The sequence below is a fragment of the Macrobrachium rosenbergii genome, chromosome 38 (genome assembly GCF_040412425.1).
Source record: "Macrobrachium rosenbergii isolate ZJJX-2024 chromosome 38, ASM4041242v1, whole genome shotgun sequence".
Lineage (NCBI taxonomy): Eukaryota > Metazoa > Arthropoda > Malacostraca > Decapoda > Palaemonidae > Macrobrachium > Macrobrachium rosenbergii.
Window position 1 is genome coordinate 1,298,093 of NC_089778.1, and position 72,089 is coordinate 1,370,181.

At 38.9% G+C, this 72,089-nt stretch overlaps 1 protein-coding gene across 1 annotated transcript; it reads left to right on the top strand.

Moving 5' to 3' along the window:
• The first annotated feature begins 37,090 nt into the window (after nt 1-37,090).
• LOC136825566 (prothoracicostatic peptide-like) lies at nt 37,091-37,579 on the top strand. The gene has a single exon (XM_067082152.1). It carries the CDS (start codon nt 37,091-37,093, stop codon nt 37,577-37,579), a length of 489 nt encoding a protein of 162 aa, XP_066938253.1.
• The last annotated feature ends 34,510 nt before the right edge of the window (nt 37,580-72,089 follow it).

Below are 72,089 nucleotides of genomic sequence, written 5' to 3' on the forward strand. Positions count from 1 at the left end.
TGGAGAATAATTGTTAGGGCTGGAAACTTTAGAAAAGTGTTTTCTAGCTCATTGGCAACTTCAGTGGGCTCTGTGATTAAAGTGTCATTTATTTTTAATGAGGGTAATGGTGACGCTACAAATTTTCCACTCAGTTTCCTTATTTTGCGCCACACCACTCTTAGTGGGGTCTTGGAGTTTATTCCATTAATATAGTAAAGCCAACATTCTCTTTTGGCTTTCTTATAGAAGCGCCACTGCTTGGCTAAAGCACGTTTGTAGATTAATTTAGACTGAGGAGCCACTAGTTTTGTAACGTCTGTAGCATTTCCTAGTCACTTTTCTCAGAATACCACATGTCTTGTTCCACCAGGGAACTGCAGGTCTACGAGGTTTGCCTTTTGTTTTGGAATCGAGCCTTCAGCACTCTTCAAAGTAGATTCAATAAAGTAATCATAGGCATCTGGATGAGAATGAAAGGACTCAAACTCCTATCTAGATTGACACCCTTACTAAATTTATCCCAATCTGCGTCCTCTACCCTCCACTTAGGTAAAACTTCAGATGGAGCATTCAGAGCATATTTCAAATGGATCGGGTAGTGATCACTTCCATTTAAATCTTCATTAACAGACCAGTTAAAATCAAGGTGGATACTAGTTGAAGAAATACTAAGATCCAGTGCAGAGAAATGATTATCGTGAATGTTGTGGAAAGTCATTGACCCATTATTATATATGGTAACATCATTCCTGTCAATAAGGTCTTCGATTAATTTCCTTTACTATCTAAAACCGACTTCCCCAAAGGGGATTGTGGGCATTAAAATCACCTAGCAGAAGTAAAGGAGCTGGAAGTTGGTCAATTAACGACTGAATATCTCCAATGTTAAAAGCAAGGTCTGGTGGAAGGTATAAGGAGCAGATTGTTATCCTCTTTTCCAAAATGACCAAAATAGCGACAGCTTGTAGAGTTGTATTTAATTGTATTGTGGAGTGCTGTAGAGATTTATTAATAATATTTGCAGCACCCCCATGGGAACACGATCACCAATTGGGGATATAATTTAAATACTGAATTATTTAGTCCAGAATTATAAGCAGAGTTGCCTAACATTGTTTCCTGCAGGCATATAATCCCTGGATTGAATTCATGCATTAAAACTTTAAGGTCTTCTGTGTGGGCTCTGAGACCTTTACAGTTCCACTGAAGGATATTGAGCAAGAATGCTAAGGTGGTAAAATGTGCTACTTCCCACTCCTTGGAGGGCAAGTACTGTTCCCAGGGTGGAGTGGGAAATTCTCTTTTATAAGAGACTGTTTTTTAATCCATTTTCTTCTGAATTGGAGTTTGGGGCTTTTTGGTGGACCTTCATATTTCTGATTATGATCCTGATGTTCAGAATTTCTGAACATCGAGTACTCAGCGATTCAGAATTTTCTGTGGAACCTAACTATAAATTATTTGTGGGAAAACTCACCCATTTGCAGATTCTTTTGTAGAGCAATACAAGAAGTCCCCGGTTATTGGCGGGGGTTCCGTTCCAACGGTGTGACAATAAGCAAAAATCACCGATTTTCAGTTATTGGCGCATATTGGTGCCGAAAATCGCTGACTTTCATCACTAGACAAGCACTGAAAAACCGGATCGCCGATAACTGGGGAATGCCTGTACAGTACTCTGTATTTTCATGTTATTTTCGTGACTAAATACTCTACTGTACCTACATACACATTTCATGATAAAATAATGATTTAAAGTACTAATTTTCAAATAATAAGAAGTTTAAGACTAAAAATAGCATTAAATACTAAAAATAATAATTCTCTTTCGCCTTCCTTCTCAGTTCTCTCTCTCTCTTACCGAGATGAGAGAATTTTTATCATATGTAATGTGTATGTTTTTTTGCTCTGTATGATAGATAAATGATTTACTAATTTTCAAATATTAATATTAATGTACTAAACACAGCAAAATATCAATTAATTACGTATATCTTAGTTTAACCAGACCAATGAGCTGATGAAGAGCTCTCCTAGAGAGGGCTGGCCCCAAGGATTAGACTTATTTTACGTGACTAAGAACCAATTGGTTGCCTAGCAATGGGACCTACAGCTTATTGTGGAATCCGAACCATTATGAAGAGAAATGAATTTCTATCACCAGAAATAAATTACTCTATCCTTCATTGGCCACCCAGAGACTCGAACGAACACTGGGCCAACAGCGTACTAGCCGAGAGCTCTAGCCACCCCTACAATGAAGAACTTCCAATTCATTAAAGAAAATATAGTTAATTAGTAAGATTTTTAGTTCAACATAAATTCTTTCCCCTCATCTTTTTATAAAGGTTTGGAGAGGGGGTTAACCTGTCAAATATGTCAAATTTTATCTTGACATATTGACTGCAAAGGGTAGAACTATAGAAGAATACTGAAAAATCTCTCTCTCTCACACACTGAGATAGATTTTTATGCAAATGTAACATACAGTAAACTTCCGTATTCGTGGTCTCAATATTCATGGACTCAAGTATTTGCGAATTTCTCTCTGGAACATGTATACCCATTATTTGTGGAAAATTCGTCATTCGCAGCATTTTTCACTGGGAAATATTCACTAATTACTGTATTTTCATGACTGAATGCACTTTTGTGATAAAACTATTAAAATACTCAGGTATAAGCATTTTTAGAGGTTTTGTGTTTAAACTATCAAAATAGGCTGTTCTAAGTGTTTTAGGGGTTTAAAGTATTCACAGATTTTTGTGGGGGCAGGTACGCATCCCCACGAATACGGGGTATACTGTATGTTTACTTGTTTTGTACACTGTAGTTTATAAACATGAAGTTACTTTGTTATTAATTTTTTTCATATTTTCCATGCTATGATTACAACTTTTTGCATTTGTATAGTAAATTATTAAAATTTTTAAACAAATGCATGTCATTCTAGCAGTCTTTTCCGTCTTTTCTCGGATTCTTCAGAGCAAGAGGAGTGGAAGTAATTGTCAAATAACTTGACATATTGACCACGAAGGAGCATTGCCCAAAAGATGGTCATAGGATACTGAAAATCTCTCTTTTTCTCTTTTAGTTCATAAATCATGAATATCCATCTTTTGATATCTAATGTAAAATTAACTTCTCTCTCTCTCTTTCCAAAGTTATTCTCTCTTTCTTTGTCACAATACATAACAACAAATGCCATCTCTCTCTCACCAAAGGATACTCAGAATGTGAGAGATGGATGGATGGACAGATGGACAGATAGATAGATAGGCTGGAAGGGTTAAAAGTATGTGCGTATGCATTTTTGAGGGTAAAATGTTTAAGAAGACTTTGAAATGGTATTAATAATATCATTTCAAAAAGATTAACACTAATAATAGGATAGTAGTTTAATTAAGGTATATTTGATGTAGATGTTAGTTTAAGGTATACATTTGGTATCTGACCTTTCAACATAGGCAGTCATAAAGGGGTGTTAACTATTCGTGGATTTTAACCATTCATGGGGATTGTGGTAAGCATCCCCCCACGAATACGGGCGTTAACTGTAATCCTATTTGTCTGAGGGCAGCAAGACTGAACTGAACTCACGTTTTGTACTGAATCTACTTTTAGAACCATCTTTCTAGACGGAGAGATCTCTTTCAAAACGCTGAACCCATTTGAAGTTTTTATTCTAAAGTTATCATTATTTGGGAAGCATTTCTTGTGTGCTTCTTGATGGTTGTAAGTGTAGTTTCGTTATCATTTTTGTTTATGGCTATGACAATTGATGGCTCTGAACTAACTAAATGGGATTTCTCTTTTTGGCCTATTCTTGATGGAATGTATTTTGGAACATCTTCCTGAATTATTAGCTGATTTTGGCTCACTTATTTTTGGAGATGAATTTGCAACTATCATAGGACTGGCATTTGTATCGACTTTGGAAGATGAATTTTCTGTGTTTTTGAAGTACAACTTTTGGTATTGACTCAAAAGCACTTCCAGATGAAAGTTTCTGAACAGTTTGGAGACTTTCATTATTACACTCTGAGGAATAGCAGGTTTGTGATGTCTACCATCTGATGCAGTTATTGGTGGCCTTACATTGCTGGAATTTTTCATAAGTTTTATTACAGAAGCATAAGTAGAGTTGGCACTTTTGTTTGCCCCATTACCATGCACTTTGCGTTGCTAATGCTGATATGTTCATTATCAGCCACTACCAACACTTCTTGTTCAAATCTATATCTGGGCAAGCCCTAGAATTTGGAGGGTGATCACCCTTACATAGAAAACAGTATCAGGCTGCTTCGCACTCGTCAAAATTATCATGCTCTGCAGAGCACACAGGACACCTTTTATTGTTATTGCAAGAGTTTTGAATGTGGCCATATTCAAAGCATTTGCGACACTGTTTAGATTTCTTTTAACCTGCATCCTCTCATGGCCAACAATGATGGTATCAGGTAGGTAATTGGAGGAGGAGGTTAAAAGGATAGCTACATCCCCACCCAGTTTCTTTACACGAGATACACAAGGAGGACATTGATGGAGAATCTCCTCCTCTTTAAATACATGCAAGTCTTTTGAGTAAACTATCCCTTTCAGTGTGTTAAAGAATCTGTGAGATGAAAATACATTCAATATTTCCACTTTCAGGAGGTTTCAAATTAGAAAGCAAAATTGCTTGAGTCTCATTACCAGCTTTCATTAGAAGGTTCTTTCCATAGTGTTTTAAATTTCCAATGGGAATGGAACCAACCTTGCTCTCAATACATTCAGCGGCTTTTGTTAAATTTTTCCCTCCCTCCTTGTAGCTAGCAACATAACATATATGGGGAGGACACGCTCTGGTACATGGGGCTGGTCCATGTTCTTCAGTCTTAAGAGTAAAATCAAATGGTTCATCATTTAAGTTTTTCACTGAAAACACTTTCGTGCTGAGAACCGAGTCATTTAGAATGTGGCCATGGAGTCTTTGTTGTGCCTCACTAGCTTCCAAGGAGAGGAAAATTTAACATAAGCACAAAATGACTGCTTATCTTTTCTAGAATCAATTTAATTCTTTCCACTTTGCCAAATTGTTTTACTACACTATATAAACATTCATAATCTAATGACAAGCCTACATAGTGAAGCCACTCATGGGGCCCCAAGCCCTAAGGGCGACAGGTGAACAAGAACGACTTGTCACTGTCGAGCTGGTTGTTCCTGTAAAGATAAGAACTGTACTCTTCTCTGAACCAGCTGATATGAGGCTAAGACCATAACAACAGTATGTCCGGACACTAGGTGTTCTGCTCGAGTGTCAGATCAGGCTTCTCGAGCTTGAACGAGACTGCCAAGTCCTGGCAAGTTAGAGAAGTCATCTCTTGTCCCCAGACAAGATGGATATATACTGTTCGAAAATATGCATCCTAATGAGTACTTACCTTGCAGTCCTTTGGAGTAGTAGTATTAAAGTAGTTTAACCAGACCACTGAGCTGACTTTTTCAGCTCTTATAGGGGGCTGGCCTGAAGGATTAGGATAAAATACCACACAGGCTCACGTTCTCATACTGTAACACACACACACAATAAATACATTTACTCATGTTTTCACACTAAAAAGACATATTAAAATTCGTAATAAGTAATATTTAAAAAAATTTTAATTTAAGTTCGACAAATACTATGTTTTCGTACTTTTATTATTTACTTTTTATATTTTATCTATTAAACCACAGTTCCTCATGAAAAACAAAATCAGAATGACTGAAAATGTAAAAGATTCTGAGTAAATTTCATTTACTGATTTATTCCCAAAAGTTGACAGTCACTGTTTGTCATACTTTGGACGCTCACATAACACATGTCTGACTGTTATTATCACCCTGCACTCTGAGCACTCAGGGCCTGGCCACGTGGGTTGCTCATTAAGTGCCCCATGTGTCAGACGAGTACAGTATGGCCTATTCTGAAATGTGTTAGCGCCTTCACCTCTTCCCAGGGCGAGGGTAAGGATGAGCCAGAACTGAAATGAAGTGGACTGCACACTGAAGAGGGGTGGCGGGTACTGGAGGGTTTCCACCGCACGGGTGCCATGTTGCTTCATGGCTTATCAGGTAACCCTCTTCAAGAGCAGAAGGCAAAAAAAAAAAAAAAAAAATGCTACCCCTAATGTCTTTCCTTTCCTCATACTCCTTGCCCCTTCCCAGACCAGACAGGAAGCTAAAGGAGCACTGCTGCACACCTTTCTGGTAGGTAGAAGAAGACTGGTGTACCTTCACAGGCCTTAAAGCCTGGGGCTTCTCAGAACCACAGAGGAAGAAAGAGTCTGGCATGAAGGCAAAGCTGTAAGTCATGCAAAGATGTGGAGGTCTTGGCCACAGCCAGTGAACACGGGAGACCAATCCATGATCCTATTTCTGTCACTTGAAGCATCAACTTCTACCACTAGCCAAAGGGAAGTGGAAACCCAGCATCGGTTCGTTTCCAAGAACCAGTGCCGACTCATAACTGACCGAACCTGTAACCCGAGTTAAGACAGTGTCTCTCCTCTTGGCACCACATTCGCATACAGGTTAGATGTCTGGTGGGCTAGGGAGAAGGAGGTTCTACCTCCAGACAACAATAGTCTCCTGAATGTGACTTCCTTCCCTGAACTAAGAGAACTTGAAAAGGAAGAAGTGATCTAGGCCACATAATTGAACAAAAATCTATTCAGAAAACTATATGGAATGCTGCTATGACAGTCAATTCCATTGTCACTACCTTATGGAAGGGAAGTTCCCTCTGCAGGTAGGTGGTTAGTGAGACACAGACATAGGGTCAATCTGTTTGATCGGCAAAGGACTTATCTAAGGTATTGATGAATTCTTCTGGCAATTCAACGGCTGAGGAAGTGTCGAGCACGATAGGAGAAATCTGAGTGAATTGTACTGGTCATATATTTTTTTCAATAATTTTTAAACAATGGGTAATTATTCTCTTAATTAGATTTAATTTTCTTTTTGGTTTTTTGACATTTCTGTGTAAACTTCTGAATCAATAGATGATTTAATTTCTTCTTGTCTGGCTAAGAATTGTCTATCCTGCTATTTTACTCTCACGATAATATAGCAGAGTGTCAATACACATACAATCTTTGGTATGTAATTCTAGCAGTTAGTATCTGTTAATTCATATTACGTTTGTCAATTTTTCCTTAAAATTTAAGGGTTTGTTTCTTTGCAGTATTGCAAAAAGCACTTATGGCATCCACATCGTTCATGATGAAGGTTCAGTTTGTGGTGTTATACCTTCTTGGCTACACTGTTGACACTGACAATTATCATTTTGCCTTCTTCCGATTGATTGAATTTTGTCTTGAAATTTACTTGGAAACACTGGTGAAGGACTTATTTCATCAATGTTATCTAAATTAGTGGATGTTTTCCTGTTGAGTTTGGGCATTTTTTTTTCTTAGTATCATTGGTGTTAACCTGAGTTTTTGGGGGAGAAATTATTTCTCTACCTCATTTTCTTCTTGTTTCGTCAGCATGATTTTCTTCCTCTTCAGAGTCTATTAGTTGCAATTCTTCATCTTTCATTAGTATTTCATAAGGGTTGCTTATTAATTGCTGTGTTACTAGATTCTCTAGAGACTTCATGGTTAATTTCTATGTCTGTTGACCTTGTCGTTTCTTTATCATTTGCTTTTTCAGGTATTTTAACATTTTTTCTTGGGTAATACTTTTTCTGGCATCTCTATATAATTTATTTCTAGCAGGGTCATTAAACCTCTTGACTTCAATTCTTGTTTTCCTTCTGGAATTGACATACCAGACCTGCTTATTAATAATTTTAGTTCAGTGTTATATATGTAGAATGGGCATATCTTTGATCTGGCATGGTGGTCTTGCCCAAAATTACAACATTTTGATGCTCCACAGTTCCAAGTGGTTTCATGATCTTCTGAGCCGCAGAATGCACAAACTGGATTGTTTCTACATTTGTTTTTTGTGTGACCATATTTAGAGCAATTTGTACATTGAAGAGGGGTATATGGGGTAATACCTCTCTTCTCTGGCTGCTTCTTCTTCTTCTTCTTTTACGTGCTTTTTTCCCATTTTTGTATGGGGTAAGCACGATGCCTTCTTTTGAAGGACTTTTGATTTGGCTTTGGGGTAGACCGTAGTCTCGATCGGCTGCCCTGCCTGACATCGCTTAGACCCCGGTAGCGTATGTTACATGTATCATACCCGACCCAAACGCCCTTTCATCCCAGCAGCAAGAAGTTGTTGCCTTGGGTAGGGCGAGTTCGAACGTGTGAGATGTTTGTTATGTTTTTAGAAGGTGTTGTAGTGGCTTTGTTTTGTGTGTGTATTTAGTCTGTAACACCCATTTTGCTTTTAAACAAACCTATCCGTTGATTACATATATAATCCCGGGATGTCTACGGATAACAAAGTGTCACGCCTCTCTGATCAGTCGGCTCAGTTTGAACCAGCCTGAACCTCTGAGATCCGAAGCTGCTGCTGTAACCGACTGAGCCATCGAGGCTCTCCTCTCTTCTCTGGCCTTCTATTTTAATATTAGGTAGAAGAGTCTGGCCTTCAAATTTAATTTTAGCTATTCTCAATTTTTTGTTGGGATTTCATATACTTTTACGTTTACAATATTGGGATATCTCATTTTCAATGAGTTCAGTAAATGTCTCATCTGGTAGGCTATCACTATCATTATTGGGTGGTAACATTACTGTTCCCTCAATACTGTTTAACTTGTCCTGTCTTTGGACCGTGACTTTTATTCCATTCATATTTTTCCGACTGAATTTTTGTGGTAGCTTCAACTATCCATTCTTTTCTTGTTATAGATCTAAATGTCATTTCTTTGGTCGGGTACTGAGTTGATAAAATATTTTCAAATTTAGCAGCGGTCAGTTCGGTTTCTGTTTTAAAAACCAAGTATCTTGGCCAACTGTCATATCATGATTTTAATGGCGGCAGCGGTGCCTCATGATTTTAAATGGTGGCAGCGGTGACTCATGATTTTAAATGGTGGCAGCGGTGACTCATGATTTTAAATGGTGGCAGCGGTGCCTCATGATTTTAAATGGTGGCAGCGGTGACTCATGATTCTAATGGCAGCGAACGGTGTCCCGTAATCTTTAATGATGGCGAAGAGGGGAAGTTACTAATAGACTAATTGGTAACGTTGATGCCCAGCGCAAACGACCTCACCCAAGGCGACGAGTCAGTGTTGAATGACTGAGTGGGTCGTGATTACGATAGTATACACGGGTGATTACAGCTAATACGGGAATCTTTTTCGTCTATTCGAGTATTGGGAGTGGGAGTTGTGAAATAGATCTGGATGATCTCTAGAGCAATTTTGGGGTTAACAAAATACCCAAATAAGTGTGGATAGTGGCGATTGTGAGTTAATTACGCAAAGTGCTGATTCAACTCGTCTTTGAGTGGGTGACGTCACAGGTTGCACATAGCTCTGTTTTCTGTTAGCAGTCAAGTGATAAGTGCTCCGTTTTCTGTTCAAATTGGTAAGTACCCCATTGTCGTAAGTTGCGCAAAACTCCGTTTTCTATTCTTCTTTTAGAGGGGGTAACTTTTGCCTTTATCTAGTGTTCCTTTTTGGTTTCTTTTTTATGTTGTTACGCTCAGGGCGTATGATCACTAAGAAAATGCCGGACAATGCAGCAAGCACATCCCAATCGGTTGTGGTGCATAGTGACCCAGCGTTAAGCGAATTAGTAATTTAAAGGGTTAGTTGGCGGAAGAAGTTGACGGGAAGCCAACCCAAAATATGAAAACTTTCACTGAGTCAGTAGACAATTACCTGAATTCTAGAAAATTACGAATGGCGCTGAAGCTTTAACAGGGCTAAATCATTTCTGGATTCCCAGTTAAAGGAGATATTGAAGTGAGCACGCAGTTTCCGGGTTCAGAAGGTGTAAAACTTGGAATGAACTGCAGAAATTTCTGCGGAACTACTTATGGCGGAGTTCAACGTGAATGTGCAGTTCGGAATTTGCGAGGATTTCTCAAAATAAAGAAAGGGCAATGATTTACTAGTCACAGTGCGAATTTATTTGATGCAGTAGGTGAGTTAAAGAAATCTATAACAGAGTTCTCAGCGGGTAACTGGAAATAATCATAGATAATTTTGAAAAGATTATTGCTGCTTGCCTTTTAACGTCGGTCCCAGATGTAATTGTAGATAGTTTTGATAAGAGAATTGATCAGGATACCAGACGAATCCTATTTGTTGCACAAATTAATAAAAATCTATCAAAATGCCCGACTGGAGTAGTAGTTTTGTACAGGAGGTGCAAGATGTCAGCTGCGGTTTCCAAACCACAGAATAATGATAGTCATTTCGCATTCGGAAATGATGCAACAGCGAACATGTGCACGAGTAGAATCGAAGAAAATTCCAGAGAGATCAGTCACAACGATACGTTGTTTTAATTGTGATAAAATAGGATATAGTAAATCAAATTGCAGAGTGAGATATTGTTCAGTTTGCAAATCTTCAGATCATGGATGGAGATTTTGCCCAGCCACAAAGTAGAGAATATTCAGGGGAAGTCCGCGGGGAGGTTTTTCTAGATATGACAGGAGAATTCCACATGATGCAAGTTCTAGATACACAAAGGAACAGCGGAATTTTCACAAGATAAGTTCGAAAACGGACACAGGATAATGACTAATCAGATCTTAGAGTCACTAGAACCTAGGCCGATTGTACGTGGATTCTCTAATGGCAATGAAATTTTTATTTTCATTGATTCTGGTAGCTCAGTTAACTTAATAAATGCTGACCTTTTCCACTCGAGGTTTCCAGAGTGTAAATTAGTCCCTTCTAGTGAGACAGTGTGTGATGTACAAGCGAGGAAACTGAATATTTTAGGTTCGTCATTTCTTACGCTTTGTATCGGTGGAAAGACAATAGTAGAATCATTTTTGGTCATAGAAGGATTAGCCTTAGGTGAAATGGTTTGCTGGACACCCTTCTTGCGACATAACATCAACATTCTGCAGGAGTTCCAGGGGATTACAATAGGTGAGTCAGTTTGTTTTGTTCCATATATACACAGGAAAAAACTTGTGAGAAACCCTAAGACACAGTCTGAGACATGTGTAACACAGTCATTAGAAAGTGAAAGAGATTCACAAAAGATCTTTCAAAGGATTTTTGTTGGAAGATATTGAATTGCAACCGCAAGTTCATTGGTTAAAAAGTGTCACTGAAAGAGAAAAAGTTTCCTTCTCAAATTGTGCGTTGTTGAGGAACCGAGAAATTCAAAGACGTTGTAAGTACGGTGTCAGTAAATGAAGTTACAGTCATGACGTGACTTCCAGTAGAATTAGTTAACTATCAAGACTCCAGTGAAAAAATATCACAAAATTTACTTATGTAATTGATTTTTGAAGAGTTTAATGAAGGCATAAATTGGTGAGTTTTTTTGTGGAAGCGGAATATGTTTCCTGGCACGAGGAGCGACAGTTCCGAAGTCAGGTTCTGCATGAACACTTGGCTGAAGTTGATTATCCTGAGTATTCAGATAAAGTAGAGAAAGTGTTGAAAGAATATCTGAATATCATGGCTTTGAAGGAGATAAATTAGGAGTTACAGATGTTTTAGAACATTCAATCCGCCTAGAAAGAGTACAAATCCCATATATATTCCAGCACATCAATTCCTTTAAGATCAGAGAAGAAGTAGAAAAAGTTCAGAGGTGGAGTCGGAAGGCATTATCAGACCGTCCAGTTCTCGTTTAATTTTCCTTTGCTTGCAGTTCCTAAGAAAGACGTAGTATCAGGTTTGTATAGATTTTCGTAGAAAATTGAATGAAAAAACATGCAGATAGATATCCTGTAGCTTGTTTGCCTGATTTGTTTGTTGAGATCGGTGGCAGAATATATATTCATCTATAGATCTTATGCAAGGGGTTTTTACAGGTTCCCCTTTGTGAGTAGCCGTAAATATACAGCATTTTCGGTACAAAAGGGACATTACGAGTTTAATAGGATGCCTTTTGGATTACAAGGGTCCCCAATAACATTTACTAGACTGGTTAACACAGTACTTCATGGCTTGTTAGGAAAGTCGGTGTTTGTGTACATGGATGACATTCTCATATGCACAGATACAATTGAAGAACATCTAAAGGTGTTAAAAGAAGTCCTGGCGATTACGGTTCGCTGGGTCAAGGTCAAATTAGCCAAATGTGAGTTTCTGAAGAGAGAAAAATTGTCTATTTAGGACATGTTGTCTCTAAGAGGGAGTTAAGTGAATGATGAGAAACTTAAAGCCATTGTGAATTTTCCAGTTCCCAAAACCAGGAAACAGATTCGTTCGTTCCTAGGTATGTCGGGTTTCTTTCATACGTTTTGTGAATTTTTCTACAATAGCGTCTCCACTGACAGATTTATTGCAGAAGACGTTAAGTTTTGTTTGGGGTGATAGTCAATTAACTTTTGAGAAACATGAACCTTTGGTGAACCCACAGTTTTGAGTTTCAGATTTTAGTCAACGTTCACCTTAGTGACTGGCCAGCGAAGTCAGGAAGGTATAGGTGCGTGTTTGATGCAGAAATTTGAGGGAAATTACACCCAATTGCTTTTATAGCAGAAGTTCAAGCGCGTGGTAGTAGCGAAGGCTGATGTCAGTTGTGGACAAGGAGGCTTCGCAGTCGTCTCTGCCTTGTTGTTTTGAGATGTTGTTGGGAAATAAGTTGAGATTTTTACAAGTCATCAACCGTTGTTAGAGCTTTTAATAAGCCAAATTTGTTGCCCAAAGAGAGCACGTTGGTTCCTAACATTGAGAGATTTTTGATGCAAACCTCAAATACATTGAAAGGTAAGCATAAATATGATTGCCAGATGCATTGAGCAGATATTTTCCGGTCGAGGATGAAATACACACGAATCCTGTGTGGGAGAAGAGAGTAAATATTTGGTGTCTAATGTCTCTCATATTAGTAGTTCTGAGAGATCGCATGTAGAGGACATACACGTTTCTACAGTGCATACTTCGGGGAGAAATAGTGAGTCAACGGTCTCAGGAGAGATTGTTATTCGTGATAGTGAGAAGTAGCAGCAGTGTGTTATAATACAGGTAGAAAATGTCACTAGGGACATGGAAGCGCTTGAACAAGCAAGATGAAGATAAATTGTTGTCAGATGCTAAGGCATTTCTTGGGGAGTTTCACCGAAGAAAGTTATAAGTTGCCTTTTTCTGGTCTAGAGTTGGAGAATAATTTATTGGTGAGAAGATTTAAGTGTAACTTGCAGTACTCGAAACATGGGTGAGATTACACAAATCATCGTGCCAGAGAGTCTAGTACCACAAGTTCTAGACATTGTACATTGTAAATTTGGTTCTCCTCATTTGGGTGTAGACAAGACGTATGAAAACGTCAGGTCAAAGTTCTTTTGGAAAAATATGTTTTCATATTAGAAGCCTTTGTGAAGAAATTAAGCTATTTTTAATCGCGAATAAGCCAGCGACGACAGTGTCGTGTCGTTTGGGTTCATCCCATACCACATAGGCCGTTTCAGAGGTGCATGGATATTCTGGGTAACTTCTCAGGAGTCTGCTTATAGTTATAATTTTATTAGTAGTTGTTGATGAGTTGACTCGCTTGTCGAGATTTTCCCACTGATACAAATCAGCTGGGAAGTTGCTATAGCATTCTTTTAAGGGGATAATTTATCGATGTATAATTGTTCTGAATGTCTGATCACAGACAATGGTAGGGAGTTTATTAATAAGACTTTAGACGGTCTTGCTAATTTGCTGGGAATAAAGAAAGTATCTATAATCCCGTATAGACCTGAAGCAAATGGGTTATGTGAGAGGGCGAATCGGAAAGTAATCGAAGCTTTGCGCATGACGGTGGGTGGTTCCGATACACATTGGGAAAGATCTTTGGATGAAGTGCAATATAGTATCAATACTATGATGAATGACACAATTAAGATATCTCCAGCAGAAGCTTTGTATGGGTACAAGTTGAAAGGACCTTTTGATTCGTTACCAGAGCGAGTTCAGGGTGATGTTACGGTCACTTCATTGATAAATACAGCGAGAGAAAGATTTGCACGTATCAGTAAAGAACTTGAACTTAGTTCGCGTGCAATGGTAGAGAAAATGCTTAGCGAAATGGGGAGTAGCTTTTCGATGGGTGATAGAGTGTTTGTTAAGTGAATGTTGGAATGATCTGAATTATAAATTAAGTCCGAAGTTCCACGGACCTTTGAGACTGTAGAGATCCAAAGAGGGAATAGATTTGTAGTTAAAGATGTAAATACTGGAGTGACGAAATTGACCCATATTTCAGTTGAAAAGTTGGGATGTAATGGAACATTTGTATATAGTCATGTAATGGAACATTTGTATATAGTTAGAGGGGTAAATGGGTTGATGTTTGTATATATATGATATTTTTTTTTATTTTTTTTTCTTTTGTTTATTTTAGATGTTGAAGTTCGTAATCATTTGTTTTCGAATGATTTTGGGAATTGAGACATGGGCGAATTTCATACGAGATTTGACCCGTGTGTTATGGTGTTATTGTGTTATGATGTGTTTTATCATCTGACGCAATATGTGTGTGTTGTTGCAGGATTTTTTTGGGGAGGTACTTAGTATATCAGGACAGAACAAGTCTGATCTTTTTTTTCGGGTTGGGAGATCGTATTTGAGTATTTGGATTTTTTTTTCCATTTCCTTTTTTTTTAAATGAAGGGAGTTGTATTGTGAGTAGTTGTAGTTGTTAAGATCATGGGAGCGATTGCCATTACGTCAATTGCTATTTTGTTGCGAAATATTTGCTAACCGGAGTAGAACGTTCATGTCTTTTACGAGATATGATACCTTTTAGTGTTTGGATAGGATTCTCGAGTATTTTTTTTTCTGTTGGATAGAATTTTTTTTATGAGTGAGTTCCATAGAGTTATTATGCTTAGTAGTGAGTTGACTGTGATTATTCTGAGATACACACTTGGAATTAGTTCACATTAAGAGTGTTTGGCTTTTGCATTAGTAGTTTTATTTGGTTCAGTAACATGAAACCTTTTGTTGTTAGACCTTTTTCGAGTGCTTTTTAGAGCTCAGTAGTGACATGGGATAGATTGAGACCATGTTCATTTGGGAATCAATATCAAGGTTCAGGAGTTGGGTATAGACAAGTTGTACTTTAGTTAGAGAAATTGTGTGTGACAGTGTTGTTTTTCAGTTGCGAGTTGTGTCTGTGGGTGGTTGTGAATTATCATTAGTTCATGAACCAGACTCCGACAGAATGTGACCCAGACGGTTCCTGCGAGATTACCACATTGAGTCCACCAGAACGCTTCCTGCCGTGTTTTGCAAGGAGTACGCAGTTACAATGATGTGCCAGAGCAACAAGTCGACATCATTCGTCCTTCGAGGATCCAAGCTGTTTGACTCATCCTGCAGAATCCTGTCTACGGACTTTCTCGTACTTAGCCGTGCTGTATTCGCAGTTCGAGAAGATATTATGCGTCATACGCATACTGAGCATTTGGTAGTGGCGGTACCTACAGCAAGGTACGTGGCGGTTCCACCATTTGGAAGACATCGACGATTCCGTGATGTTCGAAATTATCGAATATATTATGCCGACAGTTTTAGGTAATGCTTAATGGCTGTTTAACATAATTCTTGTTGTGGGAGTAGTAATGCTTATGCGTGTTTGTAAAGGTTACATGTAAAGGCTCTAAGAACACAACCCAGTGACTTTGGAAGTGCGTCATGAGAGCAGTCCTTAAAGCTGCAGTGCAGTAGACATTGCTAATTGAGCATAGCTCTATTTTTGTTATGTTTACACATATGCTTTGTTTTAGTTTGCCGTTAAGGAAGCGAGAGCGCTCTTATGTGAGTAGCCGAGCTCATTTAAAAGGACACATATATGCATTCATAAGCTAATGCTTTAGATGTGATGAAAGAATTTTGGAGCAGATGGTACGACAGAATAAAATCCAGTTGTAAAATCTTGTATTCAGCAAATAGTTTGATTCCTCAGCAATATTGCGGTCAGGTGATCTTCCAAGCGTTATGTATATTCATTGAGTACGTGTTACTTTGATCTAGATTATGCCAAAATCTGCCCTAAAGTGAGTTTGATCATTCATTAACGTGGCAGAACTGCAATTGTCAGTCATAGCTTTGGAGTCGTTCCAGGCTTTGAAAATCGGCAGATAAGGTAGAGTTTCAAATCTCTGTTTTATGGGAAATTGAACTTGTGATTTTTACCATGATTTTCTAATCATTATGAACTTTTGAACTGGTGTGGGAGATTTAATATGAATATTCATACCTCTTTTATATTATTATTTTGTCATGTTACGTTTGCCATATTTGGCTATACATTTTACACTTTCCATTATTGTGTTTTGCATTTCATATATTTTTGGGAGTTTTCTATCATGTTTAATTCTTTCGACAGATGTCTGTGGACATGATGGAATGACATGTGGAATTGTGGTAGACTGTTTTTTTGGACATGACTTTGTGGTTGTGAGAATGTGTGATTCTGGGGATTTCAGGCTATTAGTATAATGAAGACTTCTTTAATCAAGTGTTTTTGCAGTTTTAGAGTTTAGTTATCTGACTCGATATTTCATTTATTATGCATTTTAATCTTTGCTTTGTTTTATTCATTTCTTGTTGGGTTATTTGAATAATAAACCTATTTTTGTAGAAACTATTGTGTTTCTTTAAATAGTCCATTTAACTGCTTTAAGATAATGAGTGAGGTCGGGTAGATGAGCTTTGGTAAATGAGAGAAGTCGATACACAGAGAGAGAGGAAGAAAAATGCTGAGTGTTTCATGAGTGAACCTTTTCGCCTTTTTCTGAAAGATCGCTGAATTAAACTCGTACACTTTCAAAAAAAGTGACAATGTTTCTTGTAACAAATGAATCAGAAGTGTATCAATGTAGGGTCTGAATTATATTTAGGTTGTCTATTTCGAATTCTATTTATATTTTCGTTTTCATTTGTTATTGGTACGGTTTCCTTTTGTGGCACAGAGTATGGATGGATGGTGTCTTGTGATATTTAGGGCAAAGCCCGGGCACTGCAAGGCCAACAAGGCCATTCAGCATGCGTAATGGAAAAATAAATTATGTTAAAAGTTATGAATTCATGAAATGGGTCAAGCAAATAAAATGAAGTGATGTGACCAATAAATAAAGTATGAAGTTTAATGAATGATGTACTATATACATAAAAAAAATTAATGTCATTAAAATTCTATGTGATGTAATAAATTAAATAAATTAAATATCGTTAAAGAATTTTTAATACACTTTAAAAAAGAGATGATAGCGAAATATCTGCTTCATCTCCCAAAATCAGACTGAGGATTTGCAGAAAATATCTCTCTCTCTTTTGGTTAAAATATCTGGGGCAGACCACCAGAATGTGCTCCACTGTTAGTGTCTCGTCACAGTAAGCACACTCTGGAGGGCTGCTTCAGCTGTCGAATAAACTGATGGGTTAGACGAGTGTGCCCAATCCCGCCGTCTCGTTAAAATAACACTCTGTTCGTCTGTCAAGCTGGAATGGCAAGACCACGGTAGTACATTATCCCTAATATTTCTATATTTCTTATTATTGGCAAGAAGGGAGAATCCACCTTTCTTGCCATTTATAAAACATAAGTCTAATGGGACCTTTTAGATCTGTATAGTACTTTTCTAAAAAGTTTCTGATAAAATACTAGCAGCTTTCGCTTCCCTGTCTGCCATCTCTCGTTTCCGCGAATCCCCACGTGAGAAGGGACCCAACAGAGAAAGGGCGGATTTACCTCGACAATATATACGAAAAGCCCTCTGAACTTTTTCAATTAATGGATAAGAAAGCTATTAGAATTTTTTGTAGCTTCTAAGGTGCTTAGAGGTCTGAGTATATGACAAAATTAGAGTCACTACGAAAAACTAAATCTAGGGCGAACCTACGGCTGTTAATTCGGCAGTAAATATTGATGCAGAGTCAGGTAATTTAGCTGTGTGCGCTGTATCACCAAGGATAACAGCGCAACCCAACTACACTATCTGACTTAGATCCATCTGTATAAATTTTTGTAAAATTAGTATGGGTAACATCGACAACAAATTTTTCTAACTCTCTTCTACAGTCCAGTCCTTTTTTTGTTAAACAGTTTCTTACATATTGATGCTTCTGGGATAGCCATGGAGGATTTACAGGATATTCTACTTCCAGGACTTTCTGGGATTTAGATGATTATTCTAACATCCTCATTCAGTCGAATTTGAATGGTTTAGAAGCTCTTGTACCAGAAAAACTTCGAGTCTGTTTCCTTTAGTGCTTGAAAGGAGGGATTTTTGGGGCACTTTCATTCTAGCCATGTATCCCATAACCCTAGCTCTTGCCTTCTTAGATCAAGTGGTAAATGATCTGTGTCGTGACATAAATGCTTTCAACAGGCAGAGTTCTAAAGCCCCTGAGCATATTCTCAACCCCATGTTGTGTGCAAGCATCAGTTCCTTTAACTTGGTTTTACAGGCTGAGGAATAAATCTGACAACCATAGTCTAGCAGATCGACACAGAGAGTCATATAGCCTCAGAAGGGATTTCTTATCAGCCCCCAACTAAATCCAGAGACAACCTTTAAAATATTCATAGATTGTTTAACATTAAACTTTAGGGCATTTATGTGGCGTAGCCATAGTAATTTATGGTCAATAGTCATCCCCCAGAAATTTAACTTCACTCTCATGAAAGGATGGACCCTTTTCCGACTAAGTGTAGAGACCTCTTCACACGCCGGCACCTAGTGAATCTTACTGCAACTGTTTTGGAAGGAGAATTTGAAACCATTCTCATCAGCCCTTAGTAATAGCATTAATGAACCTTTGCAAATGTTTACATACGGACAGAATCATATCCTGTGCGGTATATTGCAAGGTCATCGACAAACGAGCATTTAACGGGGGGCGAGATTTTTCAATCCACACTATTGTGCCACTGAAAAAAGTGTTACACTTAAAGCACTTCCTTGGGAACTCCTTCCTCCTGCATAAAAGGTTGGGAGAAGGAGTTTCCATCTTATAAAAGTCTGTCTGATAAAAAGGAATATATAAACCTGACATTCTTCCATATGCCCATCTTGTGCAATTGTTTCATGATGCCAATTCTCAGGTAGTGTCATATGCTTTCTCCAAGTCCAAAAATATGCAATGGTCTGACACTTTTTGGCGAATCCTTGCTGGATTTGGTTGGTCAGCCTCAGCAAAGGGATCAAGGGTGGAGCGGTTTTCTGAAACCAAATTGAAATGGCGATAGTAATCCTTTGGTCTCCAGGTGCCAAACCAGTCTAGTATTTATCATTTTCTCCATCAGCTTACATACACAGCTGGTAAGAGCTATTGGTCTATAGCTGGTGGCTTGGGAAGCATCTTTATTGGAAAAACTTTTAACGGGGACAATTATGGATATTTTCAGTCCTTAGGTAAAATTCAGTTTCCCATATTTTGTTTATAATCTTCCCAGTAAATATTTTTGGCATCATCTGGGAAGTGTTTCAGCATTTCATATGATTGTATCCTCACCTGGAGCTGTGGATTCACTTGAGAGCGCCTCACGAAGTTCTGCCCAGGGAAAATTTGTAGTTGTATGGTTCAGATTTTCCCGAATCAAGCACCTCAGACACATTTCAGAATTCTAATTCTTTGAAATTCCTGGACAATAATTGGGGCTGGAAACTTTAGAAAAGTGTTTTCCTAGCTCATTAGCAACTTCAGTGGGCTCTCTGTGATTAGAGTGTCATTTATTTTTTTAATGAGGGCAATGGTGACCTTCTAGGTACCACTCCAGGTTTCCTTATTTTGCACCACACCACTCTTAGTAGGGTCTTGGAGTTTATTCATTAATATAGTAAAATAAACATTCTCTTTGGTTTTCTTATAAAAGCGCCGCTGGCTAAAACACGTTTGTAGATTAATTTAGACTGAGGAGCCACTAGTTTTGTAACGTCTGTAGCATTTCCTAGTCCTTTTCTCCAGAATACCGTCTTATTCCACCAGGGAACTGCAGGTCTACGAGGTTTGCCTTTGTTTTGGAATCGAGCTTTCAGCACTCTTCAAAAGTAGATTCAATAAAAGTAATCATAGGCATCTAGATGAGGAATGAAGGACTCAAACTCCTATCTAGATTGACACCCTTACTAGAATTTATCCCAGTCTGCGTCCTCCGCTACCTTCCACTTAGGTAAAGAACTTCAGATGGAGCATTCAGAGCATATTTCAAATGGATCGGGTGGTAGTCACTTCCATTCCAATCTTCATTAACAGACCAATTAAAATCAAGGTGGATACTAGTTGAAGAAATACTAAGGTCCAGTGCAGAGAAATGATTATCGTGAATGTTGTGGAAAGTCATTATACAGGGTAACATCATTCCTGTCAATAAGGTCTTCGATTAATTTCCCTTTACTATCTAAAAACTAAACTTCCCCAAGGGGTTGTGGGCATCAAATCACCTAGCAAGTAAAGGGCTGGAAGTTGGTCAATTGGCGACTGAATATCTCAATGTTAAAATCAAGGTCTGGTGGAAGGTATAACGAGCAGATTGTTATCCTCTTTTCAAATGACCAAATAGCGACAGCTTGTAGATTGTATTTAATTGTATTGTGGAGTGCTGTAGAGATTTATTAATAATAATTTTTAGCACCTCCATGGGCACGATCTGGTGGGGATATGATTTAAATATTGAATAATTTGATCAGGATTATAAAGCAGAGTTGCCTAGCATTTGTTCCTGTAGGCATATAATCCTGGATTAAATTCATGCATTAAAACTTTAAGGTCTTCTGTACGGGCTCTGAGACCTTTACAGTTCCTCAAGAATATCGAGCAAGAATACTAAGGTGGTAAAATGTGCCTTTTCCCACACTCCTTGGAGAGTACTGTTCTAAATTGGAGTGGGAAATTCTCCTTTATAAGAGATTGACAATCCCTTTTCATCTGAATTGGTGTTCCAGGGTCTTTGGATTTGATCACCATATTTTTATTATAGACCTGATGTTCAGAATTATTGCTGTGGTTCTGTGCACCACTAATCCTATTTATTAGGGCAGCAAGACTGAATTGAGCTCGGATGTTTGTTCTGAAACTACTTTTGGAACCACCTTTCTAGGAGGAGGATGTCTTCCAAAACACTGAACCCATTTGAAGTTTTATTATAAAATTATCATTATTTGGGGAACTATTTCTTGTGCGTTTCTTGGTAGTTTGCAACCGTAGTTTTATTATTATTTTTGTTTTGTGGCTGTGGCGATTGATGGCTCTGAACTAGCTCTACTCTAATTGGGATTGTTCCTTTACCTTATTTTGGTTTGAAGTATTTTCAGAATATTTTCCTGAATTATTGGCCGATTTTGGCACCCTTATTTTGGAGATGAATCGGCAGCTGTGGATGTGGTGGAAGATAAATTTTCTGTGCTTTTGGAAGTACAATTTTGCTACTGGACTTCAAAGCACTTTGCCGACAAAGTTTCTCACCAGTTTGGAGATTTTCATTATTATTTATGGTTCCGAGAAATACCAGGTTTGTGATATCTTCCATCGGAACACAGTTATTGGTGGCCTTACATTGTTGGAAGTTTCATAAGTTTTATTACAGGAAGCATCACGTAGTGTTAGCACTTTTGTTTGCCCATTACCGTCGCGCTTTGCTTCACTAATCTTAATATGTTCATTATCTGCCACTGCCAACACGTCTTGTTCAAATTTGTATCTGGGACAAGCCCTAGAGTTTTGGTGTGTGATCACACCCTTGCAAAGAAAACAGTATCAGGCTGCTTTGCAATCATCAAAATATCGTGCTCTGCAGAGCACACAGGACATCTTTTATTGTTATCGCCAGAGTTTTGAATGTGGCCAAATTAAAGCATTTTGCGACACTGTCCCTAGGACTTCTTTATATTTTTATTACCATCCTCTCATGGCCAACAATGAGTGGTATCAGGTAGGCAGTGGAGGAGAAGGTTACAAAAAGGATAGCTGCATCACCACCCAGTTTTTACATGAGATACACAAAGGAGGCATCGATGGAAATCTCCTCCTCTTCATATGCAGATCTTTTGAGTAAACTACTCCTTCAGTGTATTAAAGAATCTGTGAGATGAAATAGATTCAATATTTCCACTTTCAGGAGGTTTAAAGTTAGCTAACTGCTCGAGTCTCATTTCAGCTTTTGATAGAAGATTCTTTCCATACCGTTTCAAATTTCAATGGGAATGGAACCAACCTTGCTCTCAATGCAGTCAGCAGCTTTTATCAAATTTTTTCCCTCCCTCCTTGTAGATAGCAACATGCCATAGAGGGGAGGAGAAAGCTCAGTACATGGGACTGGTCCATGTTCTTCAGCCTTTGGAACAAAGTCAAATGAAAAGCTCATCATTCAAGTTTTCACTGAAAACACTTTCGTGCTGACTTAACTGAGTCATTCAGAATGTGGCCATGGGTCTCCTTGCCCATCACCTCTCCAAAAATCCTTCCTTGGATGCTGCTATGCTCTGCTAGGCAATGCCTGCTTGCTTGCTCCAACCACCTCCTGCCTTCCACCTTTCTTCGCCTTGGCCCATCATCAACACTGGCTGGCCTCACACCTTCTCCTTCTCCAAACCTTTCACGGCCAACTCCTCTCGCCTGCCCATCATCACCTCTGCAAAAACCTTCCTTGGATGCTGCTATGCTCTGCTAGGCAATGCCTGCTCCCTCCACCAAAACCTTTCTTCGCCTTGGCCATCACACTGGCTGGCTGGCCCACACCTTACACCATCTCCTCCTCTCCAAAAACTTTCTCTCTCTTTCTCTCTCTCTCTCTCTCTCTCTCTCTCTCTCTCTCTCTCTCTCTCTCTCTCTCTCTCTGCATGCACAGGGGGGATGGCAGTCTCTAGCTCAAGCCCCTTCTCTCTCTCTCTCTCTCTCTGAGGCCAAGAAGCAAGCAGCGGCTTAATCTGGTAAAAGCAAAACACAACGTCTTTCTCCAACCCTGGCGCCGGCCGCTCTTAAAGGCAACCACCGCCAGTTGAGCTTACTCAGTTGCCCGAGCATAGGCTCTTCGCTTTCGAGATGGAACCGTGCTCGCTTCTCACACACAAAAAAAAACCAACAGCTTAACTCCAAGGCAAGCAGCACCAGCAGGTATCAAGCTCGAAAAGCAATCACAACGCAGCCGGTCTTGTCCTATGTGCCTACAGATGATAATCCCAGTGACTGGTTGACACGTGGGAAAAGGACAGAAATGATCTCGGATAGTTCTTTCTGGTAGGTGGGACCCCTTGGTTAAAAATTTCCTCTTGGCCAATACATAGGTCATGCGATAGTGGATCACTTGTGCAGGGTAGGGAAGAGAACATTTTGGTCAATACCGTAGGGGACTACCTGAATGGTAATACTGTACTCACTTGCTGAATTGGGAGAGATTCAGCAAGGTTAAAAAGGTCTATAGGACCACAGCATGGATCCTATGAAGAGGCATGGTGAACTGACCTTGGAAGAACTCCAAGAGGTAAAGAATAAGACCATTGCCATCATACAGAGAGAATTTTTTCAAGAGGAATATGAGAGTTTGATGAAAGGGGTGGGAAAACCAAAACTAGCTCTCGTACACTAGTTGAATCTTTACCTGGACAAGGGGTAATAAGGTGTAAGAGTAGACTAGAACACACACAGTTACCGAAATCTGTTAAGTTTCCCATACTATTGCCGAAGAGTTGCTGTTACTCGGGTAATTATTAAAGAACAGCATGATGCTAATGCTCGTATGGGTGTAAATGCAACTGTGGCAAATGTCAGACAGGAGTTCTCGATCCCACAGATAAGGCAACTGACTAAGAGTATAATACACCATTGTGTTATTTGTAGGAGAACGCAGGGGAGGCCGTATAGGCCCAATATAGTTCCTCCATTACCTGAGTTAAGGGTGCAATGTAAGCAACCCTTTAATACCACAGACATGGACTACACCGGCGCATTATGGGTTAAGGGAAAAGGACAAAGCCCTGAGAAGACTTATATCATCTTATTTACGTGTCCAATAACCAGAGGCATACATGTGGAGCTAGTTGATAACCAGTCCCGTGACTCGTTCCTCATGAGTTCTAGAAAATTCTGTAGCCAAAGAGGTTTCCCAGCAGTCATGTTGAGTGACAACGCCACCACATTTGTAGCGGCATCAGAATACCTTACAACCATGTCAGAGAATCCCACGGTAAAAGAATATCTGTTAGATACTGTATAGGGCCAGATCCAGAAATCATACGACGGTTCATTGTATGCGATCTTCATGGTCTTGCCGTATCCAGAAACCACATGAACATAAGCAGGCATTTGCATTTAACAATGTAATTTTGGAACCATAGTGAGGGAGGCATCTCATGGGTACCCCCTTGCAATGGCAGAATTGGAAGAATGTAAATTTCAACTCTGCATTAAAATACATTTGCCAAAGTGACTTACCTACAATGTCCATTGAAAATATGAGACAATTTATGGTAATAAGACCTAAATAACAGCACAACAAAGGTCTTGAAAAGAATACTTTTAAGAAGTCTTTGCCTGCTGATGATGGATGAATTCGAGCTCATCGTAACAAAAACAACCAGTCAGGCACCTGTGTTGGGATTCTTTTTCTTCAAAACAGGCTTCGTTGACATATTTAGAGTTATCTTTTCAATACAGAATAATGTTTTAATTGGTATACATCTAGAAATCATGATGTGTTAGTGTTATATTGCCCAAGAAAGTTGAAATCAGTACAGCCACTGAAGCTCACCAGTAGGCTACAAGCGTGAAATTCCTTGTAGGCTGCTTATAATAAGGAAATTAGAAAGTATGGTGCAATGTAAATGACTAGATTATTATTATTAAAGTAGTTTAACCAGACCACTGAGCTGACTTTCAGCTCTCATAGGGCTGGCCTGAAGGATCTGATTAAAATACTAGGTCCAGGCCTGAGGCCAAGTGCTAGGGTTGCACATGGTACTAAAATGAGATTGCCCAAGCCTTTTAAAAAAAGTATGAAGCTAATTGCCTATGGTAGTGGCTACCTATATGGATTGCCAATGGCTTCCACAGGCAGTGAATTGCCAAATACAAGCCAAATTACTGATGCATAACAGGCTACATAAAATTCTAGTTTAGTTACAGAGAGAAGCATCTCTACTCTCTCTCTGCATTGATATATTTATTACGGAGTTTTCAGTATTTCCTTTGGGTTAATAGCTAGATACCAAACCCATCTTAGACTGCTGTGTTCCTTTCCTAGACCAGGGGCTTCACCACCTGGACCCCCACCCAACTTAAAATATGCATCCGTAAGTAAACTAGAATTTTACCAATTGCCATTCCCTAGCCTATTGAATATAAAAATATGTTATGTGGATTATTATTATTATTATTATTATTATTATTATTATTATTATTATTATTATTATTATTATTATTATTATTATTATTATTATTATTATTATTATTATTATTATTATTATTATTATTATAGTAGTTTAACCAGACCACTGAGCTGACTTTCAGCTCTCATAGGGCTGGCCCGAAGGATTTCATTAAAATACTAGGTCTAGGCCTGAAGTCAAGCGCTAGGACCCAATATATCATCCAATACTAAGATGAATGAATTAAAATTAAATTAAAAACTGCACATAGGCACATGCTCTCATACAATAAATACATTTACTCAGACTTCCTTACATACATACTAAAACGGTATATTAAAATTCAGAATATAAATTAAAAAAATTTTTAAAATTTTTCTTTTTTGTAAAATTCAAATGTTAAAAGGGTTTTCATGCTTTTATTATTTACTTATTTTTATATTTTATTAATTAAATTACAGTTCTTCAAGAACATCAAAATTGGAACGATTGAAAATGTGAAAGATTCTGACAAAATTTCTTTCACTGATCTATTTCCAAAAGTAGACATTCGTTGTCAGTCATACTTTGGACATTCACATAACACATATCTGACCGTTATTATTACTCTGCATTCTGAGCACTCCAGAGCCGGGCCGTGTGGGCTGCTCATTAAGTGCCCATGTGTCAGACGAGTATGGCCTATTCTGAGGCGTGTTAAAATTACTTGTGCGTGTCTTTCTCTCTGATATAATGAACTCCATTTTTTAACATTAGGTTTTATTTCTTTCAGTTTATTACTTTCCGGTTCTTCACCCCATATATATTGCCATTTATTTATGGTACCCATTTTTATGTGAGTTGCATAATCAGTAACAGGGATATTCACATTTGATCTTGTCATGTGAGTTGCTGCTTTAGCTGCTTTGTCTGCTTCTTCATTCAATTTGATCCCTACATGTGCAGGGATCCAACATATTTCTACATTTTTTCCATTATTATATAATTTATGGAGATATAATTTAATTAGTTGTACTATATCATTATTTGATTTGTAACTTTGAATAGCTTCTATAGCGCTTCTTGAATCACTGAAAATCACAAAATTATTGAATGATGATTCTTTAATTATTTTTATAGCTGATGCAATTCCATACAATTCTGCTGTAAATACAGAAGCATTATTAGGAAGAGAGAACTGATAAGTTTTGTCTTGGGACACTGCAGCATATCCTACTCCGTGTTCTGATTTAGATCCATCTGTGTATATTGCGTAATGTGGATCTTTTCGGTTTATATGCTCTATTGTATGCTGTCTATGGTGTTCTGTTGTATATGAGTTACTTTTTGATAAATACTTGAGGTGTGTGCAAATTCTCGTTTTATTCATTGTCCAGGGAGGAGGTGATTTTACTATTACAGGCACTTGTATATTTATATTCAGCGACTCAAACAATCTTCTAGCTCTAATTGGGAAAGGTGGTGGATGGTTGTTTATAAATACATCTCTTAATTCAAATAATTTTTTGGTTGGAGAATCACTAGTTTGAATTCTTAAAGCACTTTTCATTGTTACTAGCTCTCTATGGAGAGACAAAGGCAGTTCACCACATTCAACTTGTAACGATGATTTTGGTGATGATCTAAAGGCTCCTGAGCATATTCTAAGGCCTTCATTGTGAACAGGGTCTAACATTTTCAGAACTGCATCAGATGCTAAGCCATATACTTCGCTTCCATAATCAATGATGGACAGAACTGTTGCCTTATAAAGCACAGTAAGGGTATGTCTATCGGCTCCCCAAGTAGTGTTCGATAGTTTTCTAATTAGATTTAATGCTCTTTTACTTTTAGATTTTACATATGTAATGTGGGCTCTCCAGTTCAAGTGGGTATCAAATACTAATCCCAAAAAATTTTGCTGTTTGGCCAATTGGTATACTATGGTTTCGGATTTTTAAATCTATTTCTTCACCTTTTTTCCATTTTTTATTTTTATAATACATGATTGCTTGAGTTTTATCGATGGAAAATTTAAAGCCTACAGATGAGGCCCATTCATCTATTTTTACTATGCTTTTATTAATGATTCGTTCTGCATGTTTTATTCGGGATGCTGAATAATATATGGCAAAATCATCCATGTACAGGTTACTTTTAATGCCAATAGGTAAATTTTCACTGATATCATTGATTGCTAAAGTAAACAGTGTTCCACTAAGGACGCTTCCCTGTCGAACACCATTTTCAAGTGGAAATGTTCTAGACAGATCATCATCAATTCTCACTTGAAAATTGCGGTTTGTCAAAAGGTTTTGTATAAACCTATGTAAATGTCCACGGATGTTGTTGTTTTGTAAAGTTTTTAATATAGCTTACCTCCATGTGGTATCATATGCCTTTTCAATGTCAAAAAAGAGAGCTAGAGTAATTTGTTTTCCTTCAAAACCTCTACGTATATGGTCTTCTAAGTTACAGAGAGAATCCAATGTGGATCTGTTACACTATGACCCAAACTGAGTGGGAGTTAAAATTTTATTTCAAGATGTACACAGGCCTACAAGACAGAAAAAGACATTTTAAGATGTACACAGGCCTAAAGGAGAGAAAAAACATTTCAAGATATACACAGGCCTAAAGGAGAGAAAAAGACATTTCAAGATATACACAGGCCTAAAGGAGAGAAAAAGACATTTCAAGATGTACACAAGCCTACAAGACAGAAAAAGACATTTCAAGATGTACACAACCTACAAGACAGAAAAAGACATTTCAAGATATACACAGGCCTAAAGGAGAGAAAAAGACATTTCAAGATGTACACAAGCCTACAAGACAGAAAAAGACATTTCAAGACAAGACAGAAAAAAGACATTTCAAGGCCTACAAGAGAGAAAAGACATTTCAAGATGTACACAAGCCTACAAAGACAAGAAAAAGACATTTCAAGATGTACACAAGCCTACAAGACAGAAAAAGACATTTCAAGATGTACACAGGCCTACAAGACAGAAAAGACATTTCAAGATGTACACAGGCCTACAAGACAGACAGAAAAGACATTTCAAGATGTACACAAGCCTACAAGACAGAAAAAGACATTTCAAGATGTACACAAGCCTACAAGACAGAAAAAGACATTTCAAGATGTACACACAAGCCTACAAGACAGAAAAAGACATTTCAAGATGTACACAGGCCTACAAGACAGAAAAAGACATTTCAAGATGTACACAAGCCTACAAGACAGAAAAAGACATTTCAAGATGTACACAAGCCTACAAGACAGAAAAAGACATTTCAAGATGTACACAAGCCTACAAGACAGAAAAAGACATTTCAAGATGTACACAAGCCTACAAGACAGAAAAAGACATTTCAAGATGTACACAAGCCTACAAGACAGAAAAAGACATTTCAAGATGTACACAAGCCTAAAGGAGAGAAAAAGTTATTTCAAGATGTACACAGGCCTAAAGGACAGAAAAGGACATTTCAAGATGTACACAGACCTAAAAGAGAGAAAAAGACATTTTAAGGTGTACACAGGCATAAAAGAGAGAAAAAGACATTTCAAGATGTACACAGGCCTAAAGGAGAGAAAAGGACATTTCAAGATGAGGCCTAAAAGGACAGAAAAGGACATTTCAAGATGTACACACAGGCCTAAAGAGAGAAAAAGACCTACAGGCATAAAGAGAGAAAAAAGACATTTCAAGATGTACACAGGCCTAAAGGACAGAAAAAGACATTTCAAGATGTACACAGACCTAAAAGAGAGAAAAAGACATTTTAAGGTGTACACAGGCATAAAAGAGAGAAAAAGACATTTCAAGATGTACACAGGCCTAAAGGAGAGAAAAAGACATTTCAAGATGTACACAGACCTAAAAGATGAAAAAAGACATTTCAAGATGTACACAGGCCTAAAAGAAGAAAAGACAAAGATTTGTACATAGGCCTAAAGGAGAAAAAAAGATATTTCAAGATGTGCACAGGCCTAAAGAAGAGAAAAAGACATTTCAAGATGTGCACAGGCCTAAAGGAGAGAAAAAGACATTTCAAGATGTACTCAGTCTTAAGGAGAGAAAAGACATTTCAAGATGTACACAGACCTAAAGGAGAGAAAAGACATTTCAAGATGTACACAGACCTAAAGGAGAGAAAAGACATTTCAAGATGTACACAGGCCTACAAGACAGAAAAAGACATTTCTAGATGTGCAGAGGCCTAAAGGAGAGAAAAGGACATTTCAAGATGTACACAGGCCTAAAGGAGAGAAAAAGACATTTCAAGATGTACACAGGCCTAAGGAGAGAAAAAGACGTTTCAAGATGTACACAGGCCTAAAAGAGAAAAGAAAGACATTTCAAGATGTACACAGGCCTAAAAGAGAAAAAGACATTTCAAGATGTACACAGGCCATTAAAAGAGAGAAAAAGACATTTCAAGATGTACACAGGAGAGAAAAAGACATTTCAAGATGTACACAGGCCTAAAGGAGAGAAAAAGACATTTCAAGATGTACACAGGCCTAAAAGAGAGAAAAAGACATTTCAAGATGTACACAGGCCTAAAGGAGAGAAAAAGACATTTCAAGATGTACACAGGCCTAAAGAGAGAAAAAAGACATTTCAAGATTCTGCACAAAAGGAGAGAAAAAGACATTTCAAGAACACAGGCCTAAAGAGAGAAAAGACATTTCAAGATGTACACATAAAAGAGAGAAAAGACATTTCAAGATGAGAGCCTAAAAGAGAACATTTCAAGATGTACACAGGCCTAAAGGAGAGAAAAGACATTTCAAGACACAGGCCACAGGCCTAAAAAGAGAAAAAGACATTTCAAGATGTACACAGGCCTAAAGAGAGAAAAAAGACATTTCAAGATGTACACAGGAGAGAAAAAAGACATTTCAAGATGTACACAGGCCTAAAAGAGAAAAAGACAAAGACATACAAGAGAGAAAAAGACATTTCAAGATGTACACAGGCCTAAAGGAGAAAAGACATTTCAAGATGAGAGAAAAAGACATTTCAAGATGTACACAGGCCTAAAAAGAGAGAAAAAGACATTTCAAGATGTACACAGGCCTAAAGGAGAGAAAAGACATTTCAAGATGTACACAGCCTAAAGAGAGAAAAAGACATTTCAAGATGTACACAGGCCTAAAGAGAGAAAAAGACATTTCAAGATGTACACAGACCTAAAAGAGAGAAAAAGACATTTCAAGATGTACACAAGCCTAAAGAGAGAAAAGACATTTCAAGATGTACACAGGCCTAAAAGAGAGAAAGGACATTTCAAGAAAGGCCTAAAGGAGAGAAAAAGACATTTCAAGATGTACACAGGCCTAAAGAGAGAAAAAGACATTTCAAGATGTACACAGGCCTAAAGGAGAGAAAAAGACATTTCAAGATGTACACAGGCCTACAAGAGAGAAAAAGACATTTCAAGATGTACACAGGCCTAAAGGAGAGAAAAAGACATTTCAAGATGTACACAGGCCTAAAAGAGAGAAAAAGACATTTCAAGATGTACACAGGCCTACAAGAGAGAAAAAGACATTTCAAGATGTACACAGGCCTAAAGGAGAGAAAAGGACATTTCAAGATGTACACAGGCCTAAAGAGAGAAAAAGACATTTCAAGATGTACACAGGCCTAAAGGAGAGAAAAAGACATTTCAAGATGTACACAGACCTAAAGGAGAGAAAAAGACATTTCAAGATGTACACAGGCCTAAAGGAGAGAAAAAGACATTTCAAGATGTACACAGACCTAAAGGAGAGAAAAGACATTTCAAGATGTACACAGACCTAAAGGAGAGAAAAAGACATTTCAAGATGTACACAGGCCTAAAAGAGAGAAAAAGACATTTCAAGATGTACACAGGCCTAAAGGAGAGAAAAAGACATTTCAAGATGTACACAGGCCTAAAAGAGAGAAAAAGACATTTCAAGATGTACACAGGCCTACAGGAGAAAAAGACATTTCAAGATGTACACAGGCCTACAAGAGAGAAAAAGACATTTCAAGATGTACACAGGCCTAAAGGAGAGAAAAAGACATTTCAAGATGTACACAGGCCTAAAGGAGAGAAAAAGACATTTCAAGATGTACACAGGCCTAAAGGAGAGAAAAAGACATTTCAAGATGTACACAGGCCTAAAGGAGAGAAAAAGACATTTCAAGATGTACACAGGCCTAAAGGAGAGAAAAAGACATTTCAAGATGTACACAGGCCTAAAGGAGAGAAAAAGACATTTCAAGATGTACACAGGCCTAAAGGAGAAAAAGACATTTCAAGAAAAAAGGCATTAAAGGAGAGAAAAAGACATTTCAAGATGTACACAGGCCTAAAGGAGAGAAAAAAGACATTTCAAGATGTACACAGGCCTAAAGGAGAAAAAGACATTTCAAGATGTACACAGGCCTAAAAGAGAGAAAAGACATTTCAAGATGTACACAGGCCTAAAGAGGAAAAAGACATTTCAAGATGTACACAGGCCTAAAAGAGAAAAAGACATTTCAAGATGTACACAGGCCTAAAAGAGAGAAAAAGACATTTCAAGATGTGCACAGGCCTAAATGAGAGAAAAAGACATTTCAAGATGTAAACAACCTAAAGGAGAGAAAAAGACATTTCAAGATGTACACAGGCCTACAAGAGAGAAAAAGACATTTCAAGATGTCAAGAGAGAAAAGACATTTCAAGATGTACACAGGCCTAAAAGAGAAAAAGACATTTCAAGAGTACACAGGCCTAAAGGAGAGAAAAAGACATTTCAAGATGTACAGGCCTAAAAGAGAGAAAAGACATTTCAAGATGTAAAACCTAAAGGAGAGAAAAGACATTTCAAGATGCACAGACCTAAAAGAGAGAAAAAGACATTTCAACAGGCCTAAAGGAGAGAGAAAAAGACATTTCAAGATGTACACAGGCCTAAAGAGAGAAAAAGACATTTCAAGATGTACACAGGCCTAAAGAGAAAAAGACATTTCAAGATGTGCACACTAAAGTTGAGAAAAAGACATTTCAAGATAAAGGCCTAAAGAGAAAAAGACATTTCAAGATGTACACAGGCCTAAAGGAGAGAAAAGACATTTCAAGATGTACACAGGCCTAAAGGAGAGAAAAAGACATTTCAAGATGTACACAGCCTACAAGAGAGAAAAAGACATTTCAAGATATGCACAGGCCTAAAGGAGAGAAAAGACATTTCAAGATGTGCACAGGCCTAAAAGAGAGAAAAAGACATTTCAAGATGTACAACCAGAGCATTTCTACAAGGAGAGAAAAGACATTTCAAGATGTACACAGGCCTAAAGAGAGAAAAAAAGACAAAGATGTACACAGGCCTAAAGAGAGAAAAAGACATTTCAAGATGTACACAGGCCTAAAGGAGAAAGAAAAAAGACATTTTAAGATGTACACAGGCCTAAAGGAGAGAAAAAGACATTTCAAGATGTACACAGGCCTAAAGGAGAAAAAGACATTTCAAGATGTACACAGGCCTAAAAGAGAGAAAAAGACATTTCAAGATGTACACAGGCCTAAAGGAGAGAAAAAGACATTTCAAGGAGAGAGAAAAGACATTTCAAGATGTACACAGGCCTACAAGAGAGAAAAAGACATTTCAAGATGTACACAGACCTAAAAGAGAGAAAAAGACATTTTAAGATGTACACAGGCCTAAAAGAGAGAAAAAGACATTTCAAGATGTACACAGGCCTAAAGGAGAGAAAAAGACATTTCAAGATGTACACAGGCCTAAAGGAGAGAAAAAGACATTTCAAGATGTACACAGGCCTAAAGGAGAAAAAAAAGACATTTCAAGATGTACACAGGCCTAAAAGAGAGAAAAGACATTTCAAGATGTACACAGGCCTAAAAGAGAAAAAGACATTTCAAGATGTACACAGGCCTAAAGAGAGAAAAAGACATTTCAAGATGTACAAGGCCTAAAGGAGAGAAAAGACATTTCAAGATGTACACAGGCCTAAAGGAGAGAAAAAGACATTTCAAGATGTACACAACAAGATGCCTAAAAGGAGAGGCAAGATGTACAAGGCCTAAAGAGAAAAAGACATTTCAAGATGTACACAGGCCTACAAGGAGAAAAAGACATTTCAAGATGTACACAGGCCTAAAAGAGAGAAAAAGACATTTCAAGATGTACACAGGCCTAAAAGAGAGAAAAGACATTTCAAGATGTACACAGGCCTAAAAGAGAGAAAAAGACATTTCAAGATGTACACAGGCCTAAAGAGAGAAAAAGACATTTCAAGATGTGCACAGACCTAAAAGAGAAAAAGACATTTCAAGATGTAAAGAGAGAGCATAAAAAAAGGCCTAAAGGAGAAAAAGACATTTCAAGATGTACACAGGCCTAAACATTTACAGAGAGAAAAGACCAAGATGATGTAAAGGAGAGAAAAAGACATTTCAAGATGTACACAGGCCTACAAGAGAGAAAAAGACATTTCAAGATGTACACATAAAAGACAGACATTTCAAGATAAAGAAAAAGACATTTCAAGAAAGGAGAGAAAAAGACATTTCAAGATGTACACAGGCCTAAAGGAGAGAAAAGGCATTTAAGATGTGAGAGAAAAGACATTTCAAGATGTACACAGGCCTAAAAGAGAGAAAAAGACATTTCAAGATGTACACAGGCCTAAAGGAGAGAAAAAGACATTTCAAGATGTAAAAGACAGAAAAAGACATTTCAAGATGTACAGGCCTAAAGAGAGAAAAGACATTTCAAGATGTACACAGACCTAAAAGAGAGAACCTCAAGATGTAAAGACATTTCAAGAAGATACACAGGCCTAAAGGAGAGAAAAAGACATTTTTCAAGATGTACACAGACCTAAAGGAGAGAAAAAGACATTTCAAGATATGCCTAAAGAGAAAAGACACAGGCCATTTCAAGATGTAAAGGAGAGAAAAGACATTTCAAGATGTACACAGACCTAAAGGAGAGAAAGACATTTCAAAGGAGAGAAAAAGACATTTCAAGATGTACACAGACCTAAAAGAGAGAAAAAGACATTTCAAGATGTACACAGACCTAAGAGGAGAAAAAGACATTTTCAAGATGTACACAGACCACAGGCCTAAAGGAGAGAAAAGACATTTCAAGATGTACACAGGCCTAAAGGAGAGAAAAGACATTTCAAGATGTACACAGGACCTAAGGCCTAAAGGAGAGAAAAAGACATTTCAAGATGTACACAGGCCTAAAGAGAGAAAAAGACATTTCAAGATGTACACAGGCCTAAAGACCTAAAGGAGAGAGAAAACATTTCTAAAGGAGAGAAAAGATGTACACAGGCCAGAGAAAAAGACATTTCAAGATGTACAAGGCCTAAAGGAGAGAAAAGACATTTCAAGATGTACACAGCCTAAAGGAGAGAAAAAGACATTTCAAGATGTACACAAGCCTAAAGAGAAAAAGACATTTCAAGATGCACTAAAGAGAGAAAAGACAGGCCTAAAAAAGGAGAGAAAAGACATTTCAAGATGTACACAGGCCTAAAAAGGAGTTTCAAGAAAAGGACATTTCAAGATGCACTAAAGAGAAAAGACATTTCAAGATGCACAGGCCTAAATGGAGAAAAAGACATTTCAAGATGTACACAGGCCTAAAGGAGAGAAAAAGATGTTTCAAGATGTACACCTAAAAGAGAGAAAAAGACATTTCAAGATGTAGAAAAGGCCTAAAATGAGAGAAAGACATTTCAAGATGTACACAGGCCTAAAGAGAAAAAGACATTTCAAGATGTACACAGGCCTAAAAGGAGAAAAGAAAAAGACATTTCAAGACATTTCAAGATGTGCACAGGCCTAAAGAGAGAAAAAGACAAAAGGCCTAAAGGAGAGAAAAGACATTTTCAGAGATGTACACAGGCCTAAAAGAGAGAAAAAGACATTTCAAGATGTACACAGGCCTACAAGAGAGAAAAGACACAGAGGCCTAAAGAGAGAGAAAAGACATTTCAAGATGTGCACAGGCCTAAAGAGAGAAAAGGACATTTCAAGATGTACACAGGCCTAAAAGAGAGAAAAAGACATTTCAAGATGTACACAGGCCTACAAGAGAGAAAAGTGCACAGGCCTAAAGGAGAGAGAAAAGACATTTCAAGATGTACACAGGCCTAAAGGAGAGAAAAAGACATTTCAAGATGTACACAGGCCTAAAGGAGAGAAAAAGACATTTCAAGATGTGCACAGGCCTAAAAGAGAAAAAAAGACATTTCAAGATGAAAAAGGACATTTCAAGATGTACACAGACCTAAAGAGAGAAAAAGACACAGGCCACAGGCCTAAAGAGAGAAAAGACATTTCAAGATGTACACAGGCCTAAAGGAGAGAAAAGGCCTAGGAAACAGAAAAAGACATTTCAAGATTACACAGGCCTAAAAGAGAGAAAGACATTTCAAGATGTACACAGGCCTAAAGGAGAGAAAAAGACATTTCAAGATTACACAGGCCTAAAAGAGAGAAAAAGACATTTCAAGATGTACACAGGCCTAAAGGAGAGAAAAAGACATTTCAAGATGTACACAGGCCTAAAGGAGAGAAAAAGACATTTCAAGATGTACACAGGCCTAAAAGAGAGAAAAAGACATTTCAAGATGTACACAGGCCTAAAAGAGAGAAAAAGACATTTCAAGATGTGCACAGGCCTAAAGGAGAGAAAAAGACATTTCAAGATGTACACAGGCCTAAAAGAGAGAAAAAGACATTTCAAGATGTACACAAAGAAAAGACATTTCAAGATGTACACAGGCCTAAAGAGAGAAAAGACATTTCAAGATGTACACAGGCCTAAAAGAGAAAAAGACATTTTCAGAGAGAAAAAGACATTTCAAGATGTAAAGAGAAAAAGACATTTCAAGATGCACAGGCCTAAAGGAGAGAAAAAGACATTTCAAGATGTACAGGCCTAAAGGAGAGGCCAAGATGTACACAGGCCTAAAGGAGAGAAAAAGACATTTCAAATGGAGAGAAAAAGACATTTCAAGATGTACACAGGCCTAAAAGAGAGAAAAAGACATTTCAAGATGTACACAGGCCTAAAGGAGAGAAAAAGACATTTCAAGATGTGCACAGGCCTAAAGGAGAGAAAAAGACATTTCAAGATGTACACAGGCCTAAAGGAGAGAAAAAAGACATTTCAAGATGTACACAGCCTAAAAGAGAGAAAAAGACATTTCAAGATGTACAGAGGCCTAAAAGAGAAAAAGACATTTCAAGATGTGCACAGGCCTAAAAGAGAGAAAAGGACATTTCAAGATGCACTAAAGGAGAGAAAAAGACATTTCAAGATGTCATGTACACAGGCCTAAAGGAGAGAAAAGACATTTCAAGATGTACATAAAAGAGAGAAAAAGACATTTCAAGATGTACACAGGCCTAAAGGAGAGAAAAAGACATTTCAAGATGTGCACAGGCCTAAAGGAGAGAAAAGGACATTTCAAGATGCACTCAGGCCTAAAGGAGAGAAAAAGACATTTCAAGATGTACACAGGCCTACAAGAGAGAAAAAGACATTTTAAGATATGCACAGACCTAAAGGAGAGAAAAAGACATTTCAAAATATGCACAGGCCTTAAGTTGAGAAAAAGACATTTCAAGATGTACACAGGCCTAAAAGAGAGAAAAAGACATTTCAAGATGTGCACAGGCCTAAATGAGAGAAAAAGACATTTCAAGATGTAAACAACCTAAAGGAGAGAAAAGGACATTTCAAAATGTACATAGGCCTAAAGGAGAGGAAGAGACATCTCAAGATTTGCACAGCCGTAAAGGAGAGAAAAAGACATTTCAAGATGTGCATAGGCTAGGAGAGAAAAAGACATTTCAAGATGTGCGCAGGCCTAAAGGAGAGAAAGAGACATTTCAAGATGTACACAGGCCTAAAGGAGAGAAAAAGACATTTCAAGATGTGCACAGGCTAGGAGAGAAAAAGACATTTCAAGATGTGCGCAGGCCTAAAGGAGAGAAAGAGACATTTCAAGATGTACACAGGCCTAAAGGAGAGAAAAAGACATTTCAAGATGTGCACAGGCTAGGAGGGAAAAAGACATTTCAAGATGTGCACAGGCCTAAAGGAGAGAAAGAGACATTTCAAGACGTACACAGGCCTAAAGGAGAGAAAAAGACAGCCTTGAAGCAGTAAGAAAAGAGAAGGGAGGCTAAACCGAAAGGTAGGTAGTAAGGTCAAAGAAAATGGGGGGAATTGAATCAGATCAACAACACAGCAGAAGGAAAAGAGATAAATTCAGAAGAGCAAAATGGCGGAGGAAAGATGAAAATAGAGACAAAACGAAATGAAAAGTCCAATGGAATATTTGAGGAGTGTTTTGAATGTTGCCTGAGAAAAATGAGATAAACCAGAGGATGTTACGTGATGGAGACACCAACAGAGAATATATCATTAAAGAGATTGAAGGGGGTCCTTTGAGACGAAGAGTGGAAATCTCCTAGGGCCACCAGGAATAATAATTTCCTAAAAACAACTAGTGAATCAGTCACTTAGAGCTGACCAGAATGCAGGTACTGTGTAGGAAAACCTGATAAAGAAATGGAAAGGACCAGAAGAATTGAAAAAATAGGAAGATGATAAGCATTTGTAAAGGATATGAGAAACAAAGTTGAAATCAATAATGATCAGTCTGCTTATTGCTACTGAAGTCAAAAACAGGAACGTACCATGCAAAACACAACTGTTAGGAGAAGGTGGAAAGACAGAATATGAACGGAGGTATAGTAAAAGAAATGAAAGTGGATGCAGCTAAGTGCCTACAGTACACCGTGTGAGGTGCACTGATAACACTGCCCCAATACAGGGTTCCACACATCTGTAGATCTTGAGAGGTTCTGGAAAACCAAAACACTTTAGGAAGACATTGCTAAGTCACAGGGTACCAAAGAGTCTAGGTGAGCTAACCATAGTTAGTGCACCACAGAACAAGAGTGAAGACATCGGTTTGTGTGTTCACGGAATTAAAGGTAAATGCTGGTTTCCACCAAGGGTCGGTCACCCCTGAGACTTGATGTTTATCATAGTGATGGAGGAAAATACAGAAAGGGTGGCCCCTGGTAATTGCTATGTGCAAGTAGCAAGGGTGTTAACGGCAGAGTTAGATGAAGAGATTGTAACATTGTTTGAAGAGATTGTAACAATGTTTGAAAAGTGGAAGAGTGGAATGGAAAGGAGGGGAAGTTAAAATCAGCACATCTTATGAAAGCCAAGCAAGTGAAAAGGTTCAGCCAAGAAGGTAGCCGTGCGAATGTAGTACTGTGTACTCAGTAACAGACGGTAAGACCAGAGATGCTCATGACTGCAAAATATGCAAGAAAGGGACTCTTCATGATGATGTATAAGCACAGCAATAGGGACAACTTATTGTCGTCACAAGAGGTAAAACATTTCTGTTACCTTGGGGACACTGGACTGTCAAGGAGGAGTCTTGAGAGGTTAGTAACGACGAGAAGAGCCCTGTATTGATGAAATGGGAAAAGATTGCTGTCAAGAGACCCTCTTATCAGACAAGCAAGGATTTATGATGCATTCATAAGGCTTGTATAAATAACTCAGTCCTGTGGACACATGGATGCTGACAAAGGTATAGTGAGGAAGATTGGTAGCAAATGTGCAGTTGAAAGATGTCCATTCAAGTGATGCCCAGAGGTTGTAGAATAGAATGGACTGAGACTGTCTGGGACGCATGAGAAGGCAAGATAAGGAACAGTTATTGAAAGAAGAAGGAAATGAGGAAGTAGCAGAAAAGAAGAGATAGGGAATGAGCTGGAAAGTGCACCAAATAGAGAGTAAGGGAGACAACCCCATCCTTTCACGTCTAACAAGTTCAAGGGAAAGGCTGACATAAATGATGATGATGGCGACATTTTCCTACCTGCAAGAGGACTGTCAACCTCGATGGAGCTGATAAACCAAAACTCTTTGACTCCCTTTATTAAGTTAATAAAAAAATAAAACAATAATTGCTTTGAGAAGCCTGTCTTAGAAATCCAGACACACCCTATTCACTGACGATTAAATAAGTGAAAACACTTCTCTAAGAATGTACTTAGGCTTGCTCTGAGAAACTAGTTTAATGACTGTGCTTTACTAGTTCACCTCTAAGTAAACTAGATTAATGCTAAATTATTTTCTGAACTGTTTTTGAACTTAGTTTCCTTAATATGTTTCAGAATGGTCAAAATCCTGAACAAAGTGAGAGCTTTCCAAATCAAGTTATTTTTGCTCGAGTGGGAAAGAAAGGCGGTAACCATCAAAACACATGAAATTCAGTTTCCTGTGAAAGATATTCCATGAAAAAATCACTCTTGGTGAATAACGCTGATACAGCTGAAGAAGCACCACTATACACTCTTAAAGAACCCGCCAAGGGACACTGCTGACTGTCAAAGGAAAGACACCCAACGAAGCTTCCTCATGCCCTTCCACTCATCAGACGTCGCCTTTCTTTCACGTTCAGATTTACACTCGTTCTTTTTCGACAATTTACTTCATTAATTTCTTAATTCCTAGAGTCATTAATTCAAAATGATGTTATTTTCCCATGTGAAATGCCTACTTTTGGACCAGTTTTGTGGGTATGAATCATTTTCTGTGCCAAGGCTAATAATATCATGGACGAACTAAAGCCACACAATTTAGCCCTTAGACAATCCACCAACTTCTCTCTCCCCTGACTTGAATTGGCTTTCAACAAGTTTTGCGCGAGATCAGTGAGCATTTGATCAGTCTTTAAGTTTTCACTTTAATTCCGTTCAGACTGCAGAAACTCGTTTGAAATTATAATGTTGATCATAATATTAAAGCACTCTAGACCTTCACTGTAACAAAGGCTTCATAGAAGACAAAAGGTTTATATCAGAGTTTTGGTCTTAAATTTCCAGACCTTCAATTCTTAGGGCAGGATGACTAACTTCATCCCCTAATTTAACTGTCAGTGGAACTACTTTGTTACAAAAGCTGCTCTGTCACACAGAAGTTGACTCAGAATTTGCATAATTATGATTCAATGCCCCGAAACAGTTTCAGAACTTGACATCTTCAAGTAATAAGTTTGGGATTTTTAAAGTCTAAAATGGCGTCCAAATGAAGAGATGCTTCTTAAGTTTAGCCGAAATGACGTCGCCAGCTACGAAGTCAATACCTAAACAAACACATATTCTGTTTGTGTCAACTTTGATTTGTAGCCAAATTATGCTGCCCTAAGGAATGCTAGCAATAAGAGTTCCTCTTCGCTTATACGTTAGTCACCTTATTAAGTCATTTTATATACACATGCCATCACCACGACTTTAACGACAGCTACATACCGAGGTTAAAAGGTGAAAGGAAAACTCAGAAAACTGCGACAAGTCTATCATAAATATGAGTGTCTACAACAGGAGTAAATCGTCACAGATATTATGATCCCCTAACTTGGGTCTGCTCCGTTGTTGGGCGCCAACATTCTTCATCTTGTGTCATCATCATCATCAAATCCCAGGTTCTCAGGAAGGCCTTTGCTGAAAGAGAATGAAATTTTGGGGGGATACAACGAGATGCTAAAACTCATATCTTGTGTGTAACACAGCAAATTTGCTCTGAATATTCTCAAAGTAACACCTTCCTTAAATATGAGAAATCTCGTTATGCACTCAACTACTCAAATATAACTTGAGTAAATGGAGCCTGGAACCACACCCTATCAGTAGTAATGATCAACACCCGGCGACTCCTTTCCATTCAAGTTTAATTGGCAGGTTTCTTAGTGCTTTAGCACGAGCAATATACCAGTAGGTATCCATTTTCCCACTAATGACCCAAGGACGATCTACCATGTCGGGGAAAATCGAAAAAATGCATAACCAGATCTCTCAGTTGAATCTATAATCACGGATTATAGACTCAACTTGGTCGGCACTCCTATCTCAATAAAAATGACCATTGACCGAACTGAGTCATATCTGAAGGATCCTAATTGAGTTGTATCTGAAGGATGAGATATTTTTGGCGTTTCAAGCATGACCACTGCACTACGGGCCCAGAGTTGCATATCACGATACGTGAAAATACTGTTTTGGATACTGAAGTTAACTCAATTCCTTTCCAGCGAAAAAAGTGAAATATCATTTGCATTCCTGACAAAACCCCAATATATATACCACCAAGTTTAGCCCCTTTACTTCTATGCTTCTTCAAGGAAGGTCACTGAAGGAGCTTTATGAAAACTTTTTCCTTCTTGTTCCCCCATTTGGCCACAACATCGAAATTGCCTTTCCAAGCACTCGCCTCGCCTTATGCCGACGGCTACAGTACAGGATCCTATCGGTCGTCCTTGGCCACCATCTGTCCATCAATCCTTTCATCTCGTCATCTCCTCACTTCATCAGACATCTCTAACACAGACGAATATACTATACTCCCAACTTCTCGTTTCGTCTCATCAGGTCCCAGTGCTTGGCCTTCGGCCTAAGTTCTATATTCAATTCAATTCAATTCGTCCGTTTCAGGAATAGCAGAAATTTCGAATCCCATTCTGTTTTCTACAGATCAAGGGGCCTGTAAGGAGGGTATTGAGCCACATACTGGCTGGGTGTTGTCTAGTTTATTACTGGTTCCTTACTGAATGAATGTCCAGAATCTTCGAAGTTGTTATTGGCTGGTACAAGCCGCAATGTAGTTTCTACACACAGACAGGGCAAAACAGAGATTATGTTTCGGACATCTGCGTTTGTCGACAGACAAACAGATGGAGATTGTGAGAGACATAATAAACGTACAGTGATAAAACATATATCAATGGAAAGGCCAGGAAATTCCACATATGGACATTTGCATGAGATTCGAGACAGATTAATGAATACAATGCAGTAGCATAATATATGTGAAATGGCGAGACGTTTGGCGTCTTCACAAACAGAAACATTCATGCAGTTTGATACAGAAGATTCGGTGGAACATTATGAGTACATGATCGGAATGCTTGCATAGCAATGCAAGTAGTGGTGATTGTACATGAATCAAGACAACAATGGTTAGAGAAAAATGGACAGGAATATTGTATGGTAGAAGTTGCGTTCCTTCGAGCGGTCGCCTCTGACGCATGGGAGGGAGAGAGAGAGAGAGCGGGACGCTTGTCGTCCTGTTTTGTCCGATGGCTGACTCACACACACGTGTGCCCGTAGGACCGCCTTGTGGTCCCTTACAAGCCAAGACAGGCACTCTGCTTGCAAGCCCTGGAAAGCGGAAGGAGGATAGCCTCAACTTGAACCTCAATTCAAATCCCTGACCTTCATGGAGTTCTCATCCTCCTCCTCCTCCCCCTCCTCCACTTAATCTCCTCTATTTCCTGTGCTAACAAACTAATCCAAAAGGAAGGTTGATGTACCCCAAAATAGAAAGCTTAAGTACACACACCTCCCATCACTGAATGGAAAAGAATATGGACCCTCTAATCTCTCTTCTTGCAGCCGATTCTGAGGAAAAAAAAGAAAGACCAACGAGGAGAAAGACTATCGTTTTCAAAAAATCAAGCCATAGACAACATTACTGAAATGGCTGAATGTGGGTACTTACTTGGCTGCCTTGAAGAGTCTGGTCAAATCCATTCCAATGAAGAATCAACCTCCCTCTTGAAAAGTGAAAAGCTTATAACAACAACTTCCAGTCTAACCACCAGTCCAGTCCAGCTAACCACCAAAAGAAAAATCGTCTACAAAACCTTTCATAGAGTAGAAATGTTTTAGGATATTTCACTTACCTTGGTCAATAGTTGAATGGGTGACAACCGGCAGCTACTGTACATCAAGTTATGTGAATCCATTTCAGTGGAACATTCAGCTCACAGGATTCGCAGGATGCCGGGTATCACCTCGCGAAAGGTAGCTCGTCTCTCCATTGGTCTGAAAAAGAAAAGTTTTTCTCTTCTTTAACATATTATCACTGCCTTCAATTTCATACGAACCTTTTGCAAACATGTCCATGCTACTTACGGTACGGAGTTACATCTAAGCGTTTAACTGCCACGAACTAAAAAAAAAAAAAAATCAAAATATATTTATTTCCAAAACTTACGACTTATAGAAAGCACCTAATGGGTTTTCCAAAGGCCTTGCACATGAAAGAGAAACACCGTTTGTGCTTGAAGTACCTGTCCCCTCCTCCTCCTCCTCCTCCCCCTCCTCCTCCTCATGACTTCGAAAACTGTCCAGACAAGATCTTGACAAGAATGATCTTGACAAACGGGGGAAGTGAAGTGGATCTGACCCTGGCAGCCTTCTTCATAAAACTCACGATGGGAATCACTTGTCCACTGAAATCAACATTTCATCACCATACATTTAAGAGTCCAAGGTACCCCTTGACTAATCGACTCAAACTAAAATATAAATCGAGGCTAAAAATGAAGACAGTCGAGATGAAATGAAAGGCAAAATATTCAAGGTTGCTGAGAAAAGGTTGCTGAGGTCACGTTATTAAAAACCGAAAAAACTATGAACTGTATCCCACGTGAGGGCTGAAAGAAAGAAGAGCCTTCAAAATAAAAATGAAGATGATAACGTCGCCTCCTCCTCCTCCTCCTCCTCCTCCTCCTCCTCCTCCTCCTCCTCCTCCTCCTCCTCCTCCTCCTCCTCCTCCTCCTCCTCCTCCTCCTTTTGCCTTCCCTGAAGACAAGTCGAGATCTCCATTAAAGGTAATAAGAATATATTGCTTCGTTATTTCACAGAGAGAGAGAGAGAGAGAGAGAGAACGCATTTCAGCATAATCCATTTACTAATGACATAACTAATCCTGATCAGATTAGAAAAAGAACAGACTCATCGGGTTACATCCACCTTCACCACGTACTGCAGACAGCCATGGAGGCCCCTTGAATTTTGTTTCTTCACACTCTGGGTACACTTCCTCAGTGAAGAAGCTTCTACCTTCACTGGTGGGGAGAAAGTGTCACCAACTGGGGAGAAAAGGGGGCGCTTGAAATGTCACAGTCGTTTTCAGAAAGCTGTCAAGTCTTTCAGCATGATTTAATTCGAAGGGCAATTCACTAAATATTCTGGAAGCAGGGAATCATGCGCCCATTGGTCTGACCAAAAGACTCGCGCCTTTTTGAAAACAAACAGTCTGGGAAATTTCAGCTCATAAGTTGCATAAGGCAATATGTACTGTAGTCACAGTTGCGTGCAAAACCAGTAAAGAGATTAGACTTCTGACTTAACAAATGTATCGACTGCAAGAAATGATCCTCGTGATTTCCCATTGCTATGAAAGGTATTCCAATACCCACATGTTATGTCAGTTCTTCGTTGGACAGGTCGATATAGTTCTCGGTTAGCACACTGCTGAGCCCATGTTCGAATCTCCGGCCGGCCAGTGAAGAATTAGGGGAATTTATTTCTGGTGATACACATTCATTTCTCGGTATAATGTGGTTCAGATTCCACAATAAGCTGTAGGTCCCGTTGCTAGGTAACCAGTTGGTTCTTAGCCACATGAAATAAGTCTAATCCTTTGGGCTAGCCCTCTCTAGGAGAGCTGTTAATCAGCTCCTTCAGTGGTCTGGTTACACTAAGGTACACTTAACTTCTTTTTTTCACATGCTATGTCTTTATGAAAGTAAAAGCCCAATTCGAACCACGATGCCATGATGATTCTACAGTTGCTTGAGATCCGAAATCTCTTGGTCTAGCTAGTGCCACCCGGAGAGGAAATATATTCCCAGGTCAAGTGTCCTTATGCCAGGGGCATCAGACGGTTAGACTACATTCCTACTGGCAGAGCTTTGTCACTGCAGGTATCAGCACTCAGCATGTTAGAGGGAGAGGAGCTGGTATTAGAGACGCAGAATACCTGCACCCTCCCCTCTGAGATACAGCACACTGAAGGAAAACTTGATACCTCTCTCATGTTACATCCGTCGCCGTAGCCATGACTTCAACACCGAAAGTATGAGACTGTCCCTTTCCCCCGGACTCACTCTTGGTCACTTGCTTCTTCTCCAGTATCGATGAGGGGCGGAAATCATGGTCAATCATATACTATTATAAATATGTTTTTGAACTAACGTCCAAGTAACACTTATTTTAATGAAGACAGTTAACAATAACTGACCTTGTTTCTTCATTCAATTTTTTTATTCAGAAAAGTTAGTGTTTTAAGTGCTGTTATTAAGAAATGATAAAGTTTAATTAGTCTGTGCAGCAATTGTGCTGAGAAGTATCACTCCAAAGATAGCAGCCACAACCCCACGTTTATCCAAGAACAACGCAATAATTGGAAGCAAGTACAGTAGTCGTTCTAGCCACAGAATGCCCTGGTGACCCTAAATTATTTAGGAAAAAATAACTACTACTCACTGGCTAAGAGGATTTCTCTTGACCAACAGGACGAGGAGGTCTGGCATGGCAAAACTAACGAAAACATGACAAAGCCTTCTGAACGAGCAGAACCCTTGGGCAAACACGTCGTCGAATAAAGCCTTGAATGGAAGTGATAACAGAGAATGTAACTGAAATACAACTTGATAGAAAGATGTACCATGGAGACTTCAACATTTACCCGTGGAACACCCACAGAGAAGCCAACCTAGCAACCTTCTTCAGTTGTGGAGCTCAGTCAAGTAACCAATGCCCAAGAAATAGAGCCCAGGTTATAAGTAGCGGAATGGCGATGGAATTCGCCCAGCTAAATATTTTCGAAACTTGCCCAAAAACTAAACCTAAGACCTAATAAAGAAAATTCCAACGTCCGAAAATCACCAGAATAATCAGCCTCTATTCGAAAAGCACCAGATCTACAAAATAGAGAGCAGTGTAGACATCAATATGTCTACTGCAGTTTCTGTGTTCACAATGGCTGCAACCACACACTGACTTCTTTCCCTTAGCAAATCATGGAAATTGGAGTTTTGTTTTCTCGGGTTCAGTCTGTGCACGAGTAATGACATTTATTGTCAATACCGAGTTTTTGTGGAGATTCTGTCAAACAAAACGAACTCAATATGATTGGTCATGCTCACAGTTTATTCATTTCTTACAATATAACTCAAAACAGATGGATATAAGATATGATGATATGCTGTACCAAATATACAGTAGGTTCAGTATTCTCATAGGAAACTATGCGGATGACGAATAGAATATGAAATTTAGGCTTGAAGCCAAGCACTGGAATCCGAGTGCTATAATGAATTTTGTCTGAGCATGGCAATGAATTTATAAATTAAATAAATAGAATAAAAGAATGATTTTAAAACTATGGTGCAAATTGACATTTGGCAAAAACTGATATTCCCCATAAGAAATTATAACTTTGCATTTAGGATATGCATATAACCTTTACAATGTAAAAAAGTAAAAAAAAAAAAAAATATCCATAAACATGCTTATATACAAAACTGCAAAAGTGTGCATACCGCACTTGGCAATGTATCAAGAGGTCAATAATGAATTTCATTATAGAGGTTCATACTACACTTTGCGATATTCCAAGAGGTCAATATTAAGTTTCATTATAGAGGTTAATGTCTGTAAGGAATGCAACCACGTTATTAACAACTACATCAGGAGCAAGCAGTTCTGCCATATCCCTGCCCACTAACCCATGTCTTTGCCGCGCTGCAGCATACCTACGGCAATGTAACAACATGGTTTCCACAGTAAGAGGAAAGTCGCACTGTACACAGACTAGTGCAGTTCCCCTTCCCTCCCCTCTAAAAGGAATCTGTGGGTCAATTGAGTCTGACCAATTCTCAGACGACAGAGTACAATTTCTACCCTACAGTTTTGTTGGAATCCAGATGGCCAATGTTCAGTACTTTGTCTGATCTTCTTGTACTTTCTGTAGTTGGCCAGAAGGGGAGAAGACCAACGTGCTTGCCATCTATTTTTGATATATGATCGAATAGTCCATTTCATATTGGTAGCAGGAATATGGCGGAATAGAATGTCATCTTTAGTAAAGACATCTCTTGCTTGTTGGTCAGCAAGTTCGGTACCTAAAATGCGTACATGAACAGGGACCCAGCAAAAATGTATTAATTTGAATTTGGAAGCAAGCCTATACAACCATTCTTCAATATACTGAATAACTGGATGTTTAGGGTTATATTGCTTAATGGCCATGAGTGCACTATAGGAATCTTAGTATATGGTAAAAGTATTACCCTGTAGAGTAGAAACAGTCTCAAGACGTTTAGCTAATGCAGTTAACTCAGGTTTAAAAATAGAGGCATTATTAGATAGCCAACCCGCATATGAGTTATTACCCCGAACAACTGCACAACCAACACCACTTGACGTCTTTGATCCATCAGTGAACAGTTTAACAGAACCCAAAGTACAGTATTTGGTCATAATCAAGAAAACGAGCCTTCACTTCCTGGATATTAACTGATTTTTTAACAGCAGCTTTCTGACGGACCAACGGTTCTGGAGTCAACCACGGAGGCAACATATTGCCTTAATTTTTGGGTTTTAATAGACACATTGTCAAATGCAGCATTAATTCTTGCATGAAAAGGTTTGGATGCTTTAGCGTCTGCAAACTGATGTGAATCTTATTCGTTAAGAGTGGAAGCTGCAAGGCTTTCAGGGGAACCTCTTAATTTGATCATACACCTCAGTCCCAGTTCCTCTTGACATAAATCTAGAGGGAGCTCTTCAGTGTCGGTACACAAGCTTTCAACTGGTGGTGTCTTCAGTGCACCAGAGCTTATTCTTAGACCAGCATGATGAACTACATCTAACTTTTTAAGTTTGTTTGTCCTTGCTGAAGAGTAGACTTGGCAACATACTCAAGCTTGGATTTACATAATGAGTCATATAACTGTAAAAGTGACCTCTTATCAGCGCCCCAGTTAAAACCTGAGAATACTTTTAAAATGTTAAGGGATTTCTTTACCTTAATTTTCAAGGAGTCAATATGATTAGCCCATGTTAGCTTCTTATAAAAAATCATCCCTAAAAACTTCACCTCTTACACAGTTTTGGAAGGGGAGAATCGAAAGCCATTGTCAGCTCAATTGCTGATTGCATTAACTGACTTTTGCAAGAAATTACAAGCTGCAATAGCACCATAACTAGTGACATATATAGCAAGGGCATCTACAAAAAAAGATGCCTTTACTGGAGGGGAGACACATTCAACAATGCTGTTTATGGCCACAGCAAATAAGGTGACAGTCAGTACACTGCCTTGTGGGACGCATTCCTCCAGCTCAAAACCATTAGACAAGTTATTTTCAGTTCTAACTTTAATATACTTATCACTTCCAAATGAGCTGATGTAATTTAACATATTACCATGAATTCCGATGTCATGAAGCCGCTTAATAATAGCGAAACGCCAAGTAGTGTCATAGTGTAATGGGGACAACGTTGTTATTATTATTATTAAAGTAGTTTAACCAGACCACTGAGCTGACTTTCAGCTCTCATAGGGCTGGCCCTGAGGCCAAGCACTAGGGCCAAGTAGATCATTCAGTACGATGGTGAATGAATTAAAATGAAATTAAAAACTGCACATAGGCACATGCTATCATACTGAAACACATACGTACAATAAATACAGTTACTTATGCTTCCTTACATACACACTAAAAAGGTATATTAAAATTCAGAATATAAGTTAAGTAATATTTAAAAATTTTGCCTTTTTTTATTCGGCAAATGCTAAAAGGGTTTTCGTGCTTTTATTATTTACTTATTTTTATGTTTTATTAATTAAATTACAGTTCCTCAAAATTGGAACGACTGAAAATGGAAAAGATTCTGATAAAATTTCCTCCATTGATTTATTTCCAAAAGTTGACATTCACTGTTGGTCATACTTTGGACACACATAACACATGTCTGACCATTATTATCACCCTTCACTCTAAGTACTCGGGAGCCGGGCCATATGGGCTACTCATTAAGTGCTCCTGTGTCAGGTGAGTATGGCCTATTCTGAGACATGTTGGATTATTACTTGTGCGTGTCTCTCTGCTATAATGAACTCCATTTTTTAACATTAGGTTTTATTTGTTTTAATTTATTACTTTCAGGTTCTTCATTCCATTTATATTGCCATTTATTTATAATACGCAATTTTATGTGTTACATAATCAGTAACAGGGATATTCACATTTGATCTTGTCACGTGGGCTGCTTTGTCTGCATCTTCATTTCCTTTGATCCCTACATGGGCAGGGATCCAACGTATTTCTACATTTTTCCCATTATTACATGAGTTGTGGAAAAATAATTTAATTTGTTGTACTATATTATTTTTTGATTTGTAACTCTGAATAGCTTCTATAGCGCTTCTTGAATCACTGAAAATTACATAATTATTGAATGATGTTTCTTTAAGTATTTTTATAGCTGATGCAATTCCATACAATTCTGCTGTAAATACAGAAGCATTATTAGGAAGAGAGAACTGATAAGTTTTGTCTTGGGACACTGCAGCATATCCTACTCCGTGTTCTGATTTAGATCCACCTGTATATATTACGTAATGTGGACCTTTTCGGCTTATATGCTCTGCTGTATGTTGTCTATGGTGTTCTGGTGTATATGAGCAACTTTTTGATAAATATTTCAGTTGTGTACAAATTCTTATTTTATTCATTGTCCAGGGAGAAGGTGATCTTACTATTAAAGGCACTTGTATATTTATATTCAGCGACTCAAACAGTCTTCTAGCTCTAATTGGGAAAGGTGGTGGATGGTTGTTTATAAATACATCTCTTAATTCAAATAATTTTTTGTTGGGGAATCACTAGTTTGAATTCTTAAAGCACTTTTCATTGTTACCAGCTCTCTATGGAGAGACAAAGGCAGTTCACCACATTCAACTTGTAACGATGATTTTGGTGATGATCTTAAGGCTCCCGAGCATATTCTAAGGCCTTCATTGTGAACGGTCTAACTTTTTCAGCGCTGCGTCAGATGCTGAGCCGTATACTTCACTTCCATAATCAATGATAGAACTGTTGCTTTATACAGTACAGTAAGGGTATGTCTGTCGGCTCCCCAAGTAGTGTTCAACAGTTTTTTTATTAGATTTAACGCTCTTTTACATTTTGATTTTACATATATTATGTGGGCTTTCCAGTTCAAGTGAGTATCGAATACTAATCCCAAAAATTTTGCTGTTTGGCCAATTGGTATACAATGGTTTCTGATTTTTAAATCTATTTCTTCCCCTTTTTTCCACTTTTTATTTTTATAAAATATGGTTGCTTGAGTTTTATCTATGAGAAATTTAAAGCCTACAGATGAGGCCCATTCATCTACTTTTAAATGAGGACAACAACTGCAATCTTCCAAGATGGGGGAAGAAAACCAGTTTCCCATATTTTGTTCAAGATTTTCAGCAGATAAGATTTAGCAGAATCTGGAAGGTTTTTGAGCACGCTATAAAGAATGTTATCAATCCCGGGGGATGTCGATTCAGATGATGATGGAGCATCCCTTAATTCCCTTCAAGCTAACTTGGCATTATAAGATTCACCATTTCGAGAATTTAAATAAAGGGAAATGGTCAAATTCCTAATATTCTGAAACTGAGTTGAATAGTTCCTAGAATTCGACACTTCAGAGAAATGCTCACCCAGTTTTTCAGCAACTTCATCAGGCTTGGTGACAAGGTCTCCATAGATTTTCAGACAAGGCGTTGGCGATGGAACGTAGTTGCCACTTAGTTTTCTTATCTTTTTCCAGATTAGCCTGGTTGGGGCCTTAGAATTTATGCCATTTAAAGAGAGCAGATTATGATTTCATGGTCAAAAATAGCCCGGATAGCAATTGCTTGAAGCTGCGTGTTCAGGGAACAATAAAATGTTGCAATGTTTTAGCAATAATTATTGCAACACCTACATGGGCACGGTCCCCATCAGTGGGGTTCATCTTATAGATCTCATAGTTTAGGCTCAGTTTGTCCAAATTTTGAATATAGCACCAATTTGGCCATCTCCCATCTCTAAGCGGTTGTCAGAGACTTCTTAAGTTGAATTTCTTAACATATGGTGTATATATCACTTAACTGATTTTGATAAGTAGTGTGGTTGTGTTGAGTAATTCCCAATTCATTTCATGTGCTTTGGATATTTTTATTGCATCAAAACTAAATAACTTTCAGAGTGGCGCCAAATCATTTGTGTTGGCGCCAAGATCCTGTGTGTTCGCGCCAATTTCATGCACTACTTGTCTGCCAAACCACGATTAATTCACGCTCACCTGTTGGTCCTAGATCCTGGCTTTGCATGTGCACTTGTAAGAAAGCCCCATCCTTTGCCCTCCTTTATTTGTGTAAAGTCCTCCAGCCTTTGTCCTTTATTTGTGTACTGTAAAGTCCCCCATCCTTTGTCCTCCTTTATTTGTGTAAAGTCACAGGTCAATCCTCAGCTGATATTTGCTATTTCCATGTTGCAACTATCGTAGCCTGCGGTATAAAAGCAGGAGGAATCACCACCTCGCTCTCTTCTCTCCTTGGAGCATCAGATAACATGGTTGTTCTATGACTTGCTAATATTTCATTGTCCACGGGATAGAGCCTTGTTATCATACTTTTATCAAGACTAGTGATTGATGGCAGGCACGTGCTGATTTGAATCTACTTTTGTTTTTTTGTGAATAATTGCACTGCCATTTATTGTTGGGAGTAATTGCATTGTTATTTAATGGTTTGTTGTAATGAATGCAAAATTGCAACGGTCTTTCATAAGTGCCTTCAATTAAACCTTTTGAATTACTGTCCTCGTAACTATACAACTAAGATGGTATTTGGAACCAGTTCTCCTTTAATAGTAGGCAGTTAAGATATACATATCTATATCAACTCTTAAATTGGGTTCCTCACGGGAACAATCATACATGTACTAGTGTACATTATCTATTATTGTGAGACTCATTAACCTAAGGAGCCTAGCGTTATAGAGTTCGAGAAATATCCACACGGATTGTATACTGCATCCCCCAATTTAGTTTCTTGGAGACATACAACCCCTGGATTATGCCCATGCAGTAATACTTTTAGAATTTCTGAACGAGTTCTTAGTCCCTTATGGTTCCATTGTAAAATGTCCATATTGAATTTTTAGTGCTAGGATCTGCCAAGGGCAATTCCACTGTAATCTGTTTCTTTGATTCACTTTCTTTATGGGACTTGATAGGAGTTTCTTTAGAATGTCTTAAGATAAGTGATTTTTGCTTAGCTCCATTATGTTTTTTATTAGCTTTCTGATACAGAGCAGAGTGGACTTCAACTACTGTTTGCTTATTATCCAAGAAACTTGATTCCTTGGCTGCTACTGAGGCAGAAGCACCCTCATTGTTGGCCTCACTCTTGTTACACTTTTTATGGGGTTTGGAAATCTCCATACTTTGAGCAAGGCGGAGGAGAGGATGAAGGAGTTCTTACTCTCTTTGGACCTTTAGTTTTTTTTGTCCATTTCTTTGGGAAGGTTTCTTGTTGCACGCGAGATGGGAGAAACAGAGGGAAGGTCTCATCAACTGGAGATGATTCTGTGTAAGAGTAGGCACATCTTCCTTAAAGAGGGTGCTTCAACCCTAGCAGGCTGAGCACCTAGACCAGATGACCGGGTCTTAGTCTCAGGAGCTCTCACTTTTACAGCAGGTAAAGGTACTACATTGTTGGCTTGAGTTCTTATATTGGCTACGGAATTCAGAGCCATAGCATAGGTCTTTGTCTGACCAATTAATTTTTTAGCATAACTAATGCTTATATGCTCAGCATCAGCTTTACATGCAGCTGCCTCTTCATATTTATATTGGCTGCAATTTTTATTGGATGGGGTATGAGCCAGTTCGAAATTAATACATTTTGGTTGTTTTGAACAAGGACCATGTTCAGGGGCAGAGCAGTTATTACAGTGGATGACCAAACTGAAAACAGTTATAGCACTGCAGAGGCTTTGATAGAAACAGTTTAGCTTTGACCCTCTCATTTCCAAAATTGACATAAGATGGTATGTCGAAGTCCTCAAAAGTCAGAATGACCATATTTGCATTTTGAATTTTTCTTACCTTCCATACAGACATTGGACTAATTTCTAATATTTCACTCTCTGTCAGTTCACAAAGGTCTCTATCAAATACTACTCCTCTTCCATAACTGAAATTCACGTGTGGTCTAGTTTCTTTTATCATGTCAACTTGCTCCAAATTCTTCAGTGTCAATATACATGATTGGGTCTTTGATTTGGCGTGAATAAGGACACTGCCTCTACCAAACCTTGAGATGTTACCCATATCAATACCTCCAACCTTTTTTGGGTGTATCTGCTAAATTTGCAGTAATTGTAATTTTCCTCCCTAGCAGACACTACCAACCACATTGGAGGCTTGGGAGTTCTCTCAAGAGTGGCATTGTCCTCCAAATTTGCCTGAGCCACTTGTACCCATTGAGGTGGTCTATACACATCCATGTTTTTAGGGGTCTTGTCAGACAGTGCTCCTTTGACAGTCGGTTTACAAATTTTGATATTATTAATGTTGCTGCTGGCGGCTTTAAGAGCAGCTTCATGTTTTTCAAAAGCTACCCATGCTTCCCATTTTCCTTCATTTTCATCAAAGTTCATTCTTAACTCTATTATTTTACCGTACCTAGCAAACGAAACAGAGAGTTTTGTAGTCACATTCCAAAGGAATGTGCTCTACATGTAATACTTTCAAATTATCCAAAGTGTTCCGATACTGGTAAGTTTTCAATTTGTGATGACCACCCTGAGAGGTAAAGGTAGTGCCACCACTGAAGCATTCCACATCAATGGTCAGGTTCATGCCAAGAGTTGTCATTTGTCTCGAGGCCTTGTCAGAGGTCATCATCTGCGCTAAATCATCATCAAAGGGCCCAGGGATACTTCAATCCTTATAGTCACTAGTCATAAAGGATCTGATAAAAAAAAAAAAATTAACCCTGAAAACCTTAAAAAGACATCATCAGCCTTTCCTGGAGTTTATTCTTCCACCAATGGCACAAGTGAGAACCGACTCCCAAATGTCCGGATCCCTACCCTACCCCACAGGGGATGGCACAACATAATTAGAGTGGCCCAAGTGTAAGCCAAACTCGTTTCCTAGGACTGAGAGTATTACAAGAATATAATCATCCCCAGCCTAATCATGTTATGGGCAAACCAGATAGAATGCCGAGAGTCCTATCCCCAGAACCAGACGCTGCTGGAATCTGTGGTTCAGCCCTGCAGAATAGTTCAGCCTCTGAGTTGTCAATCTGATATCTCTCAGGTCCGAACATTATTGGGCAGTTGATGGTCCTACCACAGTTCTCACTATTTAACTTTGGATATTAACCTAATCCCAGCTATGATATGTTTTCCTATTTACCAGGTCCAATTTTAGCAAAAATGGAAATTCCACAAATTTTAATCCAAAGAAATATATAATGATATATGGGACTCTTGGACTCAAACCTGGGAACAAATTCCTGGGGTTCAAGAGCCCCCTCACCACGTCACGGTGGTCCCAAGTTCAGGGGGGAAACTGTGCATTGAGCACTTTTACTTGGGAAAGAAATATAGTAGAATGAGATTCCTTCTGGGTTCGAACTGGGATTTAAATGATTTCTGGAAAATGAAAATAAACCAGGAACTAAAAGACACAGCAAAATAAAGAGAGAAAAGTTTCATAATCGTACATGTTAGATTAGTTCTCACTGTAAGCAATTTGCTATGTGCCTGTATGTACGGCCTCAGGCTTAAGAGATTTATTAAAAGCATTACCCTGGTCAGGCTGGTGTCTTTCACAATTACCCACGTACCTATCTTGATTTGAAAGGCATGAATCATGAGCATCCATTCACAGGGAAGTCGAAGTTTCGTGTATTTCATTTTCACTTGAAAAGAATTGACTGAATTTTGTTCGATAATATACATACCCCGCTCAAGAACACTTCATTTAAAATCTTCATCAGAAATGAGTCACTTATTTCCAGAAACCGTTCAAACAAATGATAAGTTATTCCTTAGCGCTGTGACCAGAATAAAAAAAATCGAGATTTTAAGATATTTCCAGACTTTTTACTCTGCCTTAATCCCCCACCCCCTTAGCATATACTTTGTTTCCAGAACATATGTTTCCATCACTGCCTTGAATAAACTTGAAAACTACAACAAAGTGAATCGCCTTGAGATGCAAACAGCATTCAGACTTCCATCGATTCTTTGGTTAATACGAGTATAATAACAAACCCTCGCTTCTCTTCGCTAAAGTAGCAGTCTGAATCTTGATACCGACTTAATGAATATGCTCATATATATGTTAATACGTTCATTATAGAATCCAAAGCTTGCTTTTCTGCCTGGCGCAACTCCCACGTCACCAGGTATCACTCGCTGTCTTCACATTACCTTTAAAACAGGTAGTCTCCCCAAAGGATTGGGAATCCTAAGGCGCTTCTCATTTCTCTTGCTGTAACAAAGATCATTTCAAAACTTAGGGGCTGCTACACGTACGTAGTACAAGATCCCGCGCTCCCACAAGGCCTTCTTCACTCAGCAATAACAACATGAAGGAAGCTCACTGACAAACTCTATACTGTTCCCAGAATTAGAAATTTCGAAAGATGTGGTACGCAGTTTGTGCATCCACAAACAGGGCATGAAACACTGCGCAGAAAAATCTGAGGCTCATACTAATTTTAGACCAACAGCATAAAAGATATTGACTGATTGACTACTAATTCAATTAGAATAATATGGTACTTCCTCTATGCTGCTGTCTTCCTGTCAGAAAAGCACTGTTGGGTCTGGTCATGGTTTTGAAGGGAACTGCGGACGGACCTTCTTGCCACGAAGTCAAGTTGGATGGGTGAGGATGATCACCTTTGTCAAATACTAAACACTTCATTGATCGTCTTGCCGTTCTCATTGTCATTACCACCATCATTAATGTTTTTGTCAGATTTTCATGAACTGATCCACACACCAGCCTCCCCCCACCCCCTCAACCGACAATGAAAAATAGAATAGACATTGCAAGATAGCGTAATGCATAAGGATTTTCTGCTTGGAAGACGTGATCAATTTACCCTAGCAGGATATGGACTCAATTCACAATATGCCAATTCCATGTACACTGCAATGAGCATCGCTCCTCAAATAAAAATGAAACATAACTGGCACATGCTATTCTGGCAATCTCCCTTGGCTTAAGTCTTGGGATCCCAAGCTCTAGCACTTATCTGCTGCGAAGACAGCAGCTTGTTTGATACACATAAAATTCAGCAACCCCAAGCGGCAGGATTACACTTTCACATCCTCTCATATACAGATAAAATGCCTCACCAGCGGCCTTCCGAAAGTAATAGTGACACGTCTCTCATGGCCTAACACACCTCCATCTATAACGAATCACAGATTTATTTGTGACCATAAAACTGCTTCTTAAACCTACAAGTCAACTCATCTTAATAAATGCTAATATCCTTGATCATTAGGTAATACGTTGACGTTGTCACAGTGGTGGAAGCCAAGTTAACATGGTTGAACGAATTCATGCTAGACTTTGACTGAAAACCTCCTAAATAGCCTTTAACAAGTCACAAGAGTCCATGCAACGCCTTTCGAAAAGAAGAGGCGAAAACCACAGGCTTTATGTAATAAGACCCCCTCTAGTTAGTGTTTACGCCATATACTGTTTTGGCAGTTCTTTGGATTATCCTCGACAGTTGGAAGTGTCTACTGTTGTGAACGTTAAGTGAAAACTATGATCCGACACAAGAAGAAATGACCACCGCCTTCTGGTTACTTTACGGACAAAGCTCCTCCCCTCCGTCGGCGAAGGAGAGATCCAGTAGCAACCAGGCAACACCTGAACAACCAACCCACCTCCTCCTCTTCCTTGCTAACTTCACCTCCTCCTTGTCCTCCGACGTCCTTGGACCCTCATCCTCTTCCTCCTCCTCCTCCATCTCACCCCCCTCACCCTCAAATGTTACCGCCTCCTCCTCCAGTCTGTGACACAAATGAATACCCTCCATTACCAAAGTTTCGAGCACTCCCAGCTGAAGGAGAGACCTCGTACGCTGTAGCAGTGGCTCTTCAAAAAAACAACCCTGGCACCAATATCTCTGCAAGGCCGAATCACAGAGGAAAATTCATCATTACTCCAAAAGACCAAGCTACAGTTGACCTCCTGAAGGTCAACACGACATTACAGTTGCTGAATCATAATGAGAAGCTAAACAAGGCTATCATCGGTAACTACCCGACACAGCTCCCTTTGGACCCTCTTCTGGAGCTCCCCCATATAGTGAATGCTGAGAGGTGCTTAACCAAACACAAAGCACCTCACGTTAGATCCTTGCCACCTTCAGAGGACCAGTCCCGAGCCAAGTATGGCATAGGGTATGGGGATACTTCCCCAGAGAGGAATACACACCACAGCCTCTCGGGTGCTACCAATGTCAGCGTTATGGTCATCACCAAGACCGTTGCAGAGGCCTTGCAATCTGCACCATCTGTAGCAAGAAACACAAGACAAAGTTGTGTCTGGATAAACTGAAAAAAGGGGAACCTACAACACCCAAGTGCCCCAACTGCTCTGAACCTCATCATGCGTGGTTCAAACGATGCAGTGCCCGATTATCCCGCATTGAACGGTTGAAAGCAAGAGTCAAACAGTCAAGATCACCTCCTATAGACCATCCCACTACGTGAAGTATTTGTCACGAATCTCCATTCATTTACAACTCCAGAAGTGATGAAGTCTTATGTCAGCGATCTTTTCCCAAGTGCTGAAATTACCGTGGACAAGATTACCCCTCGAAATCCTTCAAGTAACAGGGTTTCCTTCCTCGTCGGATGCCTGCGGAGCATTGTGATGCCTTGCTTAGTGCTGCTGACTCGTGGCAAGAGGAGGTGAGGGTCCGGCCTTTTTACCCAGCTCGAACTTCCCGCTTTAAGCACCAGCAGCAACGAGAACCAGAACAGCATAGAGAAGCGATTACTGAACTCTGTTAGTGATCACGAACTGACTGCAAATGACATATATGAATATATGATGTATTTTTACCTTTTTTTAATGTTTATGGATGCCCTAGAAATTACAAACTTCAATTGTCATGGTATTAAGACCGCTGTTGAGTATATCAGAGGCTTGTGTGATAGTCACCTATAATTGCTTTGCAAGAAACATGGGTATACAAAAGTGAATTATCCATTGTACAAAATATTCGTGATAATTTTTACGCATTTTCAATATCTTCAATGAAAGGTGATGTGGAGCTGCATATGGAGGATTATCTTTCCTTTGGCATAAGTCTTTGTCCCCCTTTATCGTAATTGTAGAATATGATGATGATGATGATGATGATGATAGGAATTTGTGGTTTTCCCTTAAGCTGGAAAATACATCTATTTTGCTTGTTAATGTATATGTGCCTACTAATAAAAATGAAAATGTTGGAATATTTTTGTGGGAAGACAGGCAAAATATCATCTATAAATGAAGATGATGAACGCGAGAATTTTTGCATGTTTGGTGACTTTAACTCTGCTCCTAATACAAATATTTATGAAGAGTTGATCTCTCTTTGTGCCTCTCATGATACGGTTTTGTAGGCTTTCAAAGGCGAGGCTCTCTAATGGTAATATTGACACACATTCTCTTTTGTTCTATTCAGTGCTGTCATTCCGTTGATCATAAACTCTATATACGAGACAGATGTGATGAACTGTGTACTACTATAGTGGCCGCTGGAAAAGAAGTATTCGGCGCTAGAAGAAAGAAGCACAAAGCTGTGCCTGGCTGGTCGGATTTCTTTCTTGAGGCCCATGACTTTGCTCGAGACGCATTCCTTTCCTAGAGGATGAATGGGTCTCCGAGAGAAGGGCCCTGGGCACTGCACATGCAACAGACTCGTTCTAGGTTTAAAGTAGCGCTTAAATGGTGTCGTGAGCAGGAGGAGCGATTAAGAGCGAGAGCACTTGGTCAGAGTCTAGTCTCTAAAGCTGGCCATACACGTACGCAACTGGCATCAGGTTTGTCCTGCCGGGACTAGCGCGCGCTCCAGTCCTCTTGGGTATTGCCCACACACACAGATGACTAGTTCTACGCATATTTCGAGAGGGCAGATGAATATGCAGAGGCCGTGCTCCTGTCAGTCCCGTAGTGTCTTGATAGTGAGGTTCCACCCTCTGATTTAGATCGTGTTAAATCATGGCACCAAGTAAAGGAAGATTAGTGCAACAATGACGAATACGAACATGAAATTTGCAAGAAAAACGTCAAGAATGGGTGAAGGAAGTCATGGCTGAGAAAGAGAGAAAAGAAACGATTTAAGAATGACTGATGATGCCTTCAGAGACCTTCTATTCCATTGTGCTCCTTTTTCTAGTATATACTCAATGACATTTTATTGTACTACATTAATTTCAGTTGGTTCTGTTAGCGTGCAGTATAGCGAGATACTTTTATATACACACACACACACACACACACACATATATATATATATATACACACATACACACATACATACATACACACATACATACACATACATACATACATACATACATACATACATACATACATACATACATACATACATACATACATACATACATATATATATATATATATATATATATATATATATATATATATATATATATATATATATATATATATATATATATATATATATACACATATATATATCAAAATGAAGGCAAATACAGATGTATAGATATGGGCAATGAGCCTTAAACGTACATATTTATATGTCTGTATCATTGAACAAGTTAGGAATTAAATTTTTATATTGAAAAAAACAGTGGTTTTATTTTTATCCATCAGCCTAGGTCTTGATAAAAGCTATTAAAATGCATAAAAAGAAAAGAAATAATTTTTTGAGGCACACCAGGATTTTCTTACACTTAAGGCGGGGCAACATTGGCAACATGTAGCATGCGACTTGACTGGCTTTCAACAAGTATGTTGCATGCGGCTTTCATCCTGGAGACATGTTGCCTGCTACATGCTATGTTGACTGTTGAATGCCAGAAAACCTTTTCAACCAATTCAACAAAAACTAAGCCAGTTGTCATCACGACGTCTCAGCAGACGGTCGCTGCTGCTGCTGCATATCTACTGTAGTGCTGCGCAGTGCTCGTAAAGAAACCAAAAGAAAGCACCGATGGTGGAAGAGAGAACTATTTTGGGCGGTAGCATTGCTCAAAAGGAGAATTTTGATAAGTCACTGTCTGATGACCAATCCCTGTTCAAGAACTTCTCAAGAGTTTGGAGGATTTTAATTACCTTCTCGATAAAGTTTGTCTCAGAATCAGGAAGAGCGACACGAATTTTATATATATATATATATATATATATATATATATATATATATATATATATATATATATATATATACCCCTATAATCTCTACAAGACTAAATATAATCTTATTTTGAAAATAAATAATGCTTTATACAAAGTGTTTTAATAACGCCAACTTTTGTGGTAACTCGGACTAAAATGAAAAGTATATTTGAACTTTAGCTTTTGTTTTTCAATTTATTTTCGAGCGTGTTTTACTTGTTAATAATAATAATAATAATAATAATAATAATAATAATAATAATAATAATAATAATAATAATAATAATAATAATAATAATACCTTACCCCAGCACATATTGGTTGCTCAACTTGGGCTGTTCACGTCCAGGAGGAACAGAAGCGGGTCGTAGGCAAACTATTTGCTTCTCTTGATGGGAGAAGATCCAGATTTTTTGGGGGGGTTAGGCATCTGTGTTCACGGTGAAAAGCAGTACGCAAATTCTTGATCTTCTTCTTCACCATCGCCACCTCACAATTAAATTTCTCAGCTAATCCCCGTAGTGCATCTAGTTTAGCCTGATTATTCTTGTATTCTTGCAAGCGTATATCCCACAGAACTGCCAGTTTTCTATACTCTTCTATAAATTCTTCGGTTTCTTCTTGCGACCAAGTCATCTTGTTGCTTTCAAGATGGAATCCTTGCCTCGACTGGTGGGAAGGCGTTCAACGTTCAACACTAGGCAACAGGCTAAATCATGTGGCATGCGTCAGGATATACGGCAACATGTTGCCACCTGTTGCATGCCACACAGTCGCATGCTACATGTTGCCTTCTGTTGAACTGGTTGAAACACACTTAGCCTATGCGACAATGTAGCATGCCACATGTTGCCAAAATGTTGCCCCGGTGGAATCCCGCCTTTAGTCATGTCTACAAAAATAAAAGCGTGGACCCCAACCATGGAAGGAAATGCTACAAGAAATAAAATAATACTTATTTCTTTTCTTGTAGCCTTTCCTTCCATGTTTGGCGCCCAAGCTTTTATTTTTGTGAGACATGATTAATTGTATAATTGTAAGAAAATACTTTAACAGTGTATTTTAATGAAAGTATGTTTAAAATTTATTTATTTTGTACTTTTTTAATTTTGACAGAAATTATAACCGATGTATGATTGCAGTTAACGAAATTGATATCCGTTTACGGGGAGGAGGCGGAGGGAAGGGGGAGGGGAAGTAGGAAGGTGAGGGGAAGAGGAAATGGGAGGGGATGGAAGTGGGAAGGGGGAAGTGGAGGGGGAGGGAAGATGGAAGGCGAGGGGGATAGGAGGCGAGAGGAGGAGGTAGGGGAGGGGAGGAAAATGGGAAGGGGATGGAGAGGAAAGAGGAGGGGGAGGGGATGGAGGAGGAAGGGGTAGGGGAGGGGAAGGGGCGGGTAAGGGGGAAGTGGGAGGTGAGGGAAAGGGGAGGGGGAAGGTGGATGGAAGAGGGAAGGGGATGGGGGGGAGACAGCCCAACACTTGATAGTAAGGTATACTCCGGAAGGGGAGGAGGACGGAAGAGGGACGGGGGGGGGGGGGAGGACACACCTAAAATAACACTTGATCGTGTGCTTTGGAATGGGGAGGGGTAGTGGCTGGGGAAGGGAGGGAAGAGGAAGACCACAGCTAAATTAACACTTGACCGTGTGCTGGGGAAGGGGAGGGCGAGGTGAGGAGGAAGGGGATGGAAGAGGAAAGTCAAGTTAAATACAGCGAAAGGACGACGTGGGGGGGTGGGGGAGGTGGCCAATCTCGACAGGACTGGTATCAACATCCCCCATACATGTAACGAAGACGACCGGTTCGCGCCAAGCGCTATAAAATCAGCGCGCCAGTCGCGTACAGTACGTGTATGACCAGCTTTAATAAGAGTATGAAACTTTTTTGGTCAAATGTTAAATTACTGACTAAGAAGAAATGCACTAATGTCCCCCATGCAATTGAAGAGGCCGTAGGTTCTAAACAAACACTCCTGTTGTGGAAAAAGCATTTTCAATCTGTTTTGAATATCATTCCCGATAGCATTACGAGGAATACTTTAGAAAGAAAACTTGAAATAAGTGATGGTAACTTTGTTGAAAACAACTAAGGCCAATCGCAATTGCACCAGACATTTCTAAAATGCTAGAATTAGTAACGTTAGCAAATATAAAGGAATTTTTATATACAAGTATCAGTTTTGGTTTAAACCAAATCTAGGCACAGAAATATGTGTTTATGCTTAAAAAAATTGTTATCAGTTATTACCACGTACAAAATACGCCTGTATTTTTATCCTTTTTAGATGACAAAGCAGCATTGATCGGGTGAACTATTGGAAGCTGTTTGATAAATTGTTGTGCCGAAACATTATGTCAAGTTACTCGCCTCTTGGTTTTACTTTCAAAATTTTGTTGTCCAATGGGATGATCAATTTTCTGGCTCCTTCGGGAGCAGTAATGGCTTGAGACAGGGAGGCATTCTGTCACCCTGCCTTTTTAACATTTATGTAGACGACCTGAATGTTCGACTGGCTGGTTCCGGGATAGGATGTCACATCGGGGATGTCGCTTTCAGTCATTTTAGCTATGCAGATGATCTCGTTATTCTCGCTCCCACTGCCAGGGCACTTCGAAAACTTCTGAAGGTTTGTGAAGACTTTGCCACAGAACATGATATACAACACCAGCAAAACTGTGAGCATGTTGATTCCCTCATGTAAGAGCAAAGTCAGGAATCCCCGAGGACTGCATCGCAAAATGACTTCTTACAATTTGTAATTCTTCTTTCTCGTATCTGGACCACGTAATCATTACTAGTAACAATAAGAGGAATGAAGATATTGAACAGCAGCGTCGGAAGCTCTGTGTGGGAGGGAATATGCTTATAAGAAAACCTCATTTCTGTGATGATGAAAATAAAGTTCAATTGTTCAAAACTTTTTGTACGACAATCTATTGTTCTTCACTCTGGTGTCACTACGAACAAGAAACTTTGGGAAGGCTAAGAGTGGGTCATAATGATATCATAAGGGGCCTGATGGGGGTCGCCCGAAGTATGTTGCAGAGCTCCACATATTGTTTCTGTGAGGCTGGGTTGCCCTGCCTTTGTGTTATCCGGCGCCATGCAGCGCAGTATGTAGTCTAATTAGAACCGAGATTGGGAAAATCAAAATCAGATGTTTCGATACGATTGCTAAAAGACAGTGATGTGTTTTTATTATTTGCATTACATGATGATTGGCTCAGAATACTTTGCTGACACACAAAACTGCTTTTTTTTATGTCTTATATTTGGAATGGTTTGTGCATGACGTTTATTATGTATGTGGAGAGTAATACAGTTGTTATTGAGCTTATTTACGCTTGCTTTTTAGGTCTAGTTGCATGACCCTTGGTAGAGTTTTGTTTTATGTCTATTGGTAAGATACACACTTTGGTTGTGATCATTGTACTTTTTCTGTAAATTTGTTTGTTTAATAATAAATCAAAATTGTAGCCTCTTGGAACCACTACTTTTATTTGTAAATTTATTGTGTATGAATTCATATTTGAAATAAAGTATTATTATTATTATTATTATTATTATTATTATTATTATTATTATTATTATTATTATTATTACAGCAGCACCGGCACCCAGACCAACCAACCAACAATGCCTACCCCCGAGAAGCACGGGTAGAAACAGCCAAACAAGTGTTACTGGTGGATCCAAGCAGCGCCCGAACTCAAACTGAGCAGCCGACAACCGCCTCCCACTCAATCTACTTCCAACCTTGAACCCCAAGCCTCCTCCCTTCCTCCTCAACCTTCTCCCGACCCCGTCATCGAACCTCAAGCCTCCAGGTAATTTTTCAGCTCGGCAAAACAAGAGCCAAAGATGCTATTCACTCGACTAGACCTGTCATATCCTAAGACCTAAGTAAATCCACGAACACGAGGAGAGAAAGCACCGGAGAGCACTGACAGCTGTTGAACCATCTGGTTGACAAATAACAAAACCAATTTGGCGCTCCCCTCAGCGGTGAGTTCCTCAGGCAGCAGCAACACTACGTTAATTACTCAGATAGTTGTCCACTAACAGCTGCCTTCCTTCCTCCCTTCCTTCCCCTTTTGGCCTCCTCGTGTCTAACGACCGAATCCATAAACTATCGCTCTAACTGCCAATTAAGCTGTTACCGCTGCTCGTCACGGCCGGCCGAAGGGAGACAGACACAAAACAATTACACACTGCCATTTTACAGTCCTCGTTAGAGGGGCAAACACCGGCCGAGTGCCGTTGAATCCCCTGACAAGTAGCACGTAATTCTCCCTGAGAGACTAAGTAGCACGTAATTCTCCCTGAGAGACTAAGTAGCACGTAATTCTCCCTGAGAGACTAAGTAGCACGTAATTCTCCCTGAGAGACTAAGTAGCACGTAATTCTCCCTGAGAGAGGAACACAACCACAAGTCTTCCCTTAGTTTCGGCGATAAAACCGCTTTTTCTCAAACAAAATCCGTTTTCCTTCTCCGGCATCGATCCCTGCTACTAAAAAGAACAATGCTTATTTCTTTCTCTTTCTTTCTTTCTTTGAGAGTAAGTTAAATACAGTATTAAATTTCCGTAGAATTTCCGATTTTCCCGATTTTTCTCCGACGGTGAATATTTCATTTTCCTTCCTGGCTGTCTACCCCTTGCCGGGACTCACTCGCTGCTAACTACCACTCTGTTGGCCGCCAGTTCGAATCTCCGACCGGCCAATGAAGACTAAGAGGAATTTATTTCTGGTGATAGAAATTCATTTCTCGCTATGTGGTTCGGATTCCACAATAAGCTGTAGGTCCCGTTGCTAGGTAAGCAATTGGTTCTTAGCCACGTAAAATAAGTCTAATTCTTCGGGCCAGCCCTCTCTAGGAGAGCTGTTAATCAGCTCCTCAGTGGTCTGGTTAAACTAAGAAATACTTAACTTTTCTCTCTCCCGGCTGACGGTGACGGGCCCTTCCTTAGGATTGTAACCTCGCCTGTTCACCTCTCGCTCCACCCACACCGTTTCACTGGCGCCACCCTCCATCCCAGTCAAGAGATTCACGTTCATATCCTACAATTTCACCTACTCACTTTGAATGACTAACGGCCTGCTCCATGTGCAAAAGCCCGAGCTGGCATAAAGCCAGCTGAATCAAAAACACCAACAGAGAGAGAGAGAGAGAGAGAGAGAGAGAGAGAGAGGGGGGGCGGGATTCATCAGATTAGCAAGTGGGTTATTCCTTCAATATAGTTTAGCAAATGACACAAGGAAAATACTTCAGCTGCTCTTAGTCCCACTTTCCATCTTGCAGACAATCAGGTCGAGTCCAGAAAGGACTGAAGGGACGGACGTTCCAAGGCAGTGTCTGTCTGACTGTCTGTCAGGAGGGAGTAACGGTCACCAACGCCTTCTGAGCTATAACCTGTAGGCGAGGTTCCCTTCCCTCCGGCCTGGCAACTGCACCGCAGTTAACTGTTAAAGGCAATAGATTGTAAAAGTGTGCATGGCATTCTTCCCTCTATTCAGGCTATGTAGTTGAAATGAGGATGCCAGGCTGCAATCCTTAAAAGCCGAGGCATAGTCACATCTTCGCTCTTTTTCCCTGAGCAATCATCTAAAAACACGAGAGCTAAAACAAATTAAGCAACGAGGTAGATCGCAAAAGTGTAACTTTCAAAGAATCCTGACAAATATGTTGTGTCACTCTCTCGGACACACACACACACCTTAATGATCCCAGGGACTGCACCGTGACGACTTTTTATTTCAGTTTCCTGCATTAGTTTTCCAGCACTTGCGTTGGAGTCGAACCCACTTGATTACACCAAACTCGGAAAGTGGACTTTTTCATGGGTGGCCACAGATGGCAAACGAGTTGGAATCCCGTTTAAGAGGAGACCGCAATGCATATGCTGGCCTAAGCATTCAGTTTTGTAGTTGGTGGTTAGTCGAATGTGGTGGGTGGAGGATATCATCAACCCCACCTCAAAGAGACAAAGAGAGGTGCAGATAATTGGGACTTTAAACAGTGAGGAATACCTTAAATGCTATAAATTTTTACCTCGGATTTGTAAACTATACCTTACAACTGGTCAGAAATTTCATGGCAATCTTACTTTAATGTTCTTACTATCGAGCCTAAAAGGATCACAATTTTTAACTGTCTCCAGAATGATGAAATCACTCGAGACTTCACGCAACCAGTTTTCAACATGACAATGCAACATAGGCTTGTCACTCTGAAACAATGTATTGAATTCACATGTCCTATGCAACTGCATTTGCATAAAATGTAATTGGGCCTTAATAAAGGAATTATTCAGGCTTGTGAGAATACTCTCTGCGACATAAGAAGGGTCTCTCTTTTCGCTTATTATTGCTGTAAAATATAGTTTTGAAGCATCCCAATGCTCTAAGTTTCAACTAACAGAAACTTCTAGAGATAACCATCTTGTGTGCTTTACACTCAAAAGTTTGTGTGGTGCTATATCGAGAAAATGCTGAAATTCTTCATATTCTTGCCTCCTCAAGCTTGACCTTGAAGAATGAGCATACACATTTCTGCAGAAATCTTCTAAGGATGTTGACAGCTTTAAACACGCATTTGATGCACACAAATGTATTACATGACAGCTACAGCGAACAAAAAGAATACGAGTCATATCTGTTTTCATTAAAGACCTCACACTTTTATGTTCTCCAAACATAACATTACATGTCTGCAGAAAATCCAATAATATTATCTAATGGTATTTTCTTCTCTTCAGATGATACCTTAATAACACTATACAAAGATTCAGGATCTCCCTTTTCTATGGAAACCATCTCATAAAAAGAATTAACTACTTTAAGCACTTGATAATCGAAGTATGACACAGATATTGCTAACTGTTTCTCTGTACTGACACCCGTCGTTTCATCCTGAACAATGCTAAACTTTGTTTCCTTCAATCGACAAATTAGATCTCTTGGAGAAATAAAGGTCTAATCATTGTCTCAACACATCAGCACATTTCACATTAGACATCGATAGTTTTGATAATTTCTCAATTTCCAGATTTTTGGGCAGCACAGGCTTTGATGAGATCTACTAAAGGCTGTGGAATATTGATAGGCAGATTGTTTTCAGCTATAAAGGCTCCAATACATGATTCTACCAGCAAAGGATAATTTTGACTGAATGTTTGACTGTAAAAGCGTATCAATCTTCTTTTGAGATGAACCCCCACTGCTTAATCTTACGTGTGATGCACTTTTGAAATGTCGCTCCAACCCTGACTTGCTGCGCAGAACAGTTGTAGAACATACAGAACAATTAGATTTGGTGCTTCCCTATGAAGATGGTGTTGGCAAGTTCTTCAAATCTTTATTCTGCAGCCACTCATACCGAAACTTTTGAGTGTAGGTAATCAATCTTGCGTTTCTTGCCGGTGGAAGGTTGCTGATGCTCATCTCGGTGTTGTAATCATGGTATCACTAGCATCCATCTTTGAAGCATTTATCCTATAAAAAAATCATACAAGTTTTATTAGCAAAGAGAGAGAGAGAGATTTAAGCTCAACAAATGGAGAAATAACATCAGTTAAATCTTCAACAACAATTTATGGGACCAGATTAAGAGCCATATTGACTACAAACTATGTGTGATTTCTTAGCATGGACTTGACAGAGTTGAATAAAGTCATTGCAGTGATTTTAATGTTACAAACTTATCATTTCTAGACAACAGTTCCTATATTTCACCAATGAACTCCTATTACACCTACAACGAAATAATACGAAAGTATTGAAATTTACCATTAGAATTGATATAGTAGTAATTGGTGTCCAGTGAAGGGAGTGACAGTTGTTTGTCCACTTCGGAAGTTGGGGGTTATCGACTGAATCTTTGAACTGGTGGACAGACTGTGAGGGGGTGGTGTTGGGGGGGGGCTCGTGAAGGGGAGAGCTGGCGAAGTTCTACAGGAACCGTACGCGTATCGGAGGTAAACGTTATAAGGCTAGTCAGTCGACAAACTCACCGTAGTTCAGACATGCAATCTTTTTTTTCTCCTCATATGTATGGTACCAGAGATTGTTACTTTCGTTGTAGAAGAGTCAGCAAATACGAAATTTTCTAACTGAATTTCATAATTTTTCTTATTTTGAGGTATTACCTCAATTCATCCCTTAATTCCTTAGATCTAAATGCAGAAAAACTCGAATTACCTCAGAATTGCCATAAAAATTCCTGTACCTTAAAAATTACCAAATTACCTCAATCTGAGGTAATTACCTCAAAAGTTTAAGCCCTGAGTTTAAATAACATCTCTGGCACATCAATCTACCGCCCACTTTCCGGTTCTTGTACAATATGATGATTCATACCGACTGCGCTTTACTTGCAAGCCAGTGTGAGTTGATGCGTTACGAAGCCTCAAATGGGCACTAAATGGAATCAGTATTTAGAAAAACCTTCTTACAAGATACACAGATTATCACCTTTACTGAAACAGGCTGAACATACAATGAAAAGGTGATATTTGCATAAAGGTGTCATCATCAAATCAGCGACAGACACAACTTCAACGTCTACGACAGTACTCCCTCCTTCCTTCCTTCCTTCCTCCCTTGCAGTCACCTTCATTCTGCTACCCACTGACACCACTCTCAATACTATAACCAATCTATATTAGCTTTCTGGTTTCTCGAGAAGTACATTACTATAAATATATATATATATATATATATATATATATATATATATATATATATATATATATATATATATATATATATATATATATATATATATATATATATATATATATATATATATATATATATATATATATATATATATATATATATATATATATATATATATATATATATATATATATATATATATATATATATATATATATATATATATATCAATAATTAATCTACTGGCCCAGTGCAAAATAATCTTCTATCTTAGAGGCTTCTGGTATAAGTATCAACAATAATGCACGGTCAAAATTTTCCCTACAATGATTATTTATTTTATATATATATATATATATATATATATATATATATATATATATATATATATATAATTTTGCATTCGCTCCTTCAGAAGAAAGAAGCAGTGACGTGTTCTCGGATTCAAGTGAGTCTTTCCTATCCTTGACACTGATGCTAAATGTACTGCCTCCCGCCGAGCCACAAGGAATACTGTATGCCGGTGCGAAAAAGTTCTTGACAGAAATGTATCAAGTTTTCACAAAAACATTGTCAGCTTCCCTGAAGAGGAATCTCTGATGTATGCAGTCATGTTCAACCTAAATTATTCCCTTGGTTGCTTTCGACATCTCAGTAGACTCATTCCTCCTCCTCCTCCTGTCACCTCATCTTCAGAACCTTCTGTCATCATGAGGAAGAGGAGGAGGAGGAAAGTGTTTTTTCGTCTTCGTAGGCCAGCCAGGGTTCTTCTTAGCTTCGATGCGGGTGTTTGGGTGTCCGTGTCGGAACATAAGTTGCTATGAGATGCGACATGAGGGGCTCTCTCTCTCTCTCTCTCTCTCTCTCTCTCTCTCTCTCTCTCTCTCTCTCTCTCTCTCTCTCCTATGAGTACTCACAGGTTGATTTTCAGACACTTAGAGTGTCTGTCAAATAGTTCCTATAAAGTGACTTGGGTAGATTAAAAGCATGAACATGAGACAATGTCTGTCAGATCAAATAACAATCGCCATTCACTAAAATTACTTCCCAAAATCAATGAAAAAATGTAGAAAGGAATGAATGAAACGCACTTGCTAAACTTAAACTTAAAATTAATCTAATAACTAAAGTTTAGGCATAGAGAGTGGGTCATTGTAATCAAGATAAATTAAATCCATCACTCAGTGGGAATAAAAAAAAAACATCCTATGGTCCTCAAAGTATTACTGGAAAATTTTGCCTGCTTTTAATGTCTTACGTCCCACTGCCACGCCTTTTGAATGTTTAACTCTTAGTTTATCGGAAAGAAATCTTTCTCTCTCTCTCTCTCTCTCTCTCTCTCTCTCTCTCTCTCTCTCTCTCTCTCTCTCCCCAAAGGCGAAGATTGACGTTCTTGACGTTGGTTATATCTTAACAACAAGCAAAAAAGCTTTAACAGTGCTAAAACTTTGAAAAATCACAATTTCGTTCTATTAGCACAAGCGGCCCAAAATCCACATCGCTTGCTTGTAACCGAGAGAAAGAGAGAGAGAGAGTTGCGTACGCTCGTAGTCGTTCTTCCTGGACTTGAACATTAGCGAGAAAACATACATAAATGCATTTTAGAAACAGACCCCCAGAAAAAGAGGTTTTACCCAATAACTGTGAACAGAAAGACAGCGCAATATTTCTCCGGCTGTGCGTAGGCATTGTTATTCTATTTTGCTCCCACTTCTGGCGATTCGATGTGTCTTTGCACACTGAGGAAATGCCTTTCTGGTAGGCGGTTGCTCTTGAAAGCAACGCTGAAAGTATTCAGTGACACAGTTAACCGCTCGAACGTATTTTACTACAACTAGCCCGTGCACTCACCCGTTGTCACGCCCACCGGGCTGCCCAGAAAACAGAGTCTTAATTATCGTTCGATAATCAAATAAAGATTTGTCGTATCTGCTGTGGCCGAGCAAATAACTCTGCCGGGGACCCTCGTAAGTGCTACCCGTAACTACTGCAAGATAGACGCTTCCACCACAGCTCATTCCACCTGTGAGACGGTCACAATCCAGATGTTGGGTCTCGCCGCTCGTTAAAGAAGAGTACAATTGTACATGACCGGAAACTGGAAAGGTGAGCGCGATCTTCGAGCCCAACTGCCGCGGGATACCGGTGACACTTGAACAGTGGTTCACAGTACATCCCCAGAGGAGAGGGGACGCCGTGAAAAGCAAATCCTGTTCTTACAACAATTTGGAGCGTTCCTGTGCAAAAAGCAGACAGATGACGTCTAAATGAGAGAGATTTAAAAATGCAAAACACATAATTCCTTTCGATATTCAAACATCAGACATTGTTAAAAAAAGTGCGCTTTAATCTGAGACCACTGAGCTGACTATCAGCCCCCATAGGGCTGGCCCAGGATTAGGATGACATATAGGTCTAGACTAGAAGCCTTACCACTGGGACAAAATAGGTCACTCGGTATGGTGATGAATGAATGAAAATGAAATTGTGTTAAAATAAAGGCATATGCCTCATACTTGTAAAGTACACTCATACAATAAATAAATTTACACTACACACATATATACTCACTAAAATGTATATTAAAATTCAAATTAACAAAATTCTAAGATTTAGTTACTTTAAAATTCATAGGTT

What these genes read in the sequence shown, in the direction of transcription:
- LOC136825566 (XM_067082152.1), top strand. Translation starts at nt 37,091, where the DNA reads ATGAGAGAAAAAGACATTTCAAGATGTAAACAACCTAAAGGAGAGAAA.